Raw genomic sequence first — 69,053 nt, forward strand, 5'->3', positions numbered from 1 at the left:
AAATAACTATATTGTACACTGACATATAAAAAAAATTAGATTGTAACATATTCATGTGCTGAAAACACAAAAATAGTTTGTTTTGAAATTTATTTTATGCGTGCGTGAAACAAATAGCTTTAAAGTTTGTTTTCAGTACGGTAAATTATTCAGAATTTTCTACAAACTAGTGAAATGCTTATTATAACTATAATGTACACCGTCATATAAAAAAAATTAAATTATAATTTCTTTACATAACCTATACCAATACTATAAAATTTTCATATATATATATTATCCTTATATTTATTTAAATCATTTTAATATCAAAACTTATTTAAATTTTATAATGGGGAGAAAACTTTTTTATTAATTAATGCTCCCATATTTCGGCAAACACCGAACTCTATTATTGCTCTCAACTTTAATTGAATGCTACTCATATCTATCCTATTCTTCATAAATTTTCTCAGCATTGTTTATCATTAATTGTTTTACTAATATTTGACCAACTGTTTTGAAAGGGAAAATAATTTATGTTTTGTCCGTACAATCAACTAAGAGTCCATTACACAAATAGCTGAAAATACTAAACAAGCCCTCTCAGCACACGACACATACTTGTGCAGTCGGCAAAAGACAATGACCTTTTCAGTGGCAAATTAGTCATTTCACGAGAAGAGATTAACGACGTATGTGGAAGAAGGTGAAACACCGTGAAGTAAACGGGCTTGAAATACGAAAGCCTAGCTTAGATGAAAGGGGACACGTGGCAGTAACCCACGTTGCTGACAGCTAATATGAATCCAGAAAGCAAGGAGTAACACGCTCCCGTCGGAAAACGATGGCCTAAGCTAATACCTTCGAAATCAAATATCACCACGAAAATATCAAAGAGAGACATAATTAAACATATTGAAAATACTTTTAATTATTTACATTATATATATATAAATATTAAAAAAAATGAAAAAGGCCAAAGGTGAGAGTAATAATGAGAGAGATAAGACTTTTAGGGTTTATATTTTTGTTTAGAACGTGTCTTTATTTATATTTTGTGTTTTGATAAATTATATTTTGGATTTTATTTTTATAAAATAATTCAAATAAATAAATAAAAAATAAAGTATAACAACATAAATATTTTTAATTTGATGAATTATTTGTAATTTTAATTTAAATTTTTTTGATCAAAATCAAATTTATAAGAGTATTTAAATTATTTTAGAAATTATAGAGGCAAAAAAAAAAAGTTACATAGAGAAAACAGATTAAAACTTTTTATTTAATGTATATGATTATGTATTTGTATTTATAGTGTAATTAAAAATACAGGTACAAATTTTCTCGAAGGAGAAGGGACACGCGTACATGGCCTTAGTGATCGAAAACAGAGGACGGCACCGAATCCTTTTGACTTCGCTTCGTTTCTTACCCCTAATCCTTTCGCTTCCTATTTAAACCAAGTACGTCTCATACCGACCCTACAAACTCATCTCTCTTTCTTGATATATATACAACCTTCTCTCTTTCTACTTCTAAATACATTTTTCTGCAAGATATAAATTACATTAAAAGCTTAGAAGAACTCTTGGAAAGATCGAGATTATATACAGAGAGCTACATAGCATTTGACTCGAATATTTCACATATACCAACATGGGAAGAGCACCGTGTTGTGACAAAAATGGGCTCAAGAAAGGGCCTTGGACTCCTGAAGAAGATCAAAAACTTGTTGATTTCATTCAGAAAAATGGATATGGTAACTGGAGAACACTTCCCAAGAATGCAGGTATATATTTTACTAAATAATTTCTTTCTTATGTGTGTGTGTCAATTTCATGTTCTACAATTCGATCATGTTCATTTAACTAATTCATACTAAAAATATATCACAGGACTTCAAAGGTGTGGAAAGAGCTGCAGACTTCGATGGACTAACTATCTCAGACCAGATATCAAAAGAGGACGATTTTCTTTCGAAGAGGAAGAGACAATAATTCAACTCCACAGTATTTTGGGCAACAAGTAAGCGCAATTATTCATTTCTTAATTTGAAAATAGTATAACCTTTTTGAAAATAGTTCACATTTCACTTTCACATTCGAGAATTTCGAGTTTCTAATATAATATATGTGTGTTTTCATTTTAGGTGGTCTGCTATTGCTGCTCGGTTACCAGGGAGAACTGACAACGAAATAAAAAACTACTGGAACACCCACATTAGAAAACGGCTCCTACGAATGGGAATAGACCCAGTGACTCACAGTCCAAGGCTAGATCTCCTAGACCTCTCCTCGATTCTAAGCTCTTCATTCTACAACTCATCTCATCATCAGATGAACAGTATGACCAGGTACCTAGGAGTCCAACCAGTAATGAACCCTGAGCTTCTAAGACTAGCCACTTCTCTCATGGCTAATTCCTCGAATAATTCTCAACGTGGGACTACAAACAACCAAAACAGTACTTTCTACTTCCAAAACTCCCACGAAGTAGATCATCAAAACCAGCTCTGTGGCAACATTAATGGCAACAATAATCCTCATCATCAATTCCAACATGTACTGTACCAACCTGACCAACTCCAAGAAATCTCACCGGCTGGTTGCCCCACTACTACTGCTGCTACTGTAGATGTGTCTTGTGTCCCACTTTCAAATGAAGAACTAGTACATCACGACCTATCAAATCTCACAAATTTCAGTTCTCCAAGTTCCCAAATCAGCGAATGGCAAAGTAGTAGTACTACTACTACGACAGCAACTAATGGGATGCCTTCAAATTTTACCGAAGACTATGTTCCGAGTTTACCAGCAGGTTACAGTGCTTACAGTAGTTATTATGATCATCATCGTTATCAACCTACGGTGATTGATCCCTCGACAGAGAGCTACCAGTCCAACAACAGCAACAACCAGAACTTCAGTTTCACTACATCGGTTTTGTCCACTCCGTCTTCGAGTCCAACGGCGTTGAACTCGAATTCGACGACGTATTTGAATAATAGTGGAACTGAGGACGAACCGGAAAGCTACTGCAGTAGTATGTTGAAGTTTGAAATCTCAGACCTCTTGGATGTTAACGAGTTCATGTAATGTAATCATGATTAGAACTACTACGGATTAAAACTGATCCAGGAGAAGGATTTTTTTTTTTCTCTTAAATTTCCAATGTTTAGAGTCTTGGGTTTGGTGGTTCTGATGCGTGTAAAATTCACTAATAATTATTATTATTATATTTTTTTTAATCTTCGTCAGCCTTATTACTGTATCGGGAAGAAAAAGATCTAGCTGTTAGTATTTTCTTAATGGGAAATTTCCATTATTGAGATGATGTTTTCTTGTCTTTTTCTTCCTCTTTATTCTCAATATCTTATTTATATGTTTACTAATTTTATATAAATAGTTGTTTTGCATCAGTTTGATAAGAACCATATATTAAAAAATTATTAATATTATTATAAGGACTTTCTACTTATATATATAAATGAAATAGACTTACTCACCAAAACATGACCACTCATTACTATAAATAACGTTTAATATATGTTAGAAAATAATGTTGTTTATATATCCGAACTCACTAGAAGTTCACGAATTAAATAAATGTGATACCTATATGGTCGATTTATATATATATATATATATTTTTTGAAGTTTATTATACGAAAAGCTATAATTAGACACAAAATAAAATGATTATTTATTAAATTCCTTCCCCAAATGTAGAGAAAGATCTCTACAAAATTAAACACTCAAAATATAATTAAGTAAGTTTAGGAGCATTATATTATTTGTACCCCAAATTTTGATTAAGATATTCATTTTTATTAAAAATTAATATATAGTATATATTTTTAATTTATGCTCAAATTTTTCTAATTTTGTTTTGTGTCATATTCTAAAAAATACATACAAATAATATATATTTAAAAAATTAAAAAATAATATATAAAAACTTATTAAAATAAGAGTTTTTTTCTAAAAAATTAACGTTATTTAAAAAAAAAATTATGAAAACAAAATAAAATAAAATTATTGAAACTACAAAAAATAAAGAATGTCAAAAAAAAATATTGAGTGACTAAATATATTATATAACAAACATAGCCAAAGAAAAGAACAGAAAAAAAATAACATGTAAAGGTTTCATGGAACCCGACAGCACTAATTCATAGGTTCCGGCGAAACGAGAACGAGCCGGAGATCTGAGAACCGACACGTGTCCTTCCAGCTGTATAGCTGATTGTCGTTTTCACGTACTAATAAAGTAATAATTTTGCATGGAGGGCTTATTATCATTAAAATGTGAGTTTGACGAAACCAATACCATACGTGTCGAGACAAGAGCGGTGACCTTTATTTAGGGGACCACTTCAAAATTAAAAGGGCCGTGTTTCTTTTTATTAAAAATTTTGGCATGGGTCTTGTGCTTGTTTTTGTCTCTTTTATCCTATTATTTAATACCCCAATGTCAAACCAGGAACCTAATGTTGATTACCTCAACTTTTGGGGCCACGTGGGCTCAATAATACAGTGCGTGGGGCCCAAAAGGCTTTTGAGATGTAACTTGTTGACCACTTAGTCCGGTTACCATAGGAGGGAGCCAAAAGAAAATATGGTGCGGGAGAGGGTGGGTGGGGTCTTATCCAGTTGCCTTTTGAGCCCCTTTTTGACTAGGCCATTTTTTTTTTTTAGGGAACACCATTTGTGATATCTGTGGTCTTTTTAGTTTTACAATAATAATGATTACCCACTGTCAAGTGATATAAAGTACAATTTAGTACCACTGTTTATGTTAGTGCCATATTCTGCAATGTCATATTTTCTCCTTGCACTTTTGACAATGTTATATTGTTATATTCTAACTAGGTGTGAACTTGGATTTTTGCTTTCAAACTAAGAGATCCAATCTAAAAGAAATTACTTTTTACTTGAAAATGATCCTGTTTTTTAAAAATTATAATGAAATTCAATTATAGCATATATTTAGGGATAAAGTGTTCATAAGTTTAGAGCACTAAATATATATTTAAGTTAATTTTGAATAATAAAGAGCTACGTGACAATATATATACACGAGGGAATTATCTAATAGGGGATTTACTTTAAATCTTATTGGTGTGATTCTCAGTGTTCTCGATCTGTGAATAGTATTTGACATGATTTTTTTTAATCACCATATATAACAGGGAATTATACCATGGGGGTTTTACTTTAAGCCTTATTGGTGTGATTTTCAGTGTTCTCGATCCGTGAATAGTTTTCGGCACGATTTTTTTTAATGACCATGTATACTGTAGTTATTTAGAACATTTTGCAAATTTTCAGAAAATTCTGAATAGTTTACAGTACCGAAAACTAAGTTCAAACATGTTGTTGCACGCGTGCGTGACTAATTTTTTTTATGCCTGTGGAAAACAACATGTTTGAACCTAGTTTTCGGTACTGTAAACTATTCAGAATTTTCTGAAAATTTGGAGGATATTTTAAATTGCTACAATACATACGGTCATAAAAAAAATCGCGCCAAAAACTATTCACGGATCGAAAAACACTGAGAGCTCCACCAATAAAACTTAAAATAAAGCTCCTATCAAAAATTTGTCGTATATATAGTCAAGAATAATCTCAATAAAATTTATAATTAGTGAAATATGATGATGATCATAATATACATGGGATGGAGCATATAACATTTGCGGAAGACATAAACATTATTATTTTCAGACACAAAAGCATATCACATGAGGTCAGCACAAGCTTGGGGAGCAATATATTGGCAATTTTTCTTTTTTCTTTTTTTGACTTAATAATAAACGATAAACCACTACTTTATGCCAAACCAAAAATGGAAGCAAATTCAAAAACTACTTTCAAATTTCGGCTAGGAATTCAACAGAATGGCACTATACCGTAAATGTAAATCTTTTCATATAATGCAAAGTTAATAAATAGCTTTTATAAATCATGATCTTGTTGCTTAGGCCAGCTATATCTATACATAACTACGAAAAGTTCATAATAATGACCATATATGTATATATATATATATATATATGGTCTTGATTCCATATCGTCCAGTTGAAGCTTTTCGGCTTTGGACTTATTATTACAGATGATGATGAGTTCAATACCAAAACGAAAGAAAACTTATATATTGTCTTCCAAAGCGGGTCCCCCCTTTGTTTTTATATATGGCATGATCGTTGCGCCACACCATACAATTATGTTCTTCTTCCTATGAAGAATGTCTTTCTCCACACGTCTCTAACATATACATAGCTATATATATATATACATACATAATTACACTGCTTCAGTCTACTCCACACACATGCAATATTTATCACATTTAAATCGTTTCCCTTTCTCAATCATATGATTCATCATAATAAATTTTCTTCTTTTGTAATAATTTGATTGCGTGTATTGACGGTGCAAGTTCATGTACAATTGAGCAATATTATAATATTTAGATAAGAGATTCTAGTCCAACCATACCCTCATCTGAAAATAAATCTTTTTTTTTTACTGTCATCGATTAATGCATATAAATATGTATATATCTATAGTGTGGCTACATTACTATTTTCTTTTTTGGTAAGAAAGTCAGTGTATTGCAGAAAAACCAAGAATACAATAGCTTCTCAGAGCAAGTTTACATTTTCAAACAACCTATGAAACCAAACTAAATCAACAGCTTTAACCCCAGCTAAACCTGAATAAAAGATCCTATTATAAATATTATTATTATTGTATCAGTCTAATTAGTTGAAGATCAAATATAAATATAGATCTATATAGATATATATATGGTCAACTAATTAATGTAAGAAAACACACAACAACCACAATTGTGTATATCCTCATCATCAAATGATGCGTAAATAGATGGCCAAAGTGGGCGTAGCTACAAAGAGAGCCTTCATTATTAATGCCCTAACTCTCTACTATTGCCGATGAGGAAGGTCTATATGATTTCCGACTCTACAGGTCAAAGCCTCCAATGCATGGCAATTACGTTACGTAAGCCATACATCATTTTATACGTCAAAAAAAGTTATTGCTATTCCCAACGGGACCGTATAGATATGATTAGTCACGCCCCAATATTGACCTTTGATATTGGTACAATAATAATATCAATATACACGTAACACAAAAAGCTTGTAATTAATCATGTTAATAAAAAAGATGTAATTTGGATTGGATATGGTGATACGTGTCCACATGAATCAGCATAGCTAGCTAGCCGACCATACACAAAAATAAGACATAGACCATTCTCCTAATAACCCTCATTTTCTATATCGACCGCCCAAAGAAAAAGCCCTTCATTGTTTTGAATAATAAGTAGTAAACTCTTAAAAGTGAGTTTATGTCTTTGCGTGCCCCTTGTACTACATTATTGATTTCTTCTTCTCTGCTATATATTTTCTTTGTCTCCATACATTTTTGTGATGAAAACGCCGTAATATTGTCTATATATATATATATAAATACAGGAAAAATAATAAATGCACTCATCAAACGAATATATAATAATTGGTAATATATATGATCGATCGAGCAAATGGGGCCTGATATTCCTGACAATTTTACGTTGAAAAGTGATATCCACAAATTGACTTGAAAAATATAAACTATATATATTGTATATTTACTTTATATGTCAATTATTATATGTAAATATATACTGTTCTTTCTTTCTAACTTGTCACACATTGTTGCTACATGTACATTATTAGATATTTTGGGTTTAAATAAAATCTGTGGGTGTGGCTGGGTGGGTAAAAGCAGACAAAAAGCGGTTTTGTTACCTTAACAGTTGTATGTTTTGTTTCATCACGCTTTCAAGTTGAACTATCCGGCGGTCTGGTAAATTATTAATATTTTTATTTATTATACATATATATATATATTATACATTATCTCTTTGAAATTAGGATAGAGACACATCTCCTTTCGCTGACTCTAATTGCACATGTAAATTAATATATTATATATATATGTGTGTGGCATGCACACAATTAATTTTGTAGAATCGGCAGCCTTTCAAAAATGTCTTTATTAGTTTTTAATAATTTTATTCATATGATGATGAGTTTCGGGAGGAAAATAGTGAATGCAGTGTGTTAAAGATTAATTAATGTTCCACGTATTTAATTATGAAATAATCATGACTATATATATTTACGAAGAGTGATGATACGTGCACTTCTAATTTGTACACACAAATTATACACTATGGTGTCTAACTAATCACAATCATATAATTAAATATTATGTGGATCTCACTTAAAAATATTCATGGTTGAGATTATTTACACATCATATTTATAATTTGAGTGTACAAATTAAAAGTGCATCGTCTATTATTACTCATATATCAAACTACATCTACAAAGAGAAATGGTAAAGAGTACCCTAAGGTGTTCAATACTCTAGGACGTGTCGTGTTCTTATTAGTACAAGTAAATATCGAGTCTGCACATATTTTAATTCAATTCAATTAAAATTAAAATATATGAGATTTGATACTAAATCACATCAACGATGATATATCACGTTGTAGGATGTTAGACACTAGCAGTGCCTGATAGCACTTCTCATCTACAAATCACATAAAATGTGAACATTGATGCTCGGTGAGGTTTTGATTTCATAGTCTTTTCAAATGAACACTATATTATTTTAATAGTACTACAGCTACATACAAGTATATCATCAAATTATGTAAATATTTTATATTGTGGCCGAACTCATTTGAATAATTAGTGAGCACATTTTAGCATTTTTCTTTCCATAAAATACTGATTAATTAACTTGTGCAGCTCAAGTGTGATTTTGTAATGCTTGATAAAATTAGTTTTACTTTAAATTAAATAATAACATGCTACTAATAATCAAACTGGGCTCCTGCATTATATTTTCTCAAGTTCCTTTATTAATTTATTTATTAATCCTACAACATGGCCTAGTTGCAGACTTGCAGTCAAAGCTAGCTGCCATAGGAAATGTTCGAACTCGTTTATTTAGACTTTTCCTTACATATTAGTTGGTCCACAGAAGACTTAGTGATTGTGACGTAGATTAGTTTTCACACCATTTAATTATCAGATAGAATTATTCATTATCGCAGTCATACAACGGGGAATTATTCTATTCGGGCTTTATTTTAAGTCCTATCGGTAGGGCTTTCAGTGTTATTGACTTTTGAACAGTTTTCGACGTAAATCTTTTTTATAAACGTGTATATTGTAGCTATTTAGAGCATCAGTGCGATTTTCAGAAAATTCCGAATAATTTATGGTACCGAAAACTTAGTTCAAACATGTTGTTGTACGCGTGACTAATTTTTTTTGTGCGCGTGGAAATCAACATGTTTGAACCTAGTTTTCGGTACTGTAAACTATTTAAAATTTTCTAAAAATTTGCAGGATGCGCTAAATAGTTACAATATACACGATTATAAAAAAAATCGCGCAAAAGACTATTCACAAATCGAGAAACACTAAAAACCCTACCGATAGAACTCAATTTGAAGCCCCTTATAAAAAAATTGTCCGTCATATATATTATATATTATACGATGCCTCAGTTGGTCGTCCTTTTTATCTAATATTATTATTATTATTAAAAATTACATTAACTAAATAACTAATTACATAATAATAATAATAATAATAATAATAATAATAATCAACTAAAGAAGTGTGTGTCGGTATGTACTACGTATATTCTCGATCAAGAATGATTATAAATGCTCAATAATGAGTAAATATAACTCAAAGTCTGCAAGAGGTGCATTTTCTCATCTTCATTATTTTAAAATAATATTCGACGATCAAGACTTTAATACTTCAACAACTATGGTCTCTAAGATAGGAAAATCACATAACTATTTGGGGAGATTTATGGTACGTCATTTTACCTTATTGGTAGGAAATAATCTCGTTTTAGGTACGTAAATTAATTATAACCTTGATTTTTTTATTGATAGTACTCATTGTAATCAACACATGCCTTCTGCAAATTTTAAAAAATTTACATAGTCTAAATCAGGGTTCAAACAATCTATTAGACTGTACATGTGCTTTTTTTTTAAGACGTATAGAAAACAAATTTTTGAATCATAATTTCAATACTATAAGTTATTCAAAAAATTTCAAAAATTTAAAAGATATCTACTATAAGTATAATGAATACCGTCCTAAAAATAATTAAAGTTATAATTAATTTATGTTCCTAAAGTAGAATCGTACCTACCGGTAAAGTAAAAATCGGTACCTTATTACTCTAGAGTTCCCTACATATTCATAAATATTATTAATCTTTAATTCCCATTTACCAAAACTAATAATTGTGCCTCGGACCTAGCCTATCTCAAACTAAAACAAAGTTGAAAATTGAGGATGCATTCCATAATAGATTTTGAGGAAGAAATAAAGAGCAAATGTTTCTTTCTACATATAAATCTTTTATGGTTTTTTTTTTCAACCGATTATGAGAAATATCAAATTGGTAGTCATCAATTTGTAGTCTCCTCCCCCCCCCAAAAAAAGTCAAGTTGTAGTTTTTTCAAAAAATAAAAACTCATCAATCTAAATTCATTATTATGAAAATCCACTGACCTTTTGGCATTTTTGAGATGAAAAAGAAATTGTCTCCTCCATTAATTGCTAAGCTGTTTCGACCTAGCTGGCTTTGTAAATTTAGGGTGAGTGAGTGGTGTGTGTTGTTGCTCCGTTAACATTTTTCGGCGCCTCTTCTGACGACCGGACAGGGGAAAACGATAGTGATATGGACTTTTGATCCCACACAGCTCCTCCGTTCCTAGCTAGTCCTTCCACTTGGGTCCTCTTTCTGGATTTTTCGAGTCAATGAAAACAATTTTAACTATTATCTAGAAAAAAATAATAATGAAACGTAACTTTATTAAAAGTGAAAACTATTCAGTCGATTGGAGTGTCATGTCGTGTATGAATATGACTCTTTTTATCTCAGGAAATTTAAAAAAAAAAATATGGCATTTATATTGTTATTGTGTAAAAATATGCTAATTATATTTTTTTAAAAGAAAAATTTTAAATATGATAAACATAATTAGTAGTTAATTAAAATATAGAAATGCTATATTTTTTTTATCATTATGTTTTTTTCTTTATTTTGAAAGTTCTTTTATTTTTTTCCCTTCATTTTTTAATTTTTTTTCCGGTTAATTTTTTTTCTTATTTATTTTTTCTTTCATTTTTTCATTTTTTTTTTTTTGCTTCCAATTTTTTTCTTCGTCATTTTTTTTTTCAATCCATTTTCCATTCTTTTTCTTCTTCTTCTCATTTTTATTAATTATCATTTGTATTGTTTAATTTTTTTGTTCATATTTTTCAGTTTTCATTTTTTTCTTCATTTTATGTATTTATTATTTTTTCTTTATATTTCTTTATTTTTTCACACATATGATTGTTTTTTCTTTCTTTTTATCTTTTTCTATTTTTTCTACCAATTTTTTCATTTACATTTTTTTCTTTCTATTTTCTATTACTTTTCTTCTTCTTCTTTTCATTTTTATTCATTCACCCGTTTCTTTTCCTTCATCATTTCTCTTTTGTTTTGTTTTGTTTTTCATATTTTCCTAGTTTTTTTTCCTTCTTTTTTCTTCAATTTTGTACTTATTCTTTTCTCATTCATTTTTTTACACGTACTTTAACATTACATTATTATTTTACTATTATTTTATTTATTGTAATTTTTTATAGTTTTTTCCACTATATGTAAAAAAATTCAAATCAATTTTTCAGCGTTTTCTTTTTACTGTAACCCTTATATGAACACCAAAATTTAGAACTAAAACTAATAAAAATATAAAAACGTGAATGTGTAACCAGTTACCCTAATGAGAACATTCAAATCTAGAACAAAAATTACATGAAGAAGTGGGAGAAAAGGGAAAGGGGGTAGATCTGATTTTTTTTCTTCTATCTTCAGATTTGTGGTAACTGGTTACCTTCCCGTTCTTTGTGTGTATATTTCTGATATATTTATGGAGTAACTGGTTACATCACGTACTTTGTAAGTATATTTATGAGTGTAATTGGTTACCTTCACGTTCTAATGTGTGTGTGTTGACCCTAGTTTTGGTCAGCTGACACGGAGTCAAAAAGGTGATGTAATAGAAGATATTGAATTAGATCTAATGGAAAGAAAATAAATTAACATAGCGATTTATAGTGATTCGGCCCCAGGAATTGGTAATGACCTACGTCCACTTAAGCTATTATTGATCTTGATTCTCAAAGGTGTGATCAAAGAACTAGGGTTCCTGAGTTTCACAGACCTTAGAGGAAGAAAACAATACAGTGATGGATAATAGTAATATAATTCTCTAAGCATAAAAGATCAATCGATCCTCTTCCCTAAGCTCTCTCTTCTATATTTATAGGTTCAATAAGAGTTACATGAATTAAGAAATAATATCTATCCTTAATGATCGGATCTGCAGGTCATAATGAAGAGATATTCTCGGATATCATCACAACTGTACATATTTTTTCATATATGAACGAACATACGACCAGGCTGGTCGTACACAAAATTTGATCTCGTCGTGCAGAAATAATGCTGGTAGATAGGCAAGCCGTATCTCTGCTACGTGTCCGCCACGTGTCAAAAATCCTTGCCACATCATCAGCAACTGATTTATGGATAAACATTTGCCCCCCAAGTTTATTTATTGCGATCAGCAATAAGTGAACTTAAGAAAACAACTTTTCATATGCCCCACGAAATCTGTCAGAGCCCTCGTGCGTTTTTTAAAATAGTGACCTAATCACGTCTAATCAAGTCTTTTCAGTTTTCAAGAAACCATTCTGACGGCTGTTACACTCCCCCATGCCTTGAAAAAGGCAACCCATGATTACCCCTTTTCGGCACACATCAGCTCTATAAATAATCCCCACAATCTTCTTTTAACTCTTTACACGCCATCTTTTGCCAAGAACTTCCAAGAAAAATATCTCAGAACCACGAACTTTAAGGTTTTCAGATGCTTCGCCGAGGATCTCTCGTCTGAAAACTCAGAGTTCCTACTTCTCAGAATCTCCAATCTTCACTCAGGTAAATTTTATTCGACGTCTAGCCCTTTGAGATGCCATGCATGATGCTTCTGTGCTCTGAGACTTTCCGTGTTCTTGGGTATGGATTTGTGAAGATTTTGCATATACTGTTTGATGCTTGATAGGGTAGTGTATTTTTGCTCTATATAAGTTAGGAATCAGTTTGATAGTCAGGATCATGGATTTTTAGGTTAGCTGAAAAACTGGGTTTTTCCCGCCCCTTTGGAGTTGAAAAAGCTTTTTTTAGAAAAAACTTTTTACTTTCACTTTTTGATCCGTTTTTCAAATTGCTCGCATAAAATTTAGTGTTTCGATTAGAATACTGTTGGTTGATAGACGCGAGCAACGTTAGTCCAACTTTCAACATAAGCTCCCAGGCTGTGCGTCTTTCTCCCCCTTTGTCTGTTTGCAGTTTATATGCAAGATCCGTGGGGCGGAGAAAGACCCATCAACGACGATCTGTTGGCTCAACTGCTCGAGGACGAATAACAACCCTCGATATTGATACCTGATATTCCTTTTTCTCGTATTAATCTAAACACTTCCCCGGTTTTGACTCGAAACATGGCTCGCACCAAAACTAAGGCCCAGAAAAGAAAAACCTGAAACACTTCTCATCAGCCTGCTACTGATGCTCCCTCGACCAGTGGTCGAGACGAAAATGCCCCCGATCCAAATATCCAAAGACATGCCCGCCCTCGACACGTTATTCAGCCGGATGTCGAGTGGCATGTAGTCTCTGAGAGTATGGTGACGATCAGAATGATCGCCAACTACTTAAGAAAATACAATCTGACAGGGGTGACCCTACTCAAGCCCAACCCAGACCAAAGGGCTAATCTGACTGGAGGCGCCTACAGCGCCTGGTCGCGGTTTCATGTTGAGGCAGGGGCCACCTTTCCTCTTCATCCATTCTTTCAGGGGGTGGCCAACTAATTTGGAGTTGCCCCCTTCCAAATTACCCCAAACGGATATAGGATGCTTGCTGCACTCTATATCATGTATAGCCAGAAAAAATGGCTCGTGCCGTCGCCACATGAGGTCAACTATCTGTTCGACCTCAAATCTAACCCCAACCATGAAGGCACGGGGTTCTTCCATCTTTTCCATCAGGAAAATGGACGCACTTTCCTGACTGACACGACCCACATCTCCAACGAGGGGAGGTACTACCAAGAGTACTTCCTTACGCCTGATCTGGTCGCGGACAACCTAGCTTCCGCACGAGGAGGTAAAACTTTCGCATCGTTGGCTGGCTTCTTTACTTAGTGTTTTCCTCCACAATGTCTTAAAATTTTGATGTCTTCCAGGCTCGTGGCTGTGACCAAACCCAACTCCGGGAATGGAGTCAAGATCGGCACTCGTAGCCAGTATGCCAGATGGTGAGAAGAGTGTCAAGAATCTGGTTACAGAAGCTCACCTTAGATTGGCTGGCCTCTGGGCCCCTCAATCAAATACGAGGGGGCCTTCAGCAGGGAGTGTTCGCGCCGAAGAGGAACCTAAGCAGTAACCCCGAGCGTCTCCTCCACGGAGGAGACCGACTGGGGTCACGATCAGGGAACCTGCTAGCACTCCTGGAGCAGAGAGGCCCTCAACCCCCTCGGGGAAAGGAAAGCAGAAGGCCACTAAGCCTGCCGAATCCTCTGACGACTCGTCGGATGACAATGGTATAGTAATTTCGCTTTTAAACAATTTTCCAATTCCCTGTCATCTACTCGACGGGGACGGAAATTTTAAATATGCTCCACACTTAGGGCCAGACTTCTTCATGTCAAAGAATGAGTGTAAGACTAGTAGAATCTATAGTGTAGCGACCAGTAATAATAGCTCGGGTATTGGACTTTGTAATCCTTTTTTGTTTCTTTTTCTGATGTAATGTGTTTGGCTATTCATGCTATCTCATGGTTCGACTTTGTTCTTGCTTTTCAGGTATGGACTCCACCAACGTATTCGACCTTTACAGCACCCCGGAGGCTATTGCTGCCCCTCAAAGCAAAAAGAAAGCCAGCAAGAGACATGCTGGGGAGAGCAGCAAAGAGCCTCAGCTGAAGAAGGTTCAGAATGCGGGCCCTCGGCCACCGCGACTCCGCCTTCCCCTCGCGAGCAGTAGACTCCATCTGTTGCGGCCGGGTCGACTCCATCTGCTGCTTCCCCATCTGACCAAACCCAGCCGAAAGCTCCTGCCTCAACCGGGAATCTGATGGTTGGCCGCTCCGTTAAACTAATCAAGGAGAGGCTTACCAAAATCGCCAAGCACGACCGCTGCTGGGCGGCAATGGCGGCTACGGAGACGATGGGCGTCGACCCAATTCTGAACAGAGCCCTGAATGAGTTCACCAGTGTAAGTTGTCTCCTTTGTGACATTAGGCTTTTGGTAGTTTTACTGTTTGTCTAATGTTTGTTCTGAATGCAGGCCATGCTGACTCTTACTACTGGCTGCATCCGCCTAGGTGCCGTCACCGAGGAGGCCAGGACCTTGAATCAATGGCATGAGGACGAACTCAAAGCTGCGGAGGCCAGGTACGTCGATCAGCTGGCGGTGGTGACTGCGGAAAAGGCCCAACTAGCCAAGGAGTTGGGGGAGAAGCTGAAATCTCTGGAGAAAACCCGCAAGGCGAGGGACCAATACAAGGAGTCTAACCGTTTTAACTTCAAAGCGGCTAAACAACTTGAGCTGGACTTGATAGCGAGCAGGGAAGAGACCAGAGCTATGGAGGGCCGGGTCAAGGACTTGGAGAAGACCAATGCCAGCAACTTGGAGAGGTGCAAAAATGCCACCTTGAGGTGCTTCTACAATTTCTGGAAGCACAATCAGGGTGCCAATTTTGATTATCTTCCTGAGAACGCGAGGGAAGCTGAGCTGGCTCGCTGCGCAGCTCAACTTGCTGAAGAAGAAAGGTCGAGGGTCCCTACTTCCCCCAAAATCTCGCTGGCCGCCGGGATGGAAGGTGCAGATAATGAAGCCATCGGCCAGAACCCTCCCCAGGATCCTCCAACTCCTCAAGCTCCATAATTTTTCCTTTTTATATTTCTTTCTTAATTACACGACCTACGGGTCGTGATGTAAAGACAATAAAATTTTTCTTTGGTTTTGCTACATGGGCAGCCCTTACTCTTATTTTGAACAATTACATCCAAGCAGTTACTGCTCGCGGTGTAAAATGATCCCTTTGATATTATAATATATTTGCATATTATTATAACATCTATTTGTTCGCATGATCGAACTTAGCATGACACTTTGGTTTGATTTAACAAAATATCAAAATTTTGAAAAATACTCTAAGTGCCTTAGCATGCTTTCACTTATTTTGCTCATATGTTTACATACCTCTTGGTATGCTTTGCTTTCTATGTACCTTATATGCCCCCCAAGTGATCGAGGAGCTTTAGGTAATTGGTCACTTGCCTTGACCACAACCTGTACGAACATTACTGCTCGGTATAAAATGTAAAACTTATAATACAGCAAAACAACACACGTAATGAGCAAATACTTGTAAAAATTTACAAAGTTTGGCAAGAATGATTGGCTGCGCACAGTCCCTTATAATTCTCGTATTTAAATGGACTAAACATGTATTTACGAGTGATCTTTAAAAGATCTTACACTTATAAGCGATTAGCCATATAACATGACCAACCCTTTTTCAAAACTTGTAAAAAGTAAAAATTAATACAAGCCACTCCTTTAAAAATGACTGTTTATTGATAATACTTGCGCATGTGTTCTCCATTCCAATAACGCGGAACGATCTCCATTTAAGCGTGCAAGTTTGTAAGTGCCTCGATGAAGGACTTCTTCAATCTGGTAAGGTCCTTCCCAGTTTGGCCCGAGTACTCCAGCAGCTTGGTCGCGGGTGTTTGAGAAAACTCTTCGAAGTACTAAGTCTTCGACGTTGAACTTTCTTTCTTTTACTTTAGAGTTAAAATACCGGGCGACTTTTTGCTAGTACGCAGCTACTCGGAGTTGGGCTTTTTCTCGTTTCTCCTCGATCAGGTCTAGGGATTCCATCAATAGTTGGCTATTTTGGTCTTGGTCGTATGTTATTCTGCGATGCGAGGGCGGATCTAACTTGACAGGCAACATAGCTTCATACCCGTATGCTAAGGAAAACGGGGTATGACTTGTTGCTGTTCGGTGAGAAGTTCTATACGACCAGAGGACTTCAGGCAATTGTTCTGGCCATGCTCATTTAGCTTCTTCGAGCCTTTTCTTTAGGGTGTCTTTTAATGTTTTATTAACTGCTTCGACCTATCCATTTTCCTGGGGATGAGCAACTGAAGAAAAGCTCTTGATGATGCCATGCCTCTCGCAGAAGTCTGTGAACAAGTCACTATCAAATTGGGTGCCATTATCTGAAACGATCTTCCTTGGTAATCCATATCGACAAACAATGTTTTTGATGACAAAATCAAGCACTTTCTTTGTCGTTATGGATGCGAGTGGCTCATCCTCGGCCCATTTGGTAAAGTAGTCGACAGCCACCACTGCGTATTTCACCCCACCTTTTCCTGTCGGCAAGGACCCAATTAAATCTATACCCCATACTGCGAAGGGCCATGGACTTTGCATTTGCTTTAACTCATTAGGAGCTGCCCGTGGGATCTTAGATAACCTCTGACACTTATCACATTGTCGCACAAACTCCATTGAGTCTTCGTTCATTGTCGGCCAGAAATAACCCTGCCTTAAGATCTTTTTCGATAGGCTTTGCCCCCCAGCGTGGTCTCCGCAGAAGCCTTCATGTACTTCCTTCATCAGCTCTTTAGCCTTTTCTGGTGTAACACATCTGAGTAGTGGCATCGAGTATCCTCTTCGATACAAAATACCATCGACCATGATACACCTTGTAGACTGTCTCTGAAGGGACCTAGCTTCATTTCTATCTGCTGGTAATGTGTCGTTCGTGAGATACTCTAAGTATGGTGCCATCCATGTGTCTGCTAATTAGATCACCATACTGGTTTCGTCTGCTCGTATGCTTGGTGCGCGTAGCCGCTCAAATGGCATTATATTTAAAGTTTCAGCATCTTTTGCACTCACAAGTTTGGCTAAGGCATCCGCGTTTGAATTATGATCTCGCGGTACTTGCTGGAGGGTATATTTTTTGAATTGTGCTAACAGATCCTTCGTCTTGTTCAGATAAGCCACCATTTTTAGGCCTCGTGCTTGGTGTTATCCCCAAAAATTGGAGATCGATGACGTAGCAATAAAGGTGACAAGTGGCAGTATATGGACCGTAAAAGACACATTAAATTGTCAATAAATACATTGACTCCTCAGAGTTGTGATAAAGTGACCTGGTAGACTGATGAAGAATTTTGACTGCCTTCAGAAGTGTCATGACCGACCAGGCATGACCTTGTCCTACCAGTCACGAACTTGTCTACCCAGGAATGAACTTGTCCTACCAGTCACGAACTTGTCTGCCCAGGAGTGACATTGCTGCCCAGGAGTGACATTGCTGCCCAGGAGTGACATTGGCCGATCGGTCATGCACATGTCCGACCAGCTAAGTCCATGTCCTACCAGCCAAGTGCATGACTGCCCAGTCAAGAGCATATATGCCCAGCAGAGGTATGGCCGACCAGAAGGTGATATTCATCAACTAGGTAGAGCAGACTACATCAAGATTCCCAGAAACGGCTTCAACAAGAATCGGTCTTGGCATACGCGGGAATCTCTCATTCTTCCCACAAATTTGGTGTTCTGTTATATTTTGAATATTTTTGTAATTTAGATATAATAAATATAATGAAATATCCCGATTCTAGGGGATAGCAGATGTATGATCCTAAGCCTATAAATATATGGCTTATGGGATTAGAAAAGGGTCTTCTTTTTAGACTTTCTTTTGGAAATTTTGGGTCTGAATTTTCTAGAGAGAGAAAGTGCTTGTATCTGAAGAATTCTTGTATTCTTGTAATCTGTACTGAAGAAACTCAGTTGGCTCAGTTCATCTGATCTTGAGTACAGATCTATAATCACAACTCTAAGTGGATTAGGCTATTACCAACATATTGGGGCTGAACCACTATAAAAATTGTGTGTTATTTACTTTCTTTTCAAAATCGTCTGTGTCGTTTAATTTCTCTTGAAGGCTTCATCGTTTTTGACGTTCTCACGTTGTTGGCCAAAAACGCGGTCAACATTTTGGTGCTTTCATTGAGCGCCTGAAGAGAAAGACAGACGGTCCCTGAAGTCATATGGCACCTAAGAACACCAATGTGGCCTCCAAGAAGACAAGCTCCTCTAAAGAGCCTGCTGGATCAGAAGGTCTTAGCCCACAAGATCGTGAAACTGAGCCTAGAGTCATGCTCGAGGACGTAACCCCAGAGGTTGAAGAGCTCCAGGAAGCCATGAGCGCCTTCCAGGAGGAGATGGCACAATTCAATGCCAGACAGGAGGCATTCGCTGAAGAGATGGCTAGGCAGAAGGCGGCGTTAAATTAGCAGAGACAGGAGATGGAGGCCAGGAGCGAGGAGATCAAGCGACAGCAGGAGGAGGCCGATAGGCGACATCGCGAGGCTGCTCTCGCTCTGAAGGCAGCTACGCAGTTGGCCCAAGCTGCAACACGAGGAGCAGCCACCCCAGGAGCAAGGACCACGGAAGCTGGTCGTAAGAGCACTGATAGACCCAATTCTCGAGGGCCAAACAGGAGTGGTAGTAACCCACCTGGTTGGGAAGAAGATGGGGTCCGATCGGGCATTGCCTCAACCCAAAGGGAGCACTCCAGAACCCTCTCTAGGTGCCACCGATCAGAAACTTCAAGATCTGGAAGTCACCGATCGGGTAGTAAGAAGATTCCACCTGGGCAGGAGCAAAATAAAGCTACTCGAGATAAGAGGACTTCACAGTTCAAAGATGGGCATGTTCGTGATGAGGCTGATAGTCATCACACCGACCAGTTAAAGGATAAAGAAGACAACAACCCACAAGGGGGAGAAAACTGCACAGGGCGCGCCGAAAAGCCTCCACTGCACCCCGACCAGCAGCGTAGTAGGAGAGAGCAGATCCCGCGTAGTAAGCCCTCTGAAAAATAAAAAAGTACAGTGTTTGATCGGGCAGGAGAGCATGCTTACCGGAAGGATCTGAGGGACGTTATCACCAACAAGAGGAGGACCGTCCTGGTCGGAGGGCAAAATCTGGACTGCCCTACCAGTCAAGTTGAAATACTTGACAATGGCGCGCCAGATGGTAATGCCCGACCAGGCGGTCAAGACCTTGGGACCTCATCAGTTGCACCAGCCATCCAAGCCCAGCTTGACATGCTAACAACAGCAGTTCAAGGTCTGACGAAACGACCCTCTGCGATCGATCCAATAGACCACAGGAGTGCCAGCCCGTTCTGTGCTCGAATTAGAGCAGCCCAACCACCAGCAAAGTACAAAGCACCGATACTGCCAATTTATACAGAAAAGGCAGATCCCATCAGACATATTGGGAAATTCGAGGACCAGATGGAATTGCTCGGAGTAAGTGACGATTATCGGTGTAGAGTTTTCCCGACTACCTTGACGGATACTGCCCAGGAATGGTATTGGAAGTTTAAGCAAAACTCCATTACATCTTGGGAAGCATTCAGGAAGGAGTTTTGTAGACAATTCAGCACTGCCCGGACTCCACCAGTTTATGCCAATGACTTGGCAGATATCAAACAAGGAAAATATGAGACTCTAAAGAACTATATACAGAGATTCATGAGAGAAGCCAATAGAGCAACTGCTGTAGGAGACGAAGGGAAAATGGTTGCCATATCTGCTGGGATAATTTATCGAAGTCCTTTGTGGGACAGCATCCATCACCATCCAATTTCAACATTACAACAGTTTTTAGACCGGGTGGACAAATACATGAAATTGGATTATGCAATAGAGAAAGAGGAGAATGGCATAAACAATCCGGGCAGATCAACTGACTCTCCTAATGATGGTGGAAAGAAACGTGGAAATAACGGGTCTGACCACCATGAGGAAAAGAAAGCAAAGTTGAATTCAAGTGAAAAGCCAACCAAGTATGAGCCTCAATTCACTAACAACACCATTCTCTCGACCAGCCGAGCAGAGATATATCTAGCTAGTCATGAAGAGGTTCCCTACAAGAAGCCTCCACCCATCAGGAGAGAGATGAGGAAGAGAGACATGAACAAGTTTTGTCGTTTCCATGGAGATTATGGTCACGACACAAATGAATGCAACCACCTCAAGGACGAGATAGAATTTCTTCTCCGATCGGGCAAGTTGAGGAAGTACCGGGCAGAGACACCCCAAGGAGAAGGAGGGAGCAGCAATCCTGGTTTCAAGCGACAAAGATCTCCACACTTGCAGCCCGGACCTGTGGACTTTACCTTAGACACTATATGTGGAGGTCCACACTTGACTGAGGAGAGCAACGAAGCAAAGGAGAAGTATGCTGAGCAGGAGTGCTAGGATCAGAAACCACTGGACTGTCGAGCACCGAAGGATATATTATTTTTAAATACCGCTTTCAGAGTGGTAGCTTGATTTCGAGTTGTTAGACTTGTTATTTAAGTTTGGTTTATGAGCTGGTTATTTGCTAACCAGTCATTTTATTTTTGAAAAATTTTGGTTGTTTAAGACTCGTTATTAGACATGTTTTGTCCTTTTTAATTTACGAGTAATAAAAGAGACTACGCGCAACGTGGTCGATTCTTGCTACAAATATGCATGTGTGTTAGTTATCCGAGCAGTGTTCAACTGGTCGGTAAAATCGGACAGTGTTCAACTGGTCGATATGTTCAAGCAGTGTTCAACTGCTCGAATATTTTTCTATATATTCTACGTGTTTCACGAGTAATTAACTGCTCGAACAGATTCTGTCAAGTAGCAAGTGACTAAGGATCTTTCAACCCTCAATCACCTGGGGGGCACATGGGGTATACTGGTATATAATTTAACACAGGCAATAAGATCACGAGTTAATATATCTGTTTTTAGGCTGACTTGTAAATTTTCGAAGTCCAAAAAGGCCATTAAGCTAACTTGTTTGACAAAGCTTAAGTAACTTGGAATTTTTAAAATTTCAAGTTAGGATCAGATATTCGTGTGACAGTAAACATTATGCTCATAAAATGTTAGAGTAATAAGAGTGTGAGAAAGTATACTTAGTATGGACTTATGAAATATCTAGAATTTCTAAGTTAGAAAACTAACTATTCACAAAAATGTAAGGCATACACCAGAGTGACTTTACTATTCACAAAAAACTTAAAACTTTTTAAGTCTAAAAAGACTTAGAATGTTTTAAGTTAGAAAAGAAAAGTAAAGTATAAATGCCAACAGCTCGGTTGTACGAGAAAATTATCAAAGCTGCTAAGCAACAATTGTCTTCACAACAAAAAAGAGTAAACTACTGGCAAGGTACAAAGTCTAGCTGATCAGGTGCAACGTTTTCCTGGTCGGGAGAGATACAACTTCCCTGGTCAGCTGAGCATGTACCACTGGTCGAGTAGGGAACTCTATTGTTGAGCATGACTAACATCGATGAGTCCCTAGAGTGAATCAAACAAATGCATGCAAAGTAAATACTACATAGTGAAAAATTGTCTTTGAGAGGAGAAGTCAATTTTTCACCAAGATTGATTGAGAGAAATCAATCTCTCAAAATAATTATGAGAGATTCGAACAAGGTGCTTTGGTGGTTTTTGGTAGGGAAAGTTTTAGGCATAGGCTTAAATGGCTATGCCATGTGCCCAAGAAAATGCCTAAGAGTGCCTTAAGGTGCTTAAAGTGGAAGAAAGTTGGTGTCTGAGTGGCACATGTGGTGTCCGAGCGGACACCTTGAGATGGCCGATTGGATGCATGTTGGTCCGAGGAGAATCTCACCTATGTCCGAGGAACTAAGCCCAGAAATTTGGTGCCTAAGGAGCTGGATCCGAGGAGGAGAAGGCTGCGTCCAGGCGGATTGAGTGCATCCGAGCGGTGTGTCGGCTCGTCCAAGCAGACTAGTGGTGAATGTCCAAGCGGATGGGGGGCATTCGTCCGAGCAGGAGGAGCTGCATCCGAGCAGTTGCCCTCGGTGACCGAGCGGACCATAGCATTCGTCCGTGCAGCTGGGGTGCTAAGCCTTGGGCTGTGTCGAAGCATCTAAGGAGCCAAGACATAAACGTCTGAGCAGATGGCCCAGCGTGTCCGAGGAGGAGCGTGCGACCAAGAAGCTGCAAGTGTCTGAGCAGCTGCGTGCGTCCGAGTGGTGTATGGGCTGTCCGACTGGCTGAAGGAGTTGCATCCGAGCAGCTGCCACGCTCCTAGTCCGAGCAGCCCATGCACTCGAGGGTACTGTCCGAGGAGCCAAGGGGAAGGTGCATCTGGTCGGATGTGTGTGTCCAAGCATGAGACTTGGCCCTAGCCCGAAGCCAAGAGTCTGATCGGACCCAACCACAACCACTCGGACTAAGTCCGATCGGACCATGCTTTCCCTAAAATCCTAGCGCAACCAAATCGAGGATACTCAACAACCTGTCTCTGATACTATGATAATTTTGCAAAATAGACAAAAGAAGAATTAAGAGAGAATCAAAAGGGAGGCTAGGTTTTCATTATATCAAGAAAATAGAGTTTGAAGAATTCACAAGACAAGTTCAGTCGTGGGGGTTTACGTGAAAGTTATCAACCAGATGGGAGCTTTTGAATGACCTCAAGAACATCTGGTTAGAAGAAAAGTTTATCATACGAAGAAAATCGTATAATAAACTTGGGGGGCAAATGTTATCCCCAAAAATTGGAGATCGATGACGTGGCAATAGAGGTGACAAGTGGCAGTACATGGACCATAAAAGACACATTAAATAGTCAATAAATACATTGACTCCTCAGAGTTGTGATAAAGTGACCTGGTAGACTGATGACGAATTTTGACTACCTTCAGAAGTGTCATGACCGACCAGGCATGACCTTGTCCTACCAGTCACGAACTTGTCTACCCAGGAATGAACTTGTCCTACCAGTCACGAACTTGTCTGCCCAGGAATGACATTGCTGCCCAGGAGTGACATTGCTGCCCAGGAATGACATTGCTGCCCAGGACTGCCCAGGAGTGACATTGCTGCCCAGGAATGACATTGCTGCCCAGGAGTGACATTGGCCGATCGGTCATGCACATGTCCGACCAGCTAAGTCCATGTCCTACCAGCCAAGTGCATGACTGCCCAGTCAAGAGCATATCTGCCCAGCAGAGGTATGGCCGACCAGAAGGTGATATTCATCAACTAGGTAGAGCAGACTACGTCAAGATTCCCAGAAACGGCTTCAACAAGAATCGGTCTTGGCATACGCGGGAATCTCTCATTCTTCCCACAAATTTGGTGTTCTGTTATATTTTGAATATTTTTGTAATTTAGATATAATAAATATAATGAAATATCCCAATTCTAGGGGATAGCAGATGTATGATCCTAAGCCTATAAATATATGGCTTATGGGATTAGAAAAGGGTCTTCTTTTTAGACTTTCTTTTGGAAATTTTGGGTCTGAATTTTCTAGAGAGAGAAAGTGCTTGTATCTGAAGAATTCTTGTATTCTTGTAATCTGTACTGAAGAAAATCAGTTGGCTCAGTTCATCTGATCTTGAGTACAAATCTATAATCACAACTCTAAGTGGATTAGGCTATTACCAACATATTGGGGCTGAACCACTATAAAAATTGTGTGTTATTTACTTTCTTTTCAAAATTGTCTGTGACGTTTAATTTCTCTTGAAGGCTTCATCGTTTTTGACGTTCTCACGTTGTTGGCCAAAAACGCAGTCAACACTTGGTGTTCCCTAAGATTTGATTCACTACCAGCTGCGAATCACTGTAGATGTCCAGTGCTTTTATGTTCATGTCTTTGGCTAACCTTAATCCAGCGAGTAGGGCTTCACATTCAGCTTCGTTGTGTCGAAGCGGTGAAATCAAACCTAATTGCGCAGTGAAATCGATGCCCTTCTAGCATTATCAATATCACCCCTGCTCCTACGTGGGATTCGTTGGACGATCCATCTGTGAACAGTTTCCACGAAGAAGCTTCAACTTGAGGCTCAGGCGCATTAGATTTTTCACCCTGCTCGTTATCTGGAAGTTCAGTGAACTCAGCAATGAAGTCAGCCAAGACTTGTCCTTTTATTGCTACTCGTGGTGAGTATGTCATATAGAACTGCCCAAGTTCGACTGCCCATTTCAATAAACGACCTGCAGCCTCTGGCTTTTGCAAAACTTGCCGAAGAGGCTGGTCAGTCAAAACTGTAATTGGATGGGCTTGGAAGTAAGGACGTAACTTCCTCGAGACCAAGATTAGGCAATAGGCTAATATTTCAATGGGAGGATACCTTAATTCTGCTCCGATTAACCTCTTGCTCACATAATACTTCGCCTTTTGTACGCCTTCTTCTTCTCTCACCAGCACTGCACTTGCAGCGTATTCGGTGATTGCCAGGTATATGAACAAAGTTTCCCCATCTACAGGATTTGATAAGACGGGAGGTTGCGCCATGTGGGCTTTTAAGGCTTGGAAAGCCTGTTCGTAGTCTTCAGTCCACTCAAACTTCTTATTGCCTCTAAGTAGATTGAAGAAAGGAACACACTTATCTATTGATTTTGAAATAAATCTACTGAGCGCGGCGATCCTTCCAGTCAAACTTTGCACATCTTTGATCTTCGTTGGCGATTTCATATCAATCAGGGCCTTAATCTTTTCAGGATTTGCTTCAATTCCCCTTGAATTGACAATGGAACCCAAAAACTTCCTTGATCCTACTCCGAAGGAACATTTGAGAGGATCCAGCTTCATCTGGTATTTGTTCAAAACATTGAAACACTCTTGTAAATCCTTCACATGTCCTTCTGCATTTTTTGACTTTACCAGCATGTCATCGACGTATACCTCCATGTTTATCTCGATCAACTCCTTAAACATGTGGTTAACTAGTCGCTGGTAAGTCGCACCAGCGTTTTGCAGACCAAAGGGCATTACTTTGTAACAGTAAAGCCCTGTATCAGTCCAAAAGCTAGTGTGATCCTCATCAGGGGGATGCATACTAATTTGATTGTAACCTGAGTATGCATCCATGAAGGAGAGGATCTCATGGCCTGCAGTTGCATCGACCAACTGGTTGATCCTTGGGAGTGGGAATCAATCTTTAGGGCAGACTTTATTAAGGACTGTGAAATCCACGCAGGTCCGCCATTTTCCATTCGGCTTGGGAACCAATACTGGATTAGAGACCCATGATGGATAAAACGCCACCCTGATGAACCCATTCTCCTTCAATCTTTCCTCTTCTTCCTTTAAGGCTTTTGATCTGACCTTATCGTGCAGCGTCCTTTTCTGTTGCACGAGTGGATAGTTTTTATCAATATTTAGGACATGGCTGATGACTGCAGGATCTATCCCAACCATGTCTTTATGCGACCATGCGAAAAACTCCTCGCTCTTCCTAAAAAATTCCACCAGTGCGTATTTTGTTGTTGTCTCTAAGTTTTCGCCGACCTTCACAACTCTGGTTGGATGCTTTTCGTCGAGTTGGACCTCTTCAAGGTCCTCGACAGGTCCTATATCGTCTTCAAAATCCCCAAAGCGAGGATCTAAGTCTCTATCCTCACTTTGGGCAACACCCTATTTGGCGACTTCATCACCTGATTGGGCTTTTACATCAATAGCCATTTGCAACTCTTTTGGGGGAATACTCCTTGGTGCACCCTTCTTGGCCTTGGTGATTGAGGCATTGTAGCATTCCCTGGCTTCTCTCTGGTTTCCCAATACACACCCTATCCCTGCATCTGTTGGGAATTTCATGGTCAGGTGCCATATAGAGGTGACGGCCCGAAGGTCGACCAATATTGGCCTTCCAATTACAACATTGTAGGTCGAGGGACAATCAACTACTATAAAAGCAGTGAGTAATGTCCTGTTGGTGGGCGCAGTACCTGCTGTTACTGGAACCCTAATCAACTCCGTTGGAGCAAGTCCCTCACCAGAGAAACCATAAATTGTTTGGTTGCAGGGCTCCAAGTCTTGGACGGACAACTTCATCCGTTCCAGCGAAGATTTATACAGGATGTTAACTGAACTTCCTGTATCGACCAATACTCTTTTCACCATCATGTTGGCAATCTGAACATCTACGACCAGCAGATCGGAATGTGGTTACCAGATATGTTGGGCATCGCTATCAGAGAAGGTTATTACTTCGTCCTCTGTTCGAGCCTTATTTGATGCCCGATCTTCCACAGTCATCATCTCGATGTCCTGGTCGTGATGTAGGGTCCGAGCGTATCGTTCCCTTTCTTTTCTGCTGTTTCCCGCGAGGTGCAGGCCTCCGCAGATGGTGAGTAAGGTCCTAGCCACGGGATCAGGCTGTAAAGGTGGCGAGCGTTGGCATGCAGGCGCCTGATTATTGCCACCTAGAGCCTCTTGTTGGGAAGCTCCCGCAGCCCGCACGTATCTCCTCAAGTGTCCTTGTCTAATAAGGAACTCGATCTCATCCTTCAGCTGGTTACACTCATTCGTATCGTGCCCGTAATCGTTGTGAAAACGACAGAACTTGGTTGTATCTTTTTTTGACATATCCTTTCGAATGGGAGCGGGTCTTTTGTAAGGCACACTGGAGCTTGTGGCCTAAAACACCTCTGCTCGAGATTCGACAAGGGCGGTGTAGTTGGTGAACCTTGGCTCATAACGATTGCCTTTGGGGCGTTTACTCTCGGAGGTTGAGTGTAGCGACCCAAAGTTGCTAATAAGGCTTGGAGCCTTGATTAGTATGCCTGGAGGGCAATAATTGTTATACTGTATTAGTTTATGTGAATTTAATGTAATATATGTGATATATGTGATATAATGGTGATATAATTGTAATGCACGTTCCGAGACGGTCCTAGGGAGCTAATTAGTTTAAAAGTCACAACAGGATTAAATACCCGGCTCGGGAGGAGCTAGGGGTATTTTGGGAAATTTTATAAATTTAGTTGGGGACATTTAATTAACGATTAATCGTAGTTTGGTAGCTTGAGTAACCATTTGTTACCATTGAGGATAGCATTTCTAGGTGAGAAAATGGTATATTTGTAAGGGATGGGAAATATCTAAGATGCCCTTGAGGTTTAGCTAGGGAGAAAGTTGGATGAAAGGGGTAAATGGGTCTTTTGGCAAGGATTTAGATAACTTCAGCTGAGAAGAGAAGTCATTCACATTTTACACTTAAGTAAATTCAGTTCTTGCTGAAAGTGAAGGAAAAACTAAGAGCAAGAATGAAAGGAAGGAAGGGCAAACCTCTTGGGATCAAGAAGGGAGTTAAGGCTAGAGAACTTGAAGGATTATTCAGCATATTGAGGTAAGGGAATTCTGTGCAAATATGTTGTAGGATTCAGCTAAGAATATCATGGATTGAGAATTGAATTGTGTGTTTTGTTTGGTGAATTCTTGGGGTGAATTGTGGTTAGGTTCAACTTGAGTTTTGTGATTTGAGCTTGGAATTTGATTGGGAAAGCAGCTTAAGGTCAAATCCCCACTTGAGGTAAGAGTTCCATGCATTTCTGAAGTTTGTTTCTAGTGTGGTTTAAGAATTTTAAGGGATGGTTTAAGTTTTACAAGTTCTGGTTTAAGTTTCTGGTTTATTGGTTTAAGCTTCTGAAATTTTAAACCAAATTGCGAATCATGGGCTTGATAATGTGTTTAGGCTTGTTGTTGGTGTTTATAGGTTGTTAGATGGTTTATTTGAGGTTTTAAATTGAATTTGAGGCTTGGGTAAAAATTGGGGATGGTTTGGGAGTGTTTTGGCTCGAGGAAAACACTTGGAGAAACCCAGAATTCTGGGTTCGCGAAGGGGCGCCGCGGCCCTGTTCTTCTGCGCCGCGGCGCTAGGCCATTTCTGGGCAGGGGAAAATTCCAATTTTAGGGCTTTTGCTCAGGGGGCTCGGGGGATGTTTCCGCCACTTTGTTTTGGGAAACGGGAGGTCCCGAGAGCACGAGAATGATCCCGGGAAATGGTTTTGGATTGGTTAGTATTAAAGATTGTTTTATATGTGTTGTGACAAGGTTTTCGGAGAGGCTCGGGTTAGAGGACCGTGCTTGTGACTTCAGTGCACAAGAAGCTCGGGACGCAAGTAAGAAAACTACTGTTTCCCATAGAGCATGAGTTGTGGGGCTCGACCCTATATAACTGTGTTGTGGGGTTTTCCCCTTTGATTGAGTTTATGTATGCTTAGCTTATTGATTAGTTTTATCATATGTGAAAGTGTTGATTGAACGGCATGAGCCGTGAACGGTGAAGACCGACAACGGCGAAGGCCGAGAACGGTAATGGCCCGGGAACGGCGAAAGGCACGTGGAGTGCAAGGCCGAGTTCGGCAAGGGGCCAGGGCCGGAAGCAGCGTTTAGCACACGAAGTGCGAGTTGCTAGGGTAGATCCTAAAGGATACCTGGGATATCCTCACGGTATGGACCGTGAATCCTGGACATGGTAAAACGCCTGGGACGGCATGACCGTATGTGTTTAGCCTATTGATGGCCTGTTTAACTGATAAGTGTGTTGATATGCATATGTTATCTGTTTGTGAGTTTTCTTGCTGGGCTTCGGCTCACGGGTGCTCTGTGGTGCAGGTAAGGGCAAGGAGAAAGTCAACCAATCATGAGTATGGCGAGCGTGAAGCGGTGTGTACATGTTTGGTCAGCCTGACTGCCACGGTCAAGGGCATTTTTGGGAGATGAATGTATAAAACAGAATTTTGTCGTTTAGTCGACTATGCTTATATTATGAGTTGTAAATATTTCTAAACTGTATTTTGGGATCCCAAATGTTAAATATTTTACGATTTTCAGCAAATGGAATTATTTTCAAAGTTTTTGTCTCTGTTTATGTTTTGGTTACACATTTATCTTTAGTCCTCGATTAGCGAGTTAAATGCACGTTTTAAACTCACTTAGTAACGACTCTAAGGTAGTAGGGCGTTACATTGAGGGTTCATTATGGGCCCATTTTCCACCATTCTTGCCATTGCCATCCCCGTTGCCGTTGCTGTTGGGTTTGACCCATTGGCGGCCTTGGCTGGTTTTTCAGTCCCTTTGTCTTTATTAGGAGGCTTTCCCTCGTTGGCAATTGCATCCTCAAGCTTGATGTATCGATCAGCTCGGTCTAAGAACTCCTGGATAGCTTTAACCTCATGCTTCTTGAGGCTACTCCAGAGAGGCGTATGGCGCCTAACTCCTGCAATTAGGGCCATCATTTTGCCTTCGTCTCCCACTGTTTTGGCCCCAGCTGCTGCTCGCATGAAACGCTGGACATAATCTTTTAGTGGTTCTCCCTCTTGCTGGCGTATCTCAACCAGCTGGTTTGCCTCAGTTGGGTGCACACGACCCGTGTAGAACTGTTCGTAAAACTCCTTTACGAACATCTCCCAAGATACAATACTTGCAGGAGGGAACTTAACAAACCACTCCTGTGCAGCATCAGAAAGTGTTGCAGGGAAGATCCTGCATCGAGCGTCTTCAGACACCTTCTGAATGTCCATTTGTATCTCAAACTTGTTGACATGAGATACCGGGTCACCATACCCGTCAAAGTTCGGAAGTGTTGGAATTTTAAACTTACTGGGGGTTTCGGCTATGGCGATCCTTTGTATGAAATGAGTGCCCCTTCTCCTGTCATACTCGATACGAGTCGTTCTTCCCCGAACAGCTGTTGTACTGCTTGGTTCAGGGCATTTATTTGGGCCTGGACGGCCTCAGGAATCGCCGGGGCCTTTGGTGCCGAGGGAATGTACTCATCATGCCTCTCTCGGCAGTCGTTGAGTACATCCCTTAAGTCATCTTCTCTTCGCTGCTGCTCGCTGGCTCCAAGCCGGCTGAAGACGTTGTTTTGTTTGGGCTGCCCCCCAGCATTGTGTCCTGCATGTCGATCTTCTCTAGGTGGAGGACTTCTGCCTCCACCTCTATCCTTATTTCTCCGACCAGCATTCCCTCTGCCTGAGTCGGCCTCTTTGTAGCCGAGGCCATCCCTGAACCTTGACTGGCTGTAGTGGGATCGACTGTTTCCTCGGTTGCCTCCTTGGGCTGGAACTTCCCGAGCGTTAGGGGGAGGCCTGCGCTGGTCGGTAGGTCCCTGTGCATTATCATGCCGTGGAGGGCCCCTGACCGCAGAGCCTGTCTCTGAGTTCCTTCTGTTGCCAGAAGGACGCTATCCCCTGCTTGGTGGGTGCGGCTCTTCACCCCCCGGGCGTCTAGGGCTGCGGGGCTGCTGCCCGGCCCTATTCTGCCTTGGACGCGAAGGATTGCCTCGACCAGCCTGGGATGGAGGCTGTGTCTCAGGGTCCCTAGGTGGGACATCATCCTGAGGCATTGGTGGCTGCTCCGGCCTTTGAGGGCTTGTTGGCTAGAGCGGAGGGCTAGGATTGGGACCTCTCTGAGGTGGCCCATTCGGGGGTTGGTCAGGCTGCGAGGCAGGCGCAACCTGATTCCTAGCCAATTCGAGCGCTGCTTCGAGGCTGCCATGGCATCCCTCTGACTACGGTCCATCTCCTTTTGTCTTTCACTCAACTCTTGACGCTGACACTCTATTTCTTGCTGCTGTCGCGCTATGGTCTCCGCAGCAGTTTCTTGACTAGCCCTCAGGTTGGCCAATTCCTCTTGCAATACTCCCAGAGTATTTCTCAGCGTTTCGGAGTCCAGTTCCTCCTCATCAAACTCCAAGTGTGACTCATTATCAGCCATGTTTGGAGGAGGAGATTCAGAGGGTGCAGCGTCAGCAGCCTGCGCAGTCTTCCTAGATGTCTTTGCCATTAGTACTTCAACAACTTTATCTCAATCTCTCAATGAGAGCACCAGAATGTTGACCCTAGTTTTGGTCAACTGACACGGAGTCAAAAGCGTGATGTAATAGAAGATATTGAATTAGATCTAATGGAAAGAAAATAAATTAACACAGTAATTTCTAGTGGTTCGGTCCCAGGAATTGGTAATGGCCTACGTCCACTTAAACTATTATTGATCTTGATTCTCAAAGGTATGATCAAAGAACTAGGGTTCCTGGGTTTCACAGACCTTAGAGGAAGAAAACAATACAGTGATGGATAATAGTAATATAATTCTCTAAGCATAAAAGATCAATCGATCCCCTTCCCTGAGCTCTCTCTTCTATATTTATAGGCTCAGGAAGAGTTATATGAATTAGGAAATAATATCTATCCTTAATGATCGGATCTGCAGGTCATAATGAAGAGATATTCTCGGATATCATCACAACTGTACAGATTTTTTCATAAATGAACGAACATACGACCAAGCTGGTCGTACACAAAATTTGATCTCGTCGTGCAGAAATAATGCTGGTAGATAGGCGAGCCGTATCTCTGCTACGTGTTCGCCGCGTGTCAAAAATCCTTGCCACGTCATCAGCAAATGATTTATGGATAAACAGTGTGTATATTTATAGGTTATTTATGACAACTGGTTACATATGTTACTAAAATCATAGTTACTTATTCTTCATTTTTTTAATGAAGTATTCTTCCTCTTTTTCCTTCAAATTTGATGTTTATTTTCATATTTAATATGAGTAACCCGTCACCCCTCTTATGGTAACTGGTTACTCCTTTTATGGCAGAAAGTTACTCCTCTCAGGATAACTGGTTACCCCTTTTTGTACATATTATTTAACCTAGGTTTAGGTTTTTTTTTACATAATTGTCAAAGATCAATCATGTAACTTGTTACTTTACCCCTGATTTGAAAAAAAGAAAAGTACAATCTAAAAAAAAGGAAAAAATGTTTATAATACATAAAAAATAATTTTAAAAACAATTCATATTACAAAAGTTTTTTTTTTGCAAAACAACTAAAGAAAAATTAAATATAAAAATAATATAAAAAAACAAATAAGCTGAAAAATAATAATCAAATTACAAACATACCTTTTCAAATTAATAAAAGTTGATTAAGAGTAAAATTATAGCATAAATCAATTTTTACACAAAAATATGGGTAAATAAACTCATAAAAATGAAAAATCTTAAAAAAAACCATAGATTAACCTTTTTTTTTTTATTTAGAAAAGCTATATTTTTGTAGGACGTATTGAAAATCTCATCTAAAATGTAATTTATCTTATATGATAATAGCATTAGTATCATATGTAGGCTACATACGATAGGCCCAGTTACAAATTGAGTACTTATTGCATGGCAACCTTTTATACATTTAGGCTTGAGCCCATTCAAATCTAGTAAGTTGTGGGCCTTTACAAAGAGAAAATTTAAGCCTCTATTACTGTACTTATTTTCTTCGTTTTATTTTGCTTTAGTTTTTCATTTCAATATATACTTAAACCAGATTTTGAAAAAATATAGAATTTCAGGTTCCTAATTTTTTTTGTTTTTCTGAATTATAAAAAATTACATTTTTATTGCTTACGATATCGATAAGATTCTGATTGACTACTTTTTTTTTACATAAAGAAAAACTTTATTTTTGGATCATAATATTTGAGATTTCTTTTGGTTACATGCAGAACTTATTTGTAGACTTCTTAATATAACAACTAGTTATTTTTAAGTTATATTATTATTTCTTATTATTTAAGATACATTTTGTAATCTTCAAACTTATTTAAGAAACTAATGGGTTACCATATAGTATAACAAATTACCATATTTAGTAAATGGTTCTATTTAGTATACTGCATAGTAATTTTTTTTAATATATATAGATATATAATACACATTTTATTCACCATATTTTTTTTACATGTAAATTATAGATGTATTATGATTAACCAAGCAAAAAAAAAAAACTTGCAAGTTACTTTAAAACCATAGAAGAATAATGCACATTTTTTATTACTTACAATGTAAAATAAGATATTGTTTGGATATTTTTTCATAAATAGCTTAATTTTTAAACCATCTTAATTCATATATATCTTAGTTATTTCCAAATCTTATTTGTAGATATCTTGAGATACTGATTAATTATTTTTATGTTATATAATAATATCTTATAATTTAAGATATATTTTTGTCACCTTCAAGCTTATTTTATAATCTAATTAGTTAACATATAATATACCAAGTTGTCATATCTAATAAATGGTTCTATTTAATACACTACATAGTAATTTTTAAAAAAATAAATAAATATATAATACATGTTTTATTCACTGATAAGGAACCTACTACCAGTCAAATAGGTCAACGGAAGTTGTTTAAATTAAATTGGTTGAAGAGAGCTGTTTGCAACAAGTCCCGGGGAGCAAGTTTTTGAAAAACAGGTTCGAAAGGCATTGGAAGTTGACAGTTATAACTGTTTGAATTCAAATATCAACATATAGTTGGTATTAAGATAGATATTTATTCGAAAATATCGCATAACTGTATTTTAAATTTAAAAATGACACGACTCTTTCTTGATTTCGTGGATAAAATATTTTAGAGATTTTTCACTATAAATAGGAGACTCATTGATGTATTTTTAAAAAATTTCATTACTTTGTACATCGAAACTCTCAGAAAATAAAAAGAGAATTCTTAGTGAAAGAATCATTTGTGATGTTAACACTTAGTTTTCTATTTATTGCTTAAATTAATATTTTCTATGGTTGATGAAAATGTACTTCAACCAATTAAATTATATAATATTTAGAAAAGTGTTTGTAGGATTATTTTATCATCCTTACATATGATTTTTATTTAAAAAAAATAAAAGTGTTATGTTTTTTTTCCAATTAAGCTAGTCGATTTACTTTTTATTTTTTCAAATAAAGAAAGATAGCTTTATTTTTTAACAAGATTTATTTTGTTTATATAATAAAATTATAGCCTTAGATATATTTTAAAGACAAGAGTTTGAATTCTTTACTTTTTTTTTTTTTTTAAATATGACAGTGCAATGCATTTCCAAAATAAAAGTACATGTTTATGTAAAAACCTAAGAAATATAGAATATAATAGTGTTAAATTTGGTATGCCGATTTTTTTATTTTTTTTAAAAATTTGTTTGTACAATTACTTTGGAGTAAAAAAAAATGATGAATATATTTTATTATGCAAAAGTTATAGACCAGATCCTATATTTTGTTAAATGATAATTTAGATTGAATTTCGCAAAATAGAACAAAATAATATCATGAGTCCGATTTTAGTCAAAATAATTTTAAATATAATTTTTCTCTTTCTCTGAACTATCATATTCTTAAGGACCCAATAATTGATCTTATATTTGAAATTACATTGACTAAAATCATGCCCAATGTATTATTTAGTGTCATTTTGTAAAATCTAGAATCTGAATTATTATTTAACAAAAAAGAATGTCCAATTAATAACTTTTACACAACATAAAGACCAAAATATTATTTACCCTTAAATTTATACCTATATCAAAATATAAAAAATAATTACTTTAAAAAATTTGTCTTATACAAAAATTCACACAATGGTATTAAAATATAATTTAAAGATTCTCTATCACATTAATAGAGCCAATCTCATCTTTGGTTTATCTTATAAATTCTAGTGCTATTTACCAACAAAAATATGCTGGTTTGAAACATCTCTTTCAATCTAAATTGATACAATGACTAAGGGGGGTTTTTGGCCAATCTTTGTTAAGGTAATTTTTCTTCAAGAAAAAGTTTAACTGCCTATGTGTGGCAGTTAAGATTGAGAAATATGATTGTTTCTCTTGCCATCTTTATTTGGCCAATCTCAAAGGGACATTGCCAAGTTAGATTTCGAGCCAAAAGTAATGAAATTATATATTATAGTTTTATGGTGTAAGATATTTTAGGGAAGTGTGATGTTTATAAGGCAAAAAAAAAAAGTTTATAATGTCTACTAAAGATGGGGAAAAGGACAAATTGGAGTTGGCTCCTTTTACATAAAATATAATTCAAAGAGATATTTTGAATTTTTTTTTTAAACAATATTATCGACAACGACAATATTTGACATAGCCTATGTTGATAATATTATTTTAAATACAATATTTTAGCAAAAATATATTCTCACTAATCAACAGATATTTTATCAGCAAAATGAGCAGCACATTGTGTGTTTATTGTAACGTTGTCGCGTTATAACTCTATGTCATCCACTTTAGCCACTTAAATTCAAGTTTTAGTCAAAATCAATTACACTGCATTATATCAAATGAGTGTTATTATTTAATATTTTAAGGTGTCAAATTTCACATAAATTGTCATCATATGATTAGTTAGTAATATTTTATAACACTTATTAAGTTTAAAGATATAGAACTTAATTTTAGATTGCACCAATAACATTATGCTACCTATTTGTGTTATTGGACGCAAGTATTGGCCTTAATATTTTTCATAAAGTGTTGTTATTTGACACGTTAAGATGTACAAATATGAGGTGACAACTCATAATTGATCAGTTATACTCTATAATATTTATTAAATTCAAATGTGTGGGACCCAATATTAGATTGCACCAATAATACTCTTTAGCAATTCTCTTTCTCATATCATATTGTTGTTAGGCAAAATCATCATAAAATATCTTTCATTCGAAGTGAATGTAAACATTCTATTCTAAGCTGTTACATAATTTCTCTAGTCGTGCTTTTCCTTTTCCTTTACCAAACCCAAACCCATTTAACGATTTAATCAGGACTCTTTCGATTGGTAGATTCCACACCGAAAAGACCCTTTGCTCCCTAAAGAGACGGAGTAGGTCGGCAACATTTCCCGTTATGTCGTTGCTCAGCCGCGTTCGTGTCGAAAGGGCAATTTCGTCTATTTAAAAAGTCCCATCAGCATCTGAAACAGAAAGTCCGTAGTAACCGACATAGGATCCGGCGACGAACACGTGTACACCCAGCACTTACATCGTGGACTCGCTACGTGCCATCATCTAACCATTTGACCTACGTGGCGACTCCATCGATATATAGATGGTAAATCACTCAGTTTTTTTCCTCGATCAAAGACCAAAGTCTGAATTAAGCTATGCTAGCCACCTTTGAGCTTTGAAGTACTACTACTTCAACTCGAAACCAAAGTGTAATCCAGTACGGACAGGCGCACGGCTACCAGTGCTCTGCTACTCAAGAGTGATAGCTAAAGAGGATTAGGATATGGCCAGGTCCATAGAGCCACTGGTGGTGGGAAAAGTGATTGGAGATGTGGTGGACATGTTTAGCCCAGCTACTGAGTTCACTATCCATTATGGCTCAAAACAGATCAGTAATGGCTACGAGATCAAACCCTCTGCCGCCGTCGACAAGCCCAAGGCCCAGATTCTTGGTCCTCGTAACCAAGCCAATCTCTACACCTTAGTAAGTATTTTATTTCTACTCTTTATTTTTTTCCTTCCTATTTTTATTTTTGGTGTTCATGTGTGTTCTACTGTCCTGTACCAAAATTTTAGTTTCTGGATTTACTTGGTGGTATTTGATATTATGTATGATTGTTAAATTGGATTAATAGGTGATGGTGGATCCTGATGCTCCAAGTCCTAGTGAACCATCATTGAGAGAGTGGCTCCATTGGTATAGATAACATATATTTTGTCACACTCAAAATGTTTTGTTTTTTTTATAGATAACATATAAAAAAATGGTATAGATAACATATAATAGATAACATATATTATGTATTTATTATAAATACATAATAGTGACAGGTAAAGATTATTCTTTCAGGATTGTTATAGATATTCCAGAAGGGTTCGAGGCCACCAAAGGTTTGAACTTTGATCCTTTACCCTTTTATTTTCTGACAAAAAAAATAAAAACAACTTATTGTGGCCTAGATATATAATAATTGAGTGCATGTATAATCGTTAAAAAAAATCATAAGAAAATGAGAATTAATAAGGGTAACATTAGTGTCTAATTCTATATTAATCAATTTTTAAGATGTTTAGGGCTGTACATCGAGTGAGTTTTTGTGTTGTCGTGTTCGGGTGTATGAAAATGGTACTGAATTCGTCCAATATATTTTTAGATTTAGGGTATTTTTGGATTTTGGGTTTCGGGTGAAGTTGGATCAGGTTTAGGCGGGTTTAGCCCTTGAATGGGCTTTGACAATATTTTTTTACAAAAATATCATTTTTTGAGTTTTTTTCTTTATTTTTGTCAGGTATTTTTATCAAAATAAAATAATTTACAATATGTCAACATTAAAAAACATAATGGTTGAATTATTAGACAAATACCTTATTAAATTATAAAACAAAAATTTATAATAACATAATATCAAAATATAATTTCGGATTCTTTTGAGCCAAATAGCAAAACTCTAACAAAATAGTATAAAAAATAAATGAAAAGTGATAACATATTGGTAATGAATTTATAGGACAAGAATTGGTGGAGTACATGGGACCCCAACCACCAACTGGCATTCACCGCTACGTGTTGGCGCTGTTCAGGCAGAGTGGAGGCAGCATGGCCGGAGCCCCAGCGCCAGAGATCCGCAGCAACTTTAGTACTCGCCAATTCGCTGCCCACTACGGCCTTGGGCCTCCAGTTGCCGCACTATATTTCCATTCACAGAAGGAGCCTGCTACTAAAAGACGTTGATCATCATGGTCTTCTTTCACGTCATGCTTCACTTATTATTCTCTCTATATATACACACATAAATATTTATAGGTTTACAAGTTTGATCGCCAGAGCATACTTTGTTACTCGATTGGAAAGTTGATTTTCTTAGTGGTCAAATGTTTTGTTGTTGTTTTGTTAATTAGTGGAGCGAGCTTACTTAATTGGGCTCTTGAGTCTTGTTGAGGTGACAAAATAATGTTCCATTTTAATCAAGACATTTGTGGACTTTCCTTTTGAATTTCTTTTGGATGACGAACGAAGCACTATATTTGCCAGCTACAAATGGCCAAATGGGTTTATTATTAAGTTATTTCAATTGTAGTGCTTTAATACACTAGTTAAAAAATAAATGCAGGAATGGGTTATGATTCTTATTCTAGGATGCGAAAAAAAAGGTTGTTCTAATGAGGAGTGGGAGGTGACGTAGACCATAAATTAAGGAAATTCACAAAAATGGTTTTAAAAAAAATACAAATTTGTAAAAAATTATAAAAATACTGAGTGAGTTTTTTTTTGTAAATAAAATTTATAAATTTGTAATAATATAGTTATTTTAAACTAAATTTATAAACTTGTAATCAAAATTTTTAAGTTTGTAACCTTACGTTACAATTTTATAAATAATATTTACAAATTAAATAAAAAATTATAACAGACGATTATAAAACTATAACAAACCGTTATTCATATTTTTAAAATTTTTGATAATTTTATATTTTTCAAAATTTAATGTGCTAGTTGTAATTTTTCAAAATTTAAATAATTAGTCATAAGAAAATACATTTCTTTAGACAAAGTTGTCTAGAGCTGTCCAATTGAGTCTGACCTAAGTGAATATTTTTCGTATTTTTTGTTATTTATTTTTGTATAATTGTTAGTAATACTATTAATAGGCCACGTGAATGAGGTAGTAGTTGTAGTACAAGATCAGATTCTTATATTCCTCTATTTATAAAACGATATTTACAATTATATTAAGAAGAATAGATGCTTGCTAAACATATCAAACACAATTAATTAACGTTTAACACTACAACTGATATAATTGTGTGGAATTTACATCACTAGATACGAATAATTAATAATCTAAAACTATGTTTGATTGTATATATTTAGGGATGGATAATGGAGCTAGATCATATTGTGTGGGAGCCATATTGATTTTTTTTTATTTATTTTATTCCCTTTTCAGAGGGACTTAAATGGTATTTTTCAGCTTTAGAAGGTTTTATTTAAAAGAAATACAAATTAACAAGAAAATTTAAAAATTGAGGGGGCTGAAAGTGTTAATGGCTTTGTGTTTGTGTATAATATTGTGGGAAGTGAGCAACACGTGTCCATTTATAATTTTTTATATTTTAAAGTGTACGAGTTTCATTACACATTTAATACATTCACTTATTTTCTGTGAAACCTTTTCTAAAAAAAAAAACAATAATGAATTGCCACAAAATAAAGAAATTTTTTTTTAAATACACATTTTTTTAAAAAAAAAATTTACGGTTTCTATTTTTTTTAAAAAAAATACATAGTTAAGTTTTTAAAAATATAATTTTTAGGAAAAAATATTTTGAAAACAATTCACTAAACCAACTAGACATAAAAAAAAAAAACTAAAAGCAACGTGATAAAAAAAAAAAAAACCGTAAAAATATAAAAATTTTTTAACACCATAAAATTGAAAAAATATTGTTTAACCATAAAAATATAATTATTTTAGCAAAAATTAATATTTTATGTAAAAATCTAAAAAAAAAAAATACATTAATGAATTAAAGCACTTCTTTTCTGTTGGGCTCTTTCCTCTTGTCTTTCGATTTCCATCCAGGTTCATCGGTTGTGTTTCTTTAAAATAACATTTTGTTCACTACATTTTTTTTTTTTGTAAATCTCATAATTTTTTTCTCCAAAATTCTAATAATACATTGGACTTTTATAAATTTGATCAAAATTAATTATTTGTTTGAATTTAGTTAACTTCTACAATAATTTGAGCAGAAGTCGATTCCCAAATTATGTGTCGGCTGGGTCTCTATTACCCCAAAATAATCTTCTATATCCATTTGACTTTCAGAGAATGTGTATCTGAAATCATTTAGTTTTTCTTTTAAGTCACCGACTCTCTATATATTATTAAAAAATGGAAATAAAAAAAAAAGTGATGACAATTTTGAGTTTTGACCTTGGAAATAGACACGTGGCAGCAACTTGGGTTACTCTGTAGCGTAAGGGCCACGAGAAGCATGGACGGGTGAAAGTGGGCCCAAAAAGGGCTTTAACAGAAAAAAGAAGGGAAATTTACAAAAATGCACTAAAAGTTAAAAAAAATCTGAAAAATACGGTGCATTACAAAAATACGGAATTTTTGGATAAAAACACGGAATGGCAAAATTGTAAATACGGAGTGGCAAAATCATAAATAAAAGCTGTAAAATACAATTTTTTGTGAACAACGTTTACAAACTAGTAAATATCTGTTACAAACTTGTAAATATCTGTTACGTGTTTGTAAATAGTATTTACAAAATCCGTTATAGAATTGTAGATTTTTTTTTGTTTTTTTGTAGATAAAACTTACAAACAAATTTGTAACTAAATTTTTTATTTTTGTAACAATAGTTTACAAATCTAGTTTTATAACTAAGAAATATATTTTTGTAACTAACATTTACGAAAATATTTTATAGTTAAGAAATCATAACCAAAATATACATAAAAATATTATATTTTTTCCATATTGTTACAATATTGTACCAAATAATTATAGGAACCTTCATATTTATGTTATACAACTTAAAAATATAAATTTAAGATATTCATTATTTATAAAACACTTTAATGAATATATACAGTGGTGAAATACAATATTTTTTTAAACAAATTTTACATTTTATAACAACAATTAACGAAACTAATTTCACAACTAAAAAGTTTAATTTTGTAACTAACATTTACATAAATATTTATAAAATTTATTTAACATGATTGTTACAAAAATTTATAAAATTAACTTGTGAATTTAGTACATGTTTGTAAAAAAATTTATAAAACTAAGTTTCTTATTAAAAGATACTATTTTATTTTGTAACTAATATATACAAAAATGTTTGATTACATAATATAAGTAACAAATATTAAAAAAAATATATAACTACTAGTATAGAAATAGATTATATTTATTAAAAATATTATAATTTATGCAAGCATAAATATTTATTTAATATTAATAATACATTCATTTTAAATAAATAAAAATACAAAAATTGAAAAGAAAATGATTGAATATTATTATATCACATCAACATAATTAAATTACATCAATTAATGATGTTTCTTTTTTTATGAGTAAACAACAAAATAAAATTTCATCACACTTCTTCTGACATAAAAAAAAGTTATTCATTACCTATTAGAGACCAAATTGATACATTAATGAATTGTATTCTTGTTTTATTTCCTTTTACTAATCTCTGTATATTTTTTTTTAAAGCACCGTATATATGTAATTATTTATATTCACCGTATATTTCAAACTTTTTTTAAACATACAGTGTTTTATGTAATTAATCCAAAAAAGAAGACCCAATGAACGGAATCTCATTCTGAACCTAACGGGGCGGCCCAAAACCTGAGTTTTCGTCTTCCTTCTCTTTCTCGCGCCGCTTCGAAACTCCGTCCTCTAAACCCTAGAAAGCAGACACAGCGGGAGCCATGATTCACATCACACATGAATGAACAACAACCGTAACACAATCTGATTTCATGAGAAGAAAATGCTGTTTAGAACCATTCGCAATCTGCCCACGATCATTGGATCCAGTTTTCCCCCAGTTCTGAAGCCATGTCAAGGTCCGTTTTTTCTTCTTTTTTTTTTTCTATTTGAATTGCACGAGTCTTTCTGCTTTTTTAGATTTAGAAAGATTGGGCACAAGCTTCTATGACACATATCAAGACAGGGATTTGGGTGTAAACAGCTACCGGTTTTTTCTGACAATACAATTTTTGTGCATGACTTCATCATTCAATGCTAGGACGTATACTAATTCTTATCAGAAATTTAAATGTTTCATTATCTATATGGTCAATTTTTAGTTCCCATCATGTGATGTCTTAGTTTAAGGTTCTGCTGTTAAATTTCTATCATATGAGTAATTGGGGCATCAAATTATGATCATGCATCGATGTGGAGCTTAATAAAAGGATAATTATATCTCAAGGATTAAAAATCATGTTTTTGTTTGTTGGTTGGTTGGTCGATGTTAGATTAATGTTTAGTTGTATATGGGCATTTAAGGAATGTAACCAGAGTGCGTTTAATAAATTGGATTGATTTTCAAAATGCAGATTTTTGACTTCTGCATATATAAAGAGAGTTGCAAGTTCTATACATAAAAGCCAGCGGCATAGGCATACGAATTTAGGGAACAATGGGGCAGTTGCCATAGGGCTAAATATTCCCAGATACAAATTGTACTCGCAATACGGATATTCTGGTAGAGTTCATGCTTCACTGCCATTGTATAGTAGCACGAGGTGTTTTGGCAAGACGAGTTTTTCAAGGAATTTCTCTGTGTTTTCAGCGAGTTGCGCCGTCTCGCATCATGCCCAAATTGCATGGAAAAGGCTTTCTCAAAAGTGTTATTCCTATAATCGTACCATTTCCCCCATAAATAGGATTGCTCAAGCAGTCAGCTTAGCTATAACTCGCTCTCATCCCATTGTTCCTGCTATTTTTGCCTTCACCTGTGGACAGGTAGCATGGGCGGAGAGATCATTTGTGGAAGTAGAGCACCCATCAAAGAATTCTTTATATATGCATGCACAAGATGGGCATGCTTACATTACCTCATTACTCTTGGCAATTTTAGAAGGGGTAATATTGTTTATACGAGCTCTCTATTTATCGATTTTGTTCACACCTAGTATAATGATGGCACCATTTGCGGATAGTTTGGGAGTTCAGTTCAGGAAAACTTGGCTTCAGGTGGTTCATCGTACCTTGGAAAAAGCAGGTCCAGCATTCATCAAATGGGGTCAGTGGGCTGCTACACGACCTGATCTTTTCCCTAGGGATTTATGCAACCAGCTTTCAGAGCTTCATACAAAAGCTCCCGAACATAGTTTCTCCTATACAAAGAAAACTATTGAAAGAGCGTTTGGCCGCAAGCTATCTGAAATATTTGAGAATTTTGAGGAGACACCCGTGGCATCTGGGAGTATTGCCCAAGTGCATCGAGCATCTTTGAGATTTCGCTACCCTGGTCAAAAGGTCAAGCCTATGACAGTTGCTGTGAAGGTCAGGCATCCTGGTGTTGGTGACTCGATTCGGAGAGATTTTATGATAATAAATTTTGTAGCAAAAGCTTCAAATTTCATTCCTACACTGAAGTGGTTAAGACTGGATGAAAGTGTACAGCAGTTTGCAGTTTTCATGATGTCCCAAGTTGACCTTGCCAGAGAAGCTGCCCATTTGAGCCGCTTTATATATAATTTCCGTCAATGGAGGGATGTTTCATTCCCTAAGCCTGTCTATCCGCTAGTGCACCCTGCTGTTCTGGTGGAAACTTTTGAGCAAGGTGAGAGTGTCTCACACTATGTAGATGAACTCGAAGGCCATACTCGCATTAAATCCGCACTTGCTCACATTGGCACACATGCCCTCCTAAAGATGCTCCTGGTAACATTTCTTATACATCATTCTATGAGAATATTACTTCTATGGCTGGCCATGACGTTATTTTTAAGTAGTGGCTGTTTTGTTCCTTTGTATATTCACACATAAATGTAGCCTCAATAACTCGGATGATAGTATTGTAATGCTTATTAGTTGATAATACATTATAGACACCATGCCCTCTTCCTTTTTCTCTAGCCTCAGAGATCCAATCTGCATACTATTCAGTTTAACTTGCTTGAAATATATATTGAAAATTATCTGTGATAGCATTTATAATTCCTTTTTGTTAAATTGTATCCCTTTTTCTACATTAAAATAAAAATAAATTAACTAAGAGATGGTCTTTTCTTGTATGTAATTCTGTTATTTTGTTTGGTTAGATTAAAGATAGCTCTTATGTTTATTTTCTTATCTGTGCTTTTCTATTCCATATTTTGAAGTCGTATTTATTTCAGTCACGAGCTTTAGTACTTTTAAATTTGCAGTATAAAGTCCTGGATTTTAACAATTGTTTTTTTTAGGTGGACAACTTTATACATGCAGATATGCATCCTGGAAATATCCTTGTTCGGGTGGGTCAGAGTAAGTCTCCTCGGAAACGGCTTTTCAAATCAAAACCCCATGTCATATTCATCGATGTAGGCATGACTGCTGAACTATCTGGAAGTGACCGAGTAAATTTACTAGAATTTTTCAAAGCTGTTGCTCGTCGAGATGGTCGCACAGCTGCTGAGAGTGCATTGAGGTTATCTAAACAACAGAACTGCCCAAATCCAAAGGCTTTTATTGAGGTAAATGTTCTGCTCGCTTCATTGGGTAGGTTTAGGATTACAATGAGTAAAGTATAGAAGGACATAAAAAAAAAACGGTTACAATGCATAGATATAGATATAAATGTTCAAATTGAATAAAAACACCCACATTTGTTCGATAGACTTGTTTATATAGAAAATGTTAATGAAAGTTAAAATTTCTAGAATTACTTGATTGGCTATACAAATAGAACAATGTAGCACATACAGTCGTAAAATGCGTATCAAGAATTACAATATCCATGACCTAATTTACACGGTTTTGATCTATTTCTAGTAATGCAATGTTTTTTTAAAAAGAAAAATAATCCAACTATGTTGTGTTTTCCAGGAAGTGGAAGAATCATTCGCTTTTTGGGGTACTCCAGAAGGTGACCTAGTACATCCTGCCGAGTGCATGCAGCAATTGCTTGAGAAAGTTAGGCGTCATAGAGTCAACATCGACGGCAATGTCTGTACCGTCATGGTGACAACATTGGTTCTTGAGGTAATTTCATTATTTTTCCCATTGTTCTCCTAAATAAATTTCTTCAGCATACACCATACTTGTCTCAGCTTGGAATGAAAAATAAGCAACTGCAGGTTTAGTATTGGTAGTGAAAATTAATTAGTTGTGCCGCAATCTCTGGTTTTTTTTCCCTCTAAAAGTTAGCTGATTTGATTTTCAAGAGTAGAATTTGATAGGTTTGTTTGTCCACAGTTGTAATGTGATTTTAATTTTGTTGCTGTAGGGTTGGCAGCGTAAACTTGATCCTGGCTACAACGTGATGGATACTCTTCAAACTCTGCTACTCAAAGCTGACTGGGCAAAGTCTCTTACTTACACAATCGAGGGGCTGCTGGCCCCATGAGAAACCTCTCTCGTCTGTTGATACTTGTTAAAACAATTTTGACTAAACCAAAAGATATACCAGAGACCTAAGAAGTTACATGTTTGTTTGCCTTAGGCCTTCTTCTTCTTCTTTTTTTTTTTTAATTATTCTTTTTTCATCTTCTAGGGACTTTGCTTCCAATATTTCACAGCGAAGGGAAAATCCTTCTTTTTGTCACATTTTCTATAAAGCAGTGTTGCTTAATCCGTGCCTCACAATTCTTGAGCAAAAACATGAAAGGAAAAGAAACAAATAAAGTGGACTGTATTCTTTTATTTCTTTTAACAGCTTTTGTACAGTTCCACTATCTGGAAGAACGTAACTATGGTGTTTTGACCAAGACTTTGCACCCTATATCTCGTGCTGAGTATCTCTTTAAACAATATTGCTCGTTGTACTATTTGCGCCACTATAAATTTCAGCAAAATGTTCAACCATTTATCATACTTGAATTACAGTGTCCAACCATGAAAAATCTGTGTTCCCAAAATGGTCAAGATAATGTATGAACTACAACGATAAGTCGAACCAACACGAGTTATTATTTGCTCTAACATTTAATATTGCCACGGTTTTAAATGGAAAGAAAAAAGTTTGTGTATGTAGTTAAGCACATACTTGTAAATCAATAATCTGTTCAGAGATAGTTCACTTCTACAAACTGCCAAATCAATATAATTATAAATAATAAATTTATATACTTTTGTGGATTTAATCAAAGATATCCAAATACATTATCTATTCTTCCCAATAATCCGTACTTATGACTTAAAGTATGCATCACTAAAGTGACTACCTTATAGGTTGAACTGATTACTTTTGTGGATTCAACGTTGTTTCTCCTCCTACATATGACATATCAAAATCTAAAGATATGTACGGACATACAAAAGAATGTTGGGCACCTAAAAAAAATATAATAGATACGGCATAAACACTCTGCAGCGAGTCATTGAACATTCACTATCATTTATTCTTTAAAGTGCTATGCTAAATTTAGACATGCACGAGGAAAAATTTCCAGTCTGTACAAATGTATTAAATGGGTGCTAAAATGAAAAGCAGAAGATATGAACGAATATCCAATTTGGAAACTTACGTTGCACATGTAAGCTCGCGAATTTCTTGGATAGCAGCACTAATACTGTGAAGAGCCATTTTCTTCACCTGTTTTCGTGACAAAATAAAAATAACAAAAAATATAATATACATCAATACAGCCAATAAAAAAATGATTATATAATTACGTCTTTCAGGATTTTTACCTGTAACTTGTCTACTTTGGCTTTATGGTCTTCTGGAAGTAGTCGTATTTCATCGGACAATTGGGCACACTCGGTAACATTCTCAGGAGACATGAAGTCCAACACAACATGAACACAAGCCTGATCATGCCAAAGTAATATAAGTAACAATATTCCCGTTAACTTCATGACAAAATATACTTCAACATACAATTGATTACGATATGGTATGAACCAGAACTGCACGTCAGAGAATCAGAACAAGAATGCATATAGAGAATTCAAGCCAACTTGAGGCAGATTAATATATAAAATAGAAAATCTAAATCATATTCTCTCATTTAATGGGGAAATATTAGTTGGTTATAATTCAGAATGTCAATACTGTTGCAAAAATGACCTTAGGGCTCTTAATCTGGTAGGGACATCCAGCAGGAATGATAACAGCTTCTCCTACGTGTTGCATGAAAGTCCAAGGTTCAATCTCTGGTAAAAATAGAGATGGGTTAGATTCAGCTATTTCAGATTACCACAAATGATGAAACTCACAAACCACTTACCAAACTCCTCCTTAAGCCTCATTTTGTGAGTGGTGTCAAGAAAGAAACTCTGATCGAGAATTGGATGATCAACCTAAGGCAGGCAAGTTAAAAGTTTAAGAGAAATTATTTGACAGGAAAAGACGGCAACATTTTAGCTTTTACAGTTACCTGCTTGTGGCAAGCAAACTCATTAGAATGCCTTTTGAGATAATCTATAAGCTTGGGAACATCTTGTCTGCGAAAAACATCCCACTGGGCACCGTCAGACACTGCTAGTGATTTCTTCCCATCATGATTGGAGCTTTTATTGTTACCCTTGAAACTTTTCCTGTCTTCTGATGTTTCTGAGCCATGTATACTCTCGCAAGAAGGTAGCAAAGTTTCAGAATCAGAATCAGATTCAACATCAAGGGATGAATTACTCTCTTTGAGATTTCTATCCCATGATTCTTGAGTGGCAGCAGAGGAACAAGATACCCGAGCAATTTTCTTTCGTAAATGCATTTCTTCTCCAATCAAATCCTGCACTGCTGAATCTTCAATCTCCTCTCCATGCAATGATGATGATTTTCCATTGATGTTGTTTATGATGTTTTGATCTGAAGTGATCTTGGAAGACGGCATGTGACTTTGTTGAGCCTTGTGCTTTTTCAGTAACTTTCTTATTCTAGAAAGTTGTTCTGAAGAGATAGGGACATCTGAAGTGTGTGCCAGAATGTTAACCTGGGGTAAAACAAACCAAAGATACAACACCAATCACTCATATTCCTAAAACCTCATAATGGTACAGGGCATCTGATATAAAAAGGATAAGAAATAACAAATGTTGATTAGAATGAACAAGTAAAAGGTTAGAAAAAATTCAAAGCTTCACAGAAAATGTATGGATTACGTTCTTCATTAACAATATGCAAGTTTTAAAAACTCTAGGTTGCCCACTAATAGAAGACAAGATCTACTAGAGCGCTGGCCAAAGGCATAGATTAACATGATATTGCAAATTGGCTTGAAACAGAGGTATCACTGTGAGTGCTTTGAACTAAAACTATCTAATAAAAAACATGCACACACCTAATTGTTACTTGTCTCCAACCAATACTGAAATTCCCTTGACTGAAATAAATGAGAAGCTTTATTTATAAATCAAGACTTCAAGAGATAAGTCATTTGAACCACAACAAGAGAAAAGAAATGGACATACCATGTCATAGGAATCATAACACAGTTTTAAGACAGAATCAGCCTGTACAAGTTGCTCGGTGTAGCCATATGAGATATAAACACACGGACCTAGGTCAGGCTTCTGGATATCCTTTGGCAACCTTGCAGTAAGATTTAGAAGACCAGATGCTGGATTCATGTATTCTTGAAGTGGCAGAGTATGGATTATTTCAGCATAATGGGATGGAAACTGTTGTTGAAACAACTGAGAAGAAAGCCAGCCCCTTAATTTCAGAGTCTCATTCCATGTATTCTTATGTGTCTGGCCCTTGAAAGAACCCATGAAGTACTGCTTGATACCAATTTCTACCTGCCACGTGACCCAAAAAAGAAAGTGTCATACTATCATCTTATGCCATAAAAGTTACCATGGAATTTGATCTAGCATAAACTACTAACCTCACACCAATCCAAGCAATTGCTAACTTCACATAGATCCTTGTTATTTTCATATCTGGATATGCTCCTTTCAAGATACGTGCAAAACATTAGAATTGGATCCCAACTCACACGTGAAGTAGCCGGAAGAACATTACGAACTATGACAGGATGGCCCTTGAGCCAGTGTTTCTGAAAATGTTCAAGTTTATCACCATGAACATCCAAAAGAGTAGGGTAATATAAAAAGTTATCACTGGAGTCTTCTCTTACAGCTGCTTCTTGCAACTGCTTTCTTCCTCCAACTTTCTGATTCATTCCATTACACAGAGAGCAGCACAAAGATATGTCTGAAGTTTCTGGAACATCATAGCTACAGACGATCTGTTCTGCACTTACTTCCAGCTCTTTGGTCCAATTTAAAGGCAACAGAAATCTCAATTCAAGGAGGTTCTCCCCACAACCGCCATACTCCCTGGGTGGGCAAGATGTATCTCCATTACCATTATGAACTTTCCATTCAGGCAGTGACACAGAAGACTCAAGGTACTTACTACCAGAATTTTGCCTGGTTCTTAATGGCTTCTCTATCTGTCGCATATTAGCAGACGCAAGGGTTTCACTTTTGTTAGAGCACATTTGGATAGAGAAGTTAGTACATCCAAAAAAGCTTTCTTGACGTAAATCTCGACAACAACTTAAACAAAGGTTATAGGAACAATTTGGGCAGCTTCTATGGAGATCCAGTATAAAACCTTTGCATCTATTACTGCTCTCAAAGTAAAAAGTCATGCAGCAAATTGTCAGCAACAAAAATGAGAAGCCATTGGTAAAATAAAAAGAGGCTTCAAGAAACATGATACGTACCAGCAGTGCTGCTCACTGCATTCAGTATCAGCCTGTTTTATATGAAGATCAGATGGTTTTTGTCCTGTTACATTAAAAAAACAAGCAAAAGTCATTATGAACCAATTTCAAAAAATTGATACTCAGATATCAGCAAAGCAATTACCATAACTGGCACTACCTCTTATTCTTGCTTCTATTTCTAGTTCATCATTCTGGTCTTTGTTTATTTGTTTCAACACAGGAAGAAGCATACAAATCAAATAATGGAAACACAGTATCACTTCAACTTCATGTTTATCCCCCAAGAAGTCCTGAAAAAACAAGGTATTTGTACAAAGTTTACCATCACAATTTTATTCATAATATTGGTAATCCAGATCACAAACCAGGCAACAATGATGTCAGACTCAGACCTTACTTTCACTGTCTTTAGATGGATTTTCCAAGCAGTCCTTACAAGTACAAATTTTGCGACAAACTGGACATGCATCTTTGACTTCTTGCGAGTTGAAGTATCTAAGATTTGAAACATCGTAATTATCAGTATCCCTTATCAAGTAAACTGACCATAGAGTTCAAACCAATGCGCTATGGAAGACTTCAGGCAAAATCAAACATACTGACTATTGGAACAGAGATCTACAATATACAAATATCCTAAAAAAAAAGACTAAGAAATTAAAAGCCTTGGACTTTGACAAGAACCAGATTGTGCAGCTTTGAATCCCTCGTTTTCTTTCTCTAGTTCATTTTAAATGGGCAGAAGAAAATATGAATATATATCACAGTCCACTCACCAAAATAGAAGAATAACATCCATATACTACTCTCTCGAAAATGTTGACAGAGAAGAAGGAATTCAATATTTCTCCCTTAATATTTTCACACATTGTACTTTTTCTCTCTTCTTTGTTTTTGTTTTGTGTGTGTGTGTGTTTTAAGAAACACAGTTACACAGGATGTTATTTATAAAATATGATAAGATATCATCCAAATTACAAACTAGTAAGCTATTCAAGATCAACGTTTTACTTCTACTCATTTATAGCTCTTGAATAAATATGCTCTAAACGATGTTGCCCGAACCCTGTTAAACTATAAATGTCTCATTAGATGACTTGCTTTAATAGATTTTTACAAGAAAGAGCTCAAAGAGTAAAAAGAAATAACAAAAAAACAGGGTGATAATATCAAATGTACTAAAATGTTGAATATAGAAGCATAAGGAGATGGGGAAAGCTCTCGTCATTATAATTATGAAAATGCAGAAAAAACATGATACGTTTTTAAAAAACATCTTACATTTATGCAAAAGCACCAGAGTTTTGTTGTTGTTAAGTACGGAATTATGACATCCAATTTTCATGAACTCATGGTTGCCTAATATCTATAAACAATTAAAAAGATTGATTACTCGTGGAAAAAAAAAACTGTTTTTTTTATCATGAATGGAAAGAAAACGAACCGTTCTTTTATGCAATCCAAACAAAAGAAGTGTTTTTGGCAACTCGAACATTTGATTAGAATCCGAGAGCCGCTTCTCTGGCACCAATGGCACCTCTTCTTCCTCTTATCCCCACCCAAGTTCCCCACATTTCGAGCACAGGGCAATACCTTCACAATTAAAATCACAAACCAAATCGATTAAAATGGAATCATTAAACACCAAAATTTGGAATAAAAAGAAAACTACTAACAGTATAGGTAATCCTAGGTCACCTGCAATTTACCATAAGGCAATGCCTCAATGTTCTTAGACCGAAACCGTCGTTGCTGAACCGGCCGGAAATCAACTCCAACTTTCACAAGGGCAGGTGAATCAGAACCCACATTGCCGGAACACTGTTGCGGTGAAGGTGAAGAAGACGAAGAGATCGCCATTAGACCATTAGGAAGATCTCTCGTGAGTTCTTCCTCACTATCATCGTCTTCTTCATCTTCTTTCTCCGAAACAACCTTATTTTTCTTCGTTTTCGTTTTCGTCTTCGACTTCATGCTCTTCTCTGTACTCTTCTCCACCTCTCGCTTCAGCACCATCCTTATAAGCTCCATCTCCGTATTCCCTCTCTTCAATTTCTTCACTGTCCTCAAAGTCTCACCCGATCGCTTCCTCTTCATCATGAGTTTCGCCAAAATTTCCTCTTTCTTTGCCCTAATTTGAAAGCCGCGCTTACTTTTGTCTCTGTTCAGTCCCTTCTTCTTCTTCGTCGTCGTCCTTTGCAGTTTCAGCGACTCCGGTACTACCTCCTTGTTCTGTCGATGACGCCCTTGCAAGTAGTGAATCTCGCAGAGCTTCATTTTCTCCATGACTCTTCGTTTGCAACGCCATTGCCGTCCGTCAGTTCGGTTGCACCGCAAATTGTCCGGTAACGGTTCGTCTTCTTCCATTGAGACTTGCAGACCGAAAAATGAAAAAGAAGAACAAAAAAATCAACTTTCCGAGAAAAGATATAAATTTTCTCGGGAAAAAGAAAAAAAAAATAGTTTTTGACAACAGAGGAGCGCAGAGAAGATAATTAGCCTAGGAAAGGGTTTATTTGGGGTGAGTAATGAGTATTAATTGGGAAGAAACAGTGAGGGAATGATGGCAAAGTCGGTAATTATGAATGGAGAAGGAGTCCAATTTGGTCCCAAAAAATGTTGAAGATGATCACGATCAGGAGAACAAGGAGATTGCCACGAATCCGGACTTGTATTACAGTTTTATGAGATTTTGTTCAAACAGCGGTTTCACAGTCACTCCTCACTCTTTTCGAACACTTCTATTTTGTAGTTTTTTAATAAAGTATTTTTTTCAATTAAATATATATATATAATCACATCTAATTTGGGATTAAGATCATTTGGATTGGTGGATTTCAAATCAATAAAAGCGAGGCCTCTAGATGAGGAGTGTTATAATATAAAATGACAGCGATTGTTTTGCATTTATCATGTTCCAATTAAAATATTGGAGATTTTAATCTGATAAGATATGATTTGGGCACAGAAAGCAGTTATGTGTATAATTATTTTTAACAATGAAAATTTTTACGGCGTGTTTGGCTTGGCTTGGCACAACAGTACCCAAAAGCTTCGATGATTTAATGATCATCGAAGAGTTTATGGTATATGCAGATGACCATATGTGTTTAGCTGTGTATACTTTTAGTTTAGGTACAATGACCATCATCATCTGTTGATTTTCATGAAACACAATCTGAAATTAATGTCTTCTATTTTAGTGAAAATCTCAGCATAGCATCTGATGATTTTAATCTGGTCATAATATGGAAAATAAATTCTGATGAGATGTCTGTGATGTTGTGATTGAGAAGGATAATGATGTAAATAAATAGCATAAAAGGGGAACTGTGTGTATTATCCTGGTCCACAGTGCACAGGATACATAGTACTGTGAGTCTGAGGAAAGACACTCAAATAAATGGATTTAAAGCTGCCCAACTATGAAGTAAAGAATAGAGAGTACAGTAATCTGTGCGAGGCTGGCGCACAATATAATTACAGGAGAATTGCTAAGAGCAGGCCCCCATTTTTTATTATTAGTGTAATTTAATATTATATTTTATTTATTTAAAATTGCTAGAAGACATGCATTGATATTTTCTTTTTAAGAAAAAAAAGAGAGATTGGTGATAAATTGGAGGAGGCATTATGTTATGTCATGTGTGGAAATATTAAAGTGAGAGATGGACCATGTTTGATAGGGTGATCCATCATGATAATAGTTCGAGCTAGTCTAATCAACTACTTTTGGTCTCCAAAAAGTTTATTTTAAAAAAAAATTAGGAAAAGATTGAAATAGAACTGAAGCATATAAAATATGCAGTTATAAAATGGAGTTCAAGTACCTTTTGTTTAGCTGAATTTGATATTTAAAATATTTGTCTTAAGTATATAATAATCAAATATGCAATATTACACAATACAAACCCGCCAACTTTACATTATAAATGAGAAATTGATAGCTTTTCTCATATTTTGATAAAGAATATTTGCGGCATAAATAATCAAAGTTTTTGTATTTATATACTTATATACCTAATTTTTTTACGTTAAAACTACCTAATCATTTACTTGCACCACCAACTTCGTTAAGTACCATTTCAGCATATTCAGCTGGCAGGTGTCAACTAATTATTGAACCACGTTATATTTATTTTTAAAACTTATTGATTCACTTTAAAATAATAAAAAAATTAAATAATACAAATTAATTTTTTAAAAATACTAATTATAATTAAATTAAAAATCAAAATATCTTTAACCAAATTTTGAGGAAAATAACCCAAAAATTTTAACTTTTTCTTCACACCCCCCTCGTCGACATATTATTTGCTTCTTCTTCCCTTTAAGGTGGGCACAATATTGTTAGAGACAAGTTTATATGCTGATCTAGGGCTGGGTTGCAGGCAAAGGCGATGGAGCTTCAAGATATCTAGGCTTCAGGCGAGGGGCATAGCTGCTCAGACATAAGCTTTCTGCAACGAGACGACTAGGACGACGATCAAAGTCAACAAGCAACACGCATGGGGCGACTGGACGGGCATGGCAGTTTTCCTTTCTTCTTCTTCTTCTTCATTGTCTTCTATTAATCTGGGTTTGTTGAGTTTTATTTGGGTTTTTTGAATATGATTTGAGTGATTTCAGGTTATGGGTTCAAATCTTGGTTTTAGATTTGGTTTCAAGATTTGGGTTCAGATCTAATTTTTTGTTGCAGCTTCTGTTCAAATCTTGTTTTTTATTTTTTGGAATTTTTTCTCCCTGAATCCATATTTGGGTTTGTTTGTTTGTTCATAGATTTTTAGAATTGTTCATAGATTTTAGTTTATATATTATTGTTGGTGATGGTGAACAAAATTGTTGACAAATATGAGTTTATTGTGTTTACACTTTTGTTTGTGTTCTTTACTATCCTTTGAAGAACAAAAATATTGATGATGATGAGGATCGCCCAAGTGGCCCCCAAGTAAATGAACCCGACTTCAGGAAAACAAACTGAGATATTTGGATTTGATCTAGGAGAGTAAGGCAAGTCTCCATCATGCAAATACGAATGAGACTTAAGAGGTAAATGTTATCTCTGTTTTCCCTCGGGACATGCAGCATGACGCAATAGGTCCGTGGACCACCTTAAAGAGATTCGGGTCCACCCTGAGCCCGATGAACAGCGAAGAAGAAAGTCCTGATAGCCCAATCGTCAATGAGCCCAACAACGTTCGGTGGGTGTGACCATAACAAGGGAACCGGGACCAAGATGCAGGCCCAACTCATCTTCTTGGTCCCAACCTACCCGTATCCTCCGGGATGCCAATAGAGGTGGCAGGCTCACTAATCTGGGAATAGACCTTGTCAAGAATGAACCCAAGTCCTAATGAACGAACCAGGACTCCAGTAAGTAAGCCGGGAAATTAGTAAAGGAACATGGACTAGACGTCCAGATAGGGCAAGTTTCATCTTCCCTGACGTTGACATGTCCCCAAAAAACACAGAAGTTGGTCTCCTCAATTAACCTGGATAAGAGGTTATGTACGGAACGTACGCTGTTCCTAGGAAATAGTACTACCACTACTCTGACAGATTATGTCCCCAGGATCCCCTTAGAAGCCCATGCAGACCAGTCTGAAATTACGTACTATTTGCAGCTATAAGGCTTGGCTATGTCCAAGTCGACCCAATGGGCCCTGATTACTATGTTTTACTAAGCAACCGTCTTTGTATTATGACTCCATTAGCGAGCGAACCATGATTACATCCCTATTGGGCCTGGATTAGTCCGACCCAAGCTCATTGCACCTGACTGTCTATAAATAGGACCAGTTGTGCACTGTAGCGGGGATCCCAAATTTTCTCTTGTGAGCAACTACTCTATTAAAACTTGTAAAAAAATCTATTGTTAAAAACTCGCTAAAATCTAATACAATAGACTCGTGAATTTAGACTCATTAATGCTCCAACCACGTAAAAACTCTGTTTGTTTATCTTTGATAATTTCTTTCCAGCTCTTATTTCTTAATACATTTCTAGTATTCGAAAAATTCGATATACAATGATGATGATGGACACAAAAAAGATTAATTTAGTTTTTTGGTTAAAGATATTTTGATTTTTAATTATTTTTAATTTAAATTTAGTTATAATCAATATTTAAAAAAAAAATTAATTTGTATTATTTAATTTTTTTTATTATTTTAAGGTGAATCAATAAGTTTTAAAAGTAAATATAACGTGGATCAATAATCAGTTGACACTTGACAACTTAATATGTTGAAATGGTACTTAACGAAATTGGTGGTGATGGCTGCAAGTAAAAGGTAACGTTGGGTGGTTTTACCGTAATTTTTTTTTTGGGTACATAAGTGTATAAACACGAAAAACTTTGAGTATTTATGCCGCAAATATCCCTTTAATGACACAAATTGTTAGAATTATTATATAAACTAATATAGTCACAAACATAATTTCATAATTACAATTATTAATTGAAGTGTCTACTAATTGTTAATAACACTTACTAATTACATTTAAGATGGTAGCACCCTAATAACTATAAGTTAGCTCATTAAACTATAGTTAGGGCTAGCAATTCATGTAAACGTGTCAGATTCGTGTCGATACGATTAAGGTAAACACGAACACGACACGATTATTAAACGTGTCAAAAACACGAATACGACACGATTATTAAACGGGTCAACATGACACGATAACATGATTATGACACGATTAATGTGCCATAACACAACATGAAATATACACAATTAATCATAATTATATGAAAAAATCATAAAACCTATGATAATTATTTGTGTTATCGTGTTGACACGACATGATTATTAAACGGGTCAACATGATTATGACATGGCACGATTAAGGTAAACACGAACACAACACGATTATTAAACGTGTCAAAAACTCAAACACGAACACGATTATTAAACGTGTCACCCAAACTCATTTATTTTCGTGTCATGACTAAAATTGTCACCCCTAACCATAGTCGATCATCACTAATAATATAAACTCAATAGGCCCAATATACTTCTTCGGGTAGAAGGTGCATGACATACATATGGTCATAGATGGACCCACGTTATGACTAAGGTCCCACCCTGATTTTTTTTTTTAAAGTTTAATATATTATTTGCAATTAAGTTATTTTTATTTATATCTTGACATTTATATCTTTTAATTTTTACAATTTAATCCATTTTATATATATGTTGACACTTATACCCTTATAAATTTTACAATAATCTAATTTTTTATTATATTTTAATATTTATGCCCCTTCTAATTATTTTTTTTAAATTCTCACCCCCGGTGAAGGAATTTTCTAGGTCTGCCACTACATATGGTGTATATGTGGTAATTAGTAATAAAGTGGTTTTGGCAAGGGTTTGCTTTCCATAAGTTCTCATTTGCATTTGTTATTATTTTGGACATATTCGTAGTGATCAAGAATGACTTATGGAGAATCAATGCCTAACAATGGAGGTGTATACATTTATCGTGAAATTAATGCTCTAAATAAAATATTTGATCTTGGTTGAATCACTACAAGAATAACTAATATCACTAACGGCACTATTACTGACGGCAAAATGTTGTTAGTAAAAGTCATAGTATCACCAACGACATTTCACTGTCGTCAGTAATACTTTTTTCTTTTGGTTAAATAAAATATCACCACCGAAAATTACAACAATGAGGACAATGTCGTCATTGATAAATTTATCAATGACGACATTGTCCTCATTGATGTTTTCTACTGTTTTTGAAAATGAACCGTTGAAGAGGCGGGCTTTTTCCCTCTAAAAAGTATTGCCAACGACTTTGTCGTCAGTAATACTCTGCCACGTCGTCAGTGATGTCCAATCACCAACGACTTTGTCCTCATTGATAGTCGTTGGTGAAAATCATTAAAAACATCTTCTTCAACCCCGAGCCCCCATTTCCCCTTAACCCATTTTCTCAGTTTTTTTTCAGATCGAAGCTCTCTCCTCCCCTCCCGTCGAACGCCGTCCCCTCCCCTCCCGTCCCCTCCCTCTGCCGTCTCCTCCCTCTTTGCCTCACTCTCGCCTCTCTCCTCAACGAAACAGTAGCCGCTCCTCTCCATCGCTCCATCGGACCCTCGCCGCTCCTCTCCAACCACTGTGAACCCCTCACAATCGCTCCTCCACTCGGCGCTCATCTCCGACCACCGCGAAACCCCCACAGTCGCTCCTCCACTAGCCGCTCGTCTCCGACCACCGCGAACCCCCCACAGTCGCTCCTCCAAAGAGAGCTCCGGTATATATTTTTGCCTCTGATCTTTGGTGGTTCTCAGCATATATAATATATAATATATAAATGTGTAGACCCAGATGCTTCATGCTTATATATATAACCCAGATGCCTACTGCTGTGTATTGTAGTTTACTAGTTTGGTAATCAAATTTCCAATTTGGACCTTAAACTTCTTCTTTCTCCCTTAATAAAGGAAATGCTGCTAGTTTTTACTCTATTGGTGACTTGTAATTCTGGCTTATATTCTATCATTGTTACAGGAGTTGGCTCATTAACAGCAGAGGAGTTGCAAAAAAAGTAAAGAAGGCTTCTGCTTGTCAAATAAGAGACTGCTGGTAATTATTTCACAATCAAAACCACAACTGTAATTAGACCCTCTTATATATATTTTTAGTCCAGTTATATACTATTCTAGTGTGATTGTCCATAATATTAATGGGATATGATTTTTTTTTTCTTTGAAAGGGAATGGGATAAAATTGTGAAAAGTAATTTTTTTTTCGAGTCCCCTATAATTGAATTTCCATCTTTTTATTGAAAAGTTTAATTTTAAAAAGGATTATTATTTAAATAATTAACAATTTAAAAAATTTGATAAAATTAATTTCAGAATTAGTAATTTAAGTAAGAAAATATTATTTCATATTTTCTATAAAAAATAATATTTAATAAAAATAAATAATTAGACAATTAATTTAATAAATCATAAATAATAATTTAAATGATTTAATATTTAATTTTAACATAATAAAATTTTGTGCTAAAAAAAGATTAATATTATTTTTTAAAATCAATAAATATATTATAAGTTTAATTATTTGAATGTTTCTTTTAGAATTATCTAAATAATATTTAAAATAAAAGTTAAAAAAAATCATAAAATAACATAAAACACATTTTGTTCAACTTGTACATTAATCATAAAATTTGTAGATGACAATCGATAAGACTTGGGTGACCATGAGAAATCGTAAGGATCCTGCTTACTGGGAAGGTCTCCAAGTCTTTATGGCACTCGCGTCTAAACACAAAGATTGTGACGGAAGAATTTTCTGTCCTTGTGTTAGATGCAAGAATACCAGACTGCATCATTTAGATACTGTGGAGGCACATATTTTTACCAAGGGTTTTGAAAGCAGTTATGAGAGGTGGACTTACCATGGGGAGCCAGATGAACCAATCGAGGCTAACAATGCTGATGCCGATGAGATGGTTGATGTCATTGAAGATTTCTTTCCTCCTATAAATGACGATGGAAGAGCAACCGACGATGGAATTCATAGGGGTCAATATTATGATGAGATGTTTGAGGAGATCGAGGCAGAGTTGTACCCCGGTTGCGATTGGATATCCTCCCTCAACTTTGTAGCAAAGTTGATGCACTTAAAAAATTTGGGAAAAATACCAAATTATATCTTTGATGAATTGTTGAAATTGTTGAAGTTTGCATTTCCGAAGGAAAACAAAATCCCTCCAACATTCTATGAGGCGAAGAAGAAACTAAGTAAATTAGGCCTAGGGTATGAATCAATTCATGTGTGCAAGAACAATTGTTGTTTATTTTACAATGACCATGCATCGAAAGATTTTTGCCCGGTATGTGGGACCAGTAGATGGATTAATGAGAACACAAGTGGAAAAAAGATAGCGCATAAGGTGATGCGTTACTTTCCATTAACTCCAAGATTGAAAAGATTATACAGTTCAAGAATTACAGCCAAAGAGATGGTATGGCATCGTACTGGGCATGTGAAAGAAAATGGTGTTATGCGTCATCCTGTTGATTCCGCCGCGTGGAAAAACTTTGATAGCAGACATCCGGACTTTGCAAGAGATCCACGGAATGTGCGCTTAGGCTTGGCTGTCGATGGATTTAATCCTTTTGGCAACATGAGCTTATCGTATAGTATGTGGCCTGTAGTTTTGGCGAATTATAATTTGCCACCATGGATGTGTATGAAGGATAACAATTTCTTGTTGACTCTCCTTATTCCCGGACCTAAATCACCTGGTAAAACACATGGACGTATTCTTGAGGCCTTTGGTGGACGAGCTGAAGGAATTGTGGACTAACGGGATTGAGACAAGAGATGCGACAAGCAATTCAATGTTCAAGATGCGTGCAGCTCTTCTTTGGACAATTAATGATTTTCCCGCTCGCAGTAGCTTGTCTGGATGGAGTGGCCAAGGATATAAAGCTTGTCCTACATGCAATGAGGATACTAGTTCTATTCGAGTGATTGGTAAGACCTCTTACGTTGGCCATAGACGTTTCTTGCCATCCAATCATCGTATGAGAAAGGACCGTGAATTTGATGGAAAAGTTGAAAAGAGGCTTCCTCCAAGACGATTTACTTGTTTAGAGATATTAGAACAAGTGAATGTTATATCAGAACGAGCTCCGGGGAAACGAAAAAGAGGTGAGACTGAAAGTAATTGGAGGAAAAAAAGCATCTTTTATGAACTAGAGTATTGGAGTACCAATGAGCTGAAACACAACATAGACGTTATGCATGTGGAGAAGAATGTTTGTGATAGTATCCTTGGCACCCTCTTGGATAATGACAAGTCTAAAGACACCACCAATGCAAGACAAGATTTGAAAAATATGGGAGTTCGTCAATCCTTATGGATTTACGAAGATGCTCACAAAAGGTTGCTAAAACCCCATGCCCCTTATGTGTTGACTGCTGAAGATAAGCAATTATTTTGTAGATTTTTTAAAGGAGTTAAATTGCCAGATGGGTTTTGTTCGAACTTGAAGAAGAAAGTAACTGACAACAATATTGTTGGATTGAAATCCCATGACTGTCATGTTATCATGCAACGGTTACTTCCTGTTTGTATTGGCAAGTTTTTATCGAAGGAAATATCAACCACCGTAATAGAATTGTGTAATTTTTTCAGAATTTTATGTTCTAGGACATTGAATGTAAAAGACATGGAGAAGGCACAAGGAGACCTCATTCAAATTTTATGCAAAATGGAGAGGATTTATCCTCCAGCATTTTTTGATATCATGATACATTTGGTACTACATTTGCCTGAGGAAGCCATATTGGGTGGGCCAGTTTTTATGAGATGGATGTACCCATTTGAAAGGTACATGAAAAAGTTGAAAAATTATGTTAGGAATAAAGCACGCCCAGAAGGATCTATTGCTGAAGGATATGTTATAGACGAGGCTTTGACATTTTGCTCCATGTATTTCAATTATCCTGAGCGCAATGAAGATGCTCCTCTTCTATCTCGGTACCTAACAGTTTTCAAATCTCAATGTCGTCCACTCGGAAAACAAACAATAATACCTCTCGACGAGAAGACTCGCAAAAGAGCTGAGTGGTACATACTAGAGAATTGTACTGAGATCGATTTTTATATGAAGTAAGTTAATCAAATGATTACATGTTGCTTAATGAATAACATTGTATAATTCTTTTTAATTAAAATTATAATAATTTTTTATTTAATAGAGAGCATCTCGAAGGAATCAGACGGAGGGACCCGAACGCTAACCATAACCTTTTACATAAAAAAGAATTTCAGTCGTGGTTTCATGAGAAGGTATACAAGTGTTCCTTATCCTAATATATACTTATTCCTGATCTTCAAATCTCTCAAATCCTGATTGTTTTTTTTTTCTTCAGATTTTCAATTTGTATAAGCTCGGGTCATTAGAACATAGTGATGAATTGCTAGCTTTAGCATCTGGGTCTGATTTCGTTGTGTATTCATATCCGGCATGCATAGTTAATGGGGTACGATTTGTTGTAAACAGTCGAGACAAAGATCGCAATACTCAAAACAGTGGGGTGTCTGCTGTAGGGATAGAAGGTTTTGACTATTATGGGGAGCTTGAAGAAATATTGCATTTGACTTTTAGTGGTGCCTATTCGGTAGTATTATTTCGGTGTAAATGGTTCAATGCAGATCCGAGAAAGAAGAAATTAATTACTGAAAATAATATCACTAGCATAAATGTTAGTGGTATATGGTACAAAGATGACCCGTACATTCTTGCTAATCAAGCTAAGCAAGTTTTTTTTGTGGATGATCTTGTTAGAGGTCGAAACTGGAGAGTTGTTCATAATGTGCATCATCGCCAAATTTGGGAAAATATTGATGCTTCTGATGAGACTAATGATGTTGATGTTGTACATGACACAAACTCATCTAATTTTACATTGTTTGTGGATTTGGGGGAATTGATTGTGCAACGAACTAATCAACCACCAAGGATTTTAGATGTCTCTCAAAGTTCTGAGATGGTGCTAGATGTTGATAATATTAGAGACGACGAAGATGAAGACATTGTAAAAGATGTGGATGATGACTTGCTAGTTGATCATCTTGAAGATGAAATTCAAGATTCGTCCCCAACAAATTTACTTTTGATTAGTGATGATGATTGTGATTAATGTATTTAGTACTATTTGTATTGATGACTATTTGTATTTAGTACATTTAATACTAATTGTTCTTATTTTATTTTGATTCGATGAACGAATATTGTATTATTACTATTATTTAATCTAAGTTGACTAAATTAAGGGTAGATATTGCTAGGATAAGGAATTGTTGTTATTTTTTTAAAATAAGGGCTCATATGATTTTATTATTCTTTTTTAGTATAAAATGTCTGCAGATGTTGCTAGTTATCATGGTGGAGATGGTGGTGGTGATGACCCGCTAGATCCTACTAGGGAACCTGCTTCGTGCGAGTCTTCTGGTATTTTTTTTTTATTTTTTTAAGTAAAGTGTTTCATTTATTAACTTAAATACACTTATTTATATATTTTCGATGACAATATAGGTAGTGAATCGAAGAAAGGTCGCGGGAGGAATGTTTTAGCAAATTTGGAAGATAGAAGAAAAAAAGCTGGGGCCCCGTTGCCATTATTAGTGGATAACACCTCCAACAGAATAGTAGGGTTGGAGAGTAAAGCTTTCCCTTGTTTGGTAGGGAGGGAGATTACATTGCATGTTCCTGGACATTTTGAGAGTTGGGCAAATGTTCCGGAGCAATACAAACACCTTATCTTAACCAAACTTCGAGTAAATTTTTAAAAATTTATATCTAAATTAATAAATGTTATTATTAGTATGTTATTAACATATTTTTTTTGTCAAATGCAGTATTATTATCAGATTGACGACAATGCAACATTAATAGCATTAGCTGAGATGGCCGAAAAATACAAGACGAGAAAGAATATTAGGCTGGCACATTTCAAGGAATATTACACAAAACCAGAAGACTTCGAAAACGATGTCAAAAACCCCCCCAATGAACTCAATGAAGAACAATGGCGACTAATATGTCAGTTGTTCACATCTCCTCAGTTTATTGCTCGCTCTAAGCAAAATTCTCTCAATAGGCAGAAGATGAAATACTCTTCAACACAAGGGTCGATAACAATGGCCGAAACCCTTCATGAAAATGTAAGTTAATGTATATATAATATATATTTAATGAAGTTTAATTTAATTATAATTTTCTTACAATTTATATTTATCAGCAAAGCAAGGGTTACATTGAGAATTGGAAGGATTGTCATACAAAGAAATGCACAAACACCTTTGTCAACGACTATGCCAAAAATGAATGGGTAAGATTATATAAATTAATTACTTTTAAATATATTCAAATAATTATAATTTGATTTTACTTTCTGACTTATTCTTAAAATAGGAACGGATGAAGAATACTTATGACAGCCGATCTAGTACTTCTGACTCTACAGAAGTTTCTGAGATTGAGATACTCCATGAGACTCTTGGAGAGAGGCGTGGCCATAACCGAGGAGTGGGTCGCAAATTGAAAGGACAATCATCAAAACGGCGTACACAACTAACAACTACTAACCAGCCCGACTTACAGCAGACAGTAGCTCAATTGCAAAGACAAGTTCAAATATTGTCTCAAAAACTGTCTCCTGAGGAACGTGCTGAAATGGATCTTGAGATGAATAATGCAGCTCCAACGCAACCAACGCATCCACGACCATCTCATTCTCATATGCCTAGAGATGGATCTGGTCCATCTTTTCAGCCAATGGGTTTTCAGCATCAGCAATCGCAACAGACTCCTCTTTCCTTTCAGCAACTACTACAACAACCTCCTATTCATTCGTCTGCATCTTTAACCCCTGAACACATGATTCAATTTCAACAATATCAGATGTTCCAGTCATTCTTCCAGATGATGTCACAGTCGCCAAACAGTTCACAAGTAATGATGCAGATGATGACACAATCGCCTCAGACGTCTCAAGTTTCTCAGTCACGGACGCCACAAATGATGCCGACACAACAAATGTCTCAGATGCCGCATACTTTTCAGATGATGCCGATACCACAAGGGCAGCAATATGGGCAGCAAACATCATCGATGATGCCTACATCACATGGCCAGCAAACATCGCCAATGATGCCTACACCACATGGGCAGCAAACATCGCCGATGATGCCAAGTTCGCAGGTGTTGCCCTACTACCCACAGATGCCAAATGTTCCTCAACAACAAATTCCGAGAAATGCTAGTGATGATGACGATGACGATGCTACTACAAATTTCTTTTAGTATTTTTATATACGTTTTATGGACTATTGATTATGTATTTATTTATGTTTTATGAACACTTTAGTATTTTATATTTCCATGTATGACTTTTTAAAATTTAATATGAACATTTTTAGTTTGTTATATGTTTTATTTTTAATTAAATTATTTTTTATATTAATTAGTTATAAAAAAATGAAATAATTAATTATTTTTATATTAATTAATAATTTAAAAATAAATAAATAAATAAATAACACTAACGACATAGTCGTCATTGATAATATTATCAATGACGACTAAGTCGTCATTAATAGTTAAAAGCATTAAAAAAAAAAAAAAGGTTAAATTATCACCAACGACATTGTCGTCGGTGATACTTTTTTTTACCAACGACTTGTAAAGTCGTCATTGATATTGACTTTCACCGACGAGGTATCACCAACGACCAATCACTAACGACATGTCGCCATTGATAGCTATTACTGACGAAAGAAGCACCCTTCACTGACGAAATTTGTCCTCGTTGAAGCCTATTTTTCTTGTAGTGAATGAGCATTGAAATTATTGTTGAATCTGGTTTGTTATTCCTTAATGCTCAAAATGTGTTTCTAAAAATAACACAAATAAATCTCCAAGCAAAAAATTTGATGGTATATTTTTTAACTTGTTAGTAGTACCTAGTTAAGATTCATTTATTTTAATATTTTTGTGTTTTTTTAATATAAATTTTGGGTTATTGACAATAGAAAATATATGAAATGTAAAAATAATAATTTATATTTTCCCTTTAAAACTTTCCCTAAATACAGATTTTGCTTTTTTATTTTTGCTGGGATTTGTTTTAATTACTAATTTGAAAAAAAAAGTAAAAAAACTATTTTTTAATTAAAACTCCATCTGATATATTTTCTAATTGTAAGTGCATATATTATATATAACCGAATTAACAATTTATTGTAATCTTAATTCTTCAAATATATCAATTAATAAAAATTTCAGAGTATAGGCGGGTTAGGCCCATTTCTAAGGTCCTTAAATTTAAGAAAAATATCAATTTTTACATAAAAAAAAGCCCCCAAATTTTAGAAAAATTTTATTTTATGCCTAAAAATAACATTTTTTTTCTTTATTTGTCTTTGCCTCACTCATCTCAGGATTCCAACTTGACTAATTCTCTTCTGAATTTATCATCTATAAAATGATGCACTCCTTGTTTACAAATAATATACATATATGTTACATACAAGTTGATATATATATATGTGATCATAATGGATCAACAAATGTCAGGATACAAGGGGAATAAAACAGAAGATTATTACAAATTATCAATTAGACTTATTCTAGTTATTATACAACTACCTAGCTATGTTAACTAATAAAAAATAAAAGAATAATAATAACATACAATATGTACACCTACCCTATATATATTATTATGTATCTTCATATTCATCTTTTACGAAAAACAACCTTACCCTCAGCATCGTCAAATAAAAGAGGTACAACTTGATGAGGAGGGTCAAGGCACCACACTTGAGGCTTGTCCAAACAATGGCCCATTTCTGCTAATTTGTGAGCAGTTCTATTCCCTTCCCTATAAATATGAGAAACAGTACAACTTCTTAGCTCAGAAATAATGGAGTTGATGTGAGCAACGTGCTTTTGAAGATGTGCACATTTAACCTGTCTTCTCCTGACGATGATATCGAGCAATGTCTTGGCATCTCCTTCCAGCCAAACATGGCTCCAACCATTTTCCAAGACCAATTCCAAGCCTCTTCGGAGGGCAGTTACTTCGGCGATGGTGCTATCGGCTCCTCCGATGGATTCAGCATAACCCATTAAGAATTCAGCCTTGTGATTCCGAATCACGCCTCCAATGCTTGCTCTTGCTCTCCCTGAGTCCCACTTCGAAGATCCATCGAAATTCAGTTTTGCCCATCCCATTTCGGGTTTTGCCCATGACACCGGAACAGGTTCTTTCTTCTTGTTATGATCATAATGTTTTGATGATGATGATGATCTCAGCGCAAAACCAATAACTCCATTTTGTACAATTATTTGTCTTTGGCACCTCCAAAGATTTGATCCTAATGCCAACATGGTGATGATCCGTATATAATAACACTACTATTATTACTGTATATATATACACTACTAAATTATAACAGAAATGCAGAGATAAAACATAACATGTTATCGAATACCAAGAAGATTATATAAAACAAAAAACAAAAAAACTATTGCTTGACGTAAGTACTTGCTATATATGTATAAGTATATATACATGAAGTTGAGTGGAGCCAAAGCAAACTAGAAAGAGTCGGAATATTTCAAGAACAAGGCAGCATTTTACACCCTTAATAAAGAATGAGATCTTTAATTATATGTATACATAGCCAGAGAGGTTCCTTTGAGAACGTAGGGTTTGATCAAGGAGTTTGATCAAAGGGTTTGAAACAGTGAAAGCGTACGAAGAAAGAGTGACGAAGCTATATTTGTCAACCGTTGAACTGTAACTGTATTTAAAAAAAAAAAAACTCTAAATTTATCCATAAAAGAGATAAATCACTATATTTGTCAACGTCCTATATTTTTGTTTACTGTATGAAGCGCAACGTTTCTAATTCATGTTTTAATTAATGATCATTATGTGCTTTACGAAACTTCTATACTAAATTATCAAATCCTATTTTTCTTTTAAAAAAAATGATATCATATATATTTATGCATTATTATGTTATGTATACTAAATAAAAACGATTTTCTTGTTTTGCTAGCAAAATTAAGGGAGGATTTTTTGGCGTAGTTTAGGTTCCATGGTAAGTTTGATAAAGATTTTATAATCATTTACTAAATTTATATTAGAGATCTAGATACTATTAATTTAAATAGTAATATCACACTACAATTAATGAATTAATTGGATTCCAAAATGCATTAATTATTGATAATGTAGAAATGGATTCAGCAATTTCTTTTTTTTTGTTGTTGTAATAATTATGAGAATTAATTCATGACATGAGATTTTTTTTTATGTCGGGTGATATGAGAATTTATTTAACTTCAGCAAGAATTAAGAATTAATATAGATTTCTTCAAATGAACTTTGAAATTCGTATATATATATATAGAAGATAAAGTTAAATTAATAATTGTTCCTGATCTGCAGTATTTTCCAATTCCTTTGCAATTTTTTTTTTTGCAGCAATTTAATTTGATTATTCAAGATTTAAGGAGTTCCAATTGTGTCAAACTATTATATTGGTTGCGTCTATTTATTGGGTTTACAATCCAATAATTAATGCTCACATGTAGAAATATACATATTTATATAGTTGACCCAAAATGAAAAATCTCAGTTGCGTGAAGTGTATACTGGATATTGGGAAGATAAATCCTATTATTGGTTAGCTGATCTTTGATTATTATAGCGTTCATTTGTGATGCTCTTGAAGATTTCAAGTTAAGGATATTCTTTTTGATAATTCATTATCAAGACAAGTAACTCATTAGATTCCACAAAGTTATAAATAGTATTACAAAATGTTTTTTTTCCCTGAATTATAATTATATACTACTGTTAGACTTTTCCTCCCCTAATTTTTTTGTTTCTAAAAAATACCCCAAACTATACTATTTGTTGAATTTTACTCTCCCAGTTCAAAATAATAATAGTTTGCTGACGTGGCAATTAGAAACATATTTAAAATTGGACGGGAGGGGTAAAAGTCTACAAATAGTTTAATTCAGGGTATTTTTTACAAGTAAAAGTCGGAAGGCAAAAGTCGACCGAGACTATAATTCAAGGAAAAAATAATATTTTGCCATAAATATTACATTCTGGAAATAAATTCAGGGAACTTAATTACGAAACAGGCCCATAAAACTAGAAGTCTTAAACATAAGTAAACTAAATAGCAGACTTGTCGTTTTATA

General features: G+C 35.9%; 5 protein-coding genes across 8 annotated transcripts; 4 read left to right on the forward strand and 1 right to left on the reverse strand.

The window, feature by feature from the left end:
* The first annotated feature begins 1,458 nt into the window (after positions 1-1,458).
* Positions 1,459-3,318, forward strand: LOC133794174 (transcription factor MYB102-like). The gene is made up of 3 exons (XM_062231372.1): positions 1,459-1,774; positions 1,881-2,010; positions 2,135-3,318. Exons 1-3 carry the CDS (start codon positions 1,642-1,644, stop codon positions 3,078-3,080), a joined length of 1,209 nt encoding a protein of 402 aa, XP_062087356.1. The 5' UTR covers positions 1,459-1,641; the 3' UTR covers positions 3,081-3,318.
* A 33,725-nt stretch (positions 3,319-37,043) lies between these two features.
* Positions 37,044-38,964, forward strand: LOC133794175 (protein MOTHER of FT and TFL1-like). Its single transcript, XM_062231375.1, has 4 exons — positions 37,044-37,390; positions 37,542-37,603; positions 37,757-37,797; positions 38,415-38,964. Exons 1-4 carry the CDS (start codon positions 37,190-37,192, stop codon positions 38,636-38,638), a joined length of 528 nt encoding a protein of 175 aa, XP_062087359.1. The 5' UTR covers positions 37,044-37,189; the 3' UTR covers positions 38,639-38,964.
* A 3,283-nt stretch (positions 38,965-42,247) lies between these two features.
* LOC133794177 (uncharacterized) lies at positions 42,248-46,308 on the forward strand. The gene is made up of 5 exons (XM_062231380.1): positions 42,248-42,511; positions 43,007-44,339; positions 44,861-45,130; positions 45,483-45,638; positions 45,883-46,308. Exons 1-5 carry the CDS (start codon positions 42,504-42,506, stop codon positions 46,000-46,002), a joined length of 1,887 nt encoding a protein of 628 aa, XP_062087364.1. The 5' UTR covers positions 42,248-42,503; the 3' UTR covers positions 46,003-46,308.
* LOC133794176 (lysine-specific demethylase JMJ28) lies at positions 45,688-53,005 on the reverse strand. Of its 4 annotated transcripts, none has more exons than XM_062231378.1 (13): positions 51,977-53,005; positions 51,723-51,871; positions 50,671-50,773; positions 50,436-50,568; positions 50,276-50,339; positions 49,430-50,177; positions 49,011-49,340; positions 47,978-48,532; positions 47,828-47,900; positions 47,668-47,753; positions 47,289-47,408; positions 47,123-47,190; positions 45,688-45,727 (listed from the first exon to the last, which is right to left on the reverse strand). In XM_062231378.1, the coding sequence occupies exons 1-13, from the start codon at positions 52,643-52,645 to the stop codon at positions 45,703-45,705; spliced, it is 3,123 nt and encodes a 1,040-aa protein (XP_062087362.1). In that variant the 5' UTR covers positions 52,646-53,005; the 3' UTR covers positions 45,688-45,702. The 4 variants fall into 4 exon arrangements, with proteins under 4 accessions (XP_062087362.1, XP_062087360.1, XP_062087361.1 ...); XM_062231376.1 differs by lacking the exon at positions 45,688-45,727 and adding an exon at positions 46,621-46,868; XM_062231377.1 differs by lacking the exon at positions 45,688-45,727 and adding an exon at positions 46,868-46,928.
* Positions 53,006-63,939: 10,934 nt separating this feature from the next.
* LOC133793439 (uncharacterized) lies at positions 63,940-65,252 on the forward strand. The gene is made up of 3 exons (XM_062230801.1): positions 63,940-63,988; positions 64,066-64,155; positions 64,239-65,252. The coding sequence occupies exons 1-3, from the start codon at positions 63,965-63,967 to the stop codon at positions 65,127-65,129; spliced, it is 1,005 nt and encodes a 334-aa protein (XP_062086785.1). The 5' UTR covers positions 63,940-63,964; the 3' UTR covers positions 65,130-65,252.
* Positions 65,253-69,053: the final 3,801 nt, after the last annotated feature.

The sequence above is a fragment of the Humulus lupulus genome, chromosome 8 (assembly GCF_963169125.1).
Source record: "Humulus lupulus chromosome 8, drHumLupu1.1, whole genome shotgun sequence".
Lineage (NCBI taxonomy): Eukaryota > Viridiplantae > Streptophyta > Magnoliopsida > Rosales > Cannabaceae > Humulus > Humulus lupulus.

Bases quoted from the DNA above. Each gene is read 5' to 3' on its own strand.
- LOC133794174 (XM_062231372.1), top strand. From the start codon at position 1,642: ATGGGAAGAGCACCGTGTTGTGACAAAAATGGGCTCAAGAAAGGGCCT. The intron at 1,775-1,880 runs GTATATATTTTA...AATATATCACAG, and splicing joins AACACTTCCCAAGAATGCAG to GACTTCAAAGGTGTGGAAAG. The intron at 2,011-2,134 runs GTAAGCGCAATT...TTTTCATTTTAG, and splicing joins CACAGTATTTTGGGCAACAA to GTGGTCTGCTATTGCTGCTC.
- LOC133794175 (XM_062231375.1), top strand. From the start codon at position 37,190: ATGGCCAGGTCCATAGAGCCACTGGTGGTGGGAAAAGTGATTGGAGAT. The intron at 37,391-37,541 runs GTAAGTATTTTA...TTGGATTAATAG, and splicing joins AAGCCAATCTCTACACCTTA to GTGATGGTGGATCCTGATGC. The intron at 37,604-37,756 runs GTATAGATAACA...TTATTCTTTCAG, and splicing joins TTGAGAGAGTGGCTCCATTG to GATTGTTATAGATATTCCAG.
- LOC133794177 (XM_062231380.1), top strand. The intron at 44,340-44,860 runs GTAACATTTCTT...TGTTTTTTTTAG, and splicing joins CCCTCCTAAAGATGCTCCTG to GTGGACAACTTTATACATGC. The intron at 45,639-45,882 runs GTAATTTCATTA...TTGTTGCTGTAG, and splicing joins TGACAACATTGGTTCTTGAG to GGTTGGCAGCGTAAACTTGA.
- LOC133794176 (XM_062231376.1), bottom strand. From the start codon at position 52,645: ATGGAAGAAGACGAACCGTTACCGGACAATTTGCGGTGCAACCGAACT. The intron at 49,341-49,429 runs GTTAGTAGTTTA...GTCACGTGGCAG, and splicing joins ATTGCTTGGATTGGTGTGAG to GTAGAAATTGGTATCAAGCA. The intron at 48,533-49,010 runs GTATGTCCATTT...GTTTTACCCCAG, and splicing joins GTTATGATTCCTATGACATG to GTTAACATTCTGGCACACAC.
- LOC133793439 (XM_062230801.1), top strand. From the start codon at position 63,965: ATGGCCGAAACCCTTCATGAAAAT. The intron at 63,989-64,065 runs GTAAGTTAATGT...TATATTTATCAG, and splicing joins CCGAAACCCTTCATGAAAAT to CAAAGCAAGGGTTACATTGA. The intron at 64,156-64,238 runs GTAAGATTATAT...TTCTTAAAATAG, and splicing joins ACTATGCCAAAAATGAATGG to GAACGGATGAAGAATACTTA.